The sequence below is a fragment of the Erythrolamprus reginae genome, chromosome 1, assembly GCF_031021105.1.
Source record: "Erythrolamprus reginae isolate rEryReg1 chromosome 1, rEryReg1.hap1, whole genome shotgun sequence".
NCBI lineage: Eukaryota > Metazoa > Chordata > Lepidosauria > Squamata > Dipsadidae > Erythrolamprus > Erythrolamprus reginae.
In genome coordinates, this window is record NC_091950.1 from 55091661 (window position 1) to 55163749 (window position 72089).

The 72089-nt window shown below is 41.2% G+C and overlaps 1 protein-coding gene across 1 annotated transcript; it reads right to left on the bottom strand.

Annotated features, from left to right (window-relative positions):
• Nucleotides 1-10614: 10614 nt before the first annotated feature.
• On the bottom strand, nt 10615-37044 carry C1H14orf132 (chromosome 1 C14orf132 homolog). Its single transcript, XM_070733546.1, has 2 exons — nt 36936-37044; nt 10615-10888 (listed from the first exon to the last, which is right to left on the bottom strand). Exons 1-2 carry the CDS (start codon nt 36960-36962, stop codon nt 10664-10666), a joined length of 252 nt encoding a protein of 83 aa, XP_070589647.1. The 5' UTR covers nt 36963-37044; the 3' UTR covers nt 10615-10663.
• Between the last annotated feature and the right edge of the window lie 35045 nt (nt 37045-72089).

Here is a 72089-nt window from a genome sequence, read left to right on the forward strand (position 1 = left end):
GAGGCCAAATCTGTGGGACCTAATTGGCCACTGGGATTCATGCGGCAGAAGGTGGTCCCATAAGTATTCTGGTCTGATGCCATGTAGGGCTTTATAGGTCATTACCAACACTTTGAATTGTGACCGGAAACGGATCAGCAGCCAGTGCAAGCTGAGGAGTGTTGATGAAACATGGGCGTACGTACGGAGGTCCATGATAGCTCGCATGCCCACATTCTGCATGATGTGAAATTTCCGAACACTCTTCAGAGGTAGCCCCATTTAGACTCCCTGTCCAAATAGGGCCGCAACTGGTGCACCAGGCGAACCTGGGCAAATGCCCTTCTCGCCACAGCTGAAATATGATGTTCTAATGTTAGCTGTGGATCGAGGAGGACGCCCAAGTTGCGGACCCTCTCCAACGGATACATGGAATTATCCTTGGGAGGCAGAACCCACAGCTGCTCCATCTTGTCAGGGTTGAGTTTGAATGAACACTTCATAGGATTAGCTTTTAATTTTCAGACAAATTGCTTTATGGAATTGTTGTGGTTCACTCACATCCTGCACAATTAGTCATGGACTCAGAGGATGCAGAGACAGTGGAGGTGGGGTACAGGCGTCCTGTGTTCCTGGCACTTGGGACTGACAGTGATGAAGATGTAATGTCAGAGGCTGGAGAACAACCAGGGCCTTTTGCACTTCCTGAGATGAGTGACTCAGGAGAAGAGGAGCCTTTGCTTGATGTTAGGGCGCGAAGGGCAGCTAAAAGGTGTGACTGGCTCTATAGGAGGAGATTGACTAGCACTGCTGACTAATAGGCCACACCCTCAGGGTATTTAAGACAGTGTAACATGCTGGTTTTATTCTAGCATCTAGTTTCCAGTTATTTCGGCTTGTGTTTTAAAATGACACATTCTTGACTTTCTAAAGAGCTCTGGACTTCAAGCTAACTCCTTGAACGTCTCTGCTTCTGCATATTATTCCAGCTGGGTAATTCTGGGATTCTAGCTACCAGATAAGACTCTCTAATCATTTCGGCAAAGCCGTTAAGACTTTAGTTTCATTTTGAAGAGACTTAACTGTAAATATTCCTTGTACATAGTAAATCCTTTATTATTTAAACCTGGTGGTCTGCACTTGATTCCTGGGGGGCTCAGTGCTGGAACAGAAAAGGAATTTTGAAAATTGATCACAAAAGTCATGACTTGCATCAAGAATCATGACATTTCCGTATTTGTCATATTTCTTGTAGTACTAGATGTTACGAATAACAAGGGATTACTGAGGATTCTGTCATCATTTTGGGGAAAGCTTTTATTGAAATTCCATCTGTCCACATGCAACATTCTATACAAGATTGTGCAAGAAATTTCCGCTCAGATGACGAAAATTCTCATTCATTTTTTCCCCTCTTACAAACACTTGGATTTTTCCAAAATGTTTTGGTGAAGCTTGAAGTTGGAAGAAGCCAATATTTCCCCCCACCAATGGATATTATTTTTCTGTGTATGGACATGATATAGGATATAGAACCTATGGCTGGATGTAAGTGGGATACAATTTAAGGATTGTGGATAGTAAAACAAAGAAAGATTGGGTTGTAAGAATGAACAGATGGTGAATGAATGTGAAATAAATACAATGGTCATAGAAACTGATTTAAGGTGAAGCTGCAAAAGAAATACATGAAGAAGAATGAAGGGGTCAAATGTAATTGAAGGTAATGGGCTGGATTCCCAGGCATAAAGGAGTACATTCCAGAGGAGTAAGGCAACTCAGTTCAGACAGTTTGTGTGAAAGAGGCTGAAGACTAGACCCTTTCCTAATAGTTCACAGAATAAATGCTTGATTTAGATAAGAGTGCTACAGTTTGACAAGACTTTGTTTATAGGTGTGGAATAAAGAAGAATCACCTTTCGTCTTTCTTGATTTTGGGATAAGAAGAGATAGATTGAGACAGTTATATAGAATGAGATTAATGAGATCCTGAAAAAGGTAACAGTGAGAAGTTTAAATAACAAAAGGCAACACATGAAGTAGAATGTGGACTTGGTTATAGAAGAGTTTGAAAGGATATCAAGTTATGAAGAGGTAGAATGAATGACATTGCATAAAGCTGATTTAGTTAAATTCATTATTTCCTCTTATCTTTCATTACTTCTTCTCTTTCAAAGATCTGCATAATATTAAGTGCGCTACATTTATATGTACTTGTGTGAAAAATCTGGCTAGCACCAAATCTCTTTCAACAGATTCATAGCATGGAAGATCCATCTTTGATGTGGGAATTAATCAGTTAAATAAATTCTTATCTGGATCTGGAACAATATGAGATGTATTTTTCTGTTTGTATGGGAGAGAAGGGATTCATGAGAAAAAACCTCCTTCAAAGACACTTGCCAAACCATAATGTACTTTGACTTAGCACATTGCATGATTTAAGCCAGGGGTGAGTAACTCGAGGCCCCAGGGACAGATCCAGCCCTCAAGGAACTTAGATCTGCCCTGCGGACCTTACCTGGAAACAACAGAGGACCAGTCCGTGGTATCTCTGCCAGTGAAAGCAAAGCTTGAGAGGTCCACCCAGGCTTCATTTTAAGCCACGATGACTTCCTGCAGCCCTCTGCCAGCAAAAATGGAGCCCAGGCGGTCATGGTCAAAAATGGAGCCTTGAAGAGTGAAGTTGAACTGGCCATGCCCCCGACCACCCCCCCCACATTCCCCCCACCCCCGAGGTTAAACACAACCCTGATGCGGCCCTGAATGGAATTGAGTTTGAAACCCCTGGCTTAAGCTATCTGGGCTTAGACAATAAGCTCAACCTTGAACTAAACTATTATTCTGTTGAAAAATGATTGGTGGGGGGAATTATAGATTCTGGCTAGTTCCAATGTTATTCTGAAGACTTTTTGCCCTTTTGCTGCATATTTTCAAAGTAGCTTTTATATTTGGGTCTTTTCCCAGTCAGTTTGCATTTTATAAATCACTATAACAAAGGCACATAATTTCCCCCACAATAACCCCAAATGGGAGCTTTAGAACTCCTGAAAGTTGTGATTGGGATTTGCAATGTTACAGAAATGGAAAGACAGAATTGCATTATTTTAACTTAAACCCATTTTAATACTTGACACCCTGCCCTCCATGTTTTGGAGAAATGTCAAAGCACATTTGTTTTTTATCTTGAAAGAAACCTGGACTTCTCTTGAGAACAGGCAATTCTTTATCTCATTGTAACATTAAATCTTTTATAAGAATTTCTTTTTTCTTTGCAGGCAAAAATTATTTTTGTTACTAATTATTCAGGCTTCAAGATAGGAGCTTGGTTGTGTTTAAAATTTAGAGGGCTTTCATAAAATTCCGTGCTGATCTGAAATCTTCTACAAAGCTCAGTGTTCCCAAAGCAGCAACATTTGTGAGCTATGTTGATTTATTTTTATCAGCTGCAATAATGGCTGAGGGTCTATTTCCCTACTGGGGCGATCCTTGTCTGATTCTTTTTCATGGCTCCAAGTCCTAAAAGTAGCAGCTCAGACAAAAGTGATTAGAGATGAAACTAACTAGAACTTCCCTCTCTCTTTGATGCACAGTTTGTAGCTGATTGGAGATGGGATAATAATAATAATAATAATAAATAATAATAATAATATAAAAAAAATAAAATCTCTGCATCTCTGGTGTGCATGCATATGTCTGAGTGAGATTTTGCTTCTGCACCTACTCATTGCATTTCAAACTAAGATCAGACAGTCATTTGTCAATCATGTACCCACATTGGGATGTGAAAACAGTGGCAGTATTCCAGAGGTGGGTTCCACTTACCTTCGCCACCGGTTTGCATTGTGATGCTGCATGTGTGTGTGTTAGCTACAGGCACACATGAGTGCATGTCATGTGAAATTTCACTTCTGCGCATGCTCCAGGGATTCAGCCTGAAACACAGCTGAGGAACTGATCAGCAGTGCTTTGGGTAAAGAAGTAATGTGAGTATTAGCCTGGGGGTGGGTGGGACGGCTCTTTTTGAAGCAGGGAAAGAAGAGAAGCCATCCAAAGACATAAAATTACGCTGATTTTTTTTTTAAAAAAAAAGATGGTAGCGCCCCCGGACCAGCATCACCCGAACTTGGTCTGTGATGCCAGTGTCACGTCACCAGCAGTCATTAACAGTCCAGGCAATCTGGTCCGAACTGGGAGGAACCTACCCATGCAGAATGTGGCGGATTACCAGGCCATTGTGGACGCCGAGTGGAACATCCTGTACGACAAGCTGGACAAGCTGCACAAATCTGGGGCCAAAGTCATCCTCTCCAAGCTGCCCATCGGGGATGTGGCCACTCAGTACTTCACAGACAGGGACATGTTCTGCGCTGGCCGGGTCTCCGAAGACCTGAAGAGGATCATGATGGTAACGGCCCCTTTGCCCTGCGGATGGAGGGCAGGGATGGGCTGCCAAAATTTTAACGGCCATGCTGTGGGTGTGGCTGGCTGGCCACGTGACCAGGTGGGAGTGGCTTGACTATCATGTGACCACAGGCGGCTTAAAGATCATGTGACTGGCTTAAAGGTGGCCAACTTGATGTCACTCGCGTCAAGGGTTTGGGTTAGGGTGCCTGGCCTCTAAGAGATACAATTTCCTTCTCTATTTACTATGACTGAACATCCAAAATATACTCTGTAATTCTATGTATATATATGCCATATGTGGACATGTATATTTCACACAGGTACACAAAAATATACATTATCTACTATATAAAGTGTATGTACACAAACACACACACTCACAGCTCTTCTATAAAGGGGGGACATGATCAAAACATTTAAATAGGTTAAAGGGTTAAATAAGGTTCAGGAGGGAAGTGTTTTTAATAGGAAAGTGAACCCAAGGACAAGGGGACACAATCTGAGGTTAGCTGGGGGAAAGATCAAAAGCAACGGGAGAAAATATTTTTTTTACTGAAATAGTAGTAGATGGTTGGAACAAACTTCCAGCAGATGTGGTCGGTAAATCCACAGTCACTGAATTGAAACATGCCTGGGATAAACATATATCCATCCTAAGATAAAATACAAGAAAGAGTATAAGGGCAGACTAGATGGACCATGAGGTCTTTTTCTGCTGTCAGTCTTCTATGTTTCTATGCAGTGTTCTAGTACAGTGGTACCTCTACTTAAGAACTTAATTCGTTCCGTGACCAGGTTCTTAAGTAGAAAAGTTTGTAAGTAGAAGCAATATTTCCCATAGGAATCAATGTAAAAGCAAATACAGTGTTCCCTCGATTTTTGTGGGTTCGAACTTCGCGAATAGCCTATACCACGGTTTTTCAAAAAATATTAATTAAAAAAATACTTCGCGGGTTTTTTCCTATACCACGGTTTTTCCCACCCAATGACGTCATATGTCATCGCCAAACTAATAACTTTTGCAAATAAATAACAAAAAAAAAAAATTGTTAATAAATAATTATGTTTATAAATATCAGGATCACTAAGTGTCTTATTCAAATGGTGAGTACCAGTAAGAATGGTGAGTAAATGATTGTTAAGGGAATGGGAAATTGTAATTTAGGGGTTTAAAGTGTTAAGGGATGGCTTGTGATACTGTCCATAGCCAAAAATGGTGTATTTACTTCCGCATCTCTACTTGCGGAAATTCGACTTTCGCGGGCGGTCTCGGAACGCATCCCCTGTGGAAATTGAGGGAACACTGTAATGCAAACCCATTAGGAAAGAAATAAAAGCTCAGAATTTGGGTGGGAGGAGGAGGAAGAAGAGGAGGAGGACAGTCGCTGCCGAAGGAAGAAGGTGAGGTGAGAGGAATAAAAAAAAATCCAAAACTTTAAGGCTTAAAAAAAAAAGAGGGACTCTGAGGTGGCAAGGAGGAGCACGCACCTTCCATACACCGAAAGGCTCCTCTGGCAGCCCAGAAATGCCCGAGATGGCCGGGATTAAAGGGGGAATGGCAGGAAACTGGCCAGGCCTTCATGCCGCTCTCAAATTTCCTAGGAAATTTTTCCAGGCTTGGCTTCTTAAGTAGAAAATGGTTCTTAAGAAGAGGCAAAAAAATTCTTGAACACCCGCTTCTTATGTAGAAAAGTTCTTAAGTAGAGGCGTTCTTAAGTAGAGGTACCACTGTACCAATATCCAACCCTTTCCATGATTAATGGAAAGTATTAACATTTACAAATTTTACTTTAATATCAGGTTCTTTTAAAGCACAAGTTATTTATTTAACAATGGCATCTGCAACCTACCCAGTCAATAACAATAATTACATCAATAGTGAAGGCTATAAAGAAGGAACATTGTAGTACCATTTGCTTAACTCAGTCATAAATATACAAGTTGTTTTGCAAAACCCAAGTAGAAAGAAAACATTTGGATTTTTCTCCCCCATTCAGAACCCCCATCTACCAAGACTATTTTACAGGAATAAAAGTATCAATAGACCAATTTATATAAGATAAAATGTACAATTGATGGTGTTTCCAAAAGAACCAAATAGTATAAGAAAGTGTTTAAAGCAAGAATATATAAAATATTGCAACAAAGATTACGAGTTTATCATAATCTTTACAGCCCTGGAGAAGGCTGTAAAAGCACTAAGAAGCCGTATGTAAGTGTAAATGCTATTGCTAAATGCTAATTAAGGTGATAAATTATTTATTTATTATTTTAATTATCAATATGTATACTTCATCTTTACTTGATTCTGCAACTTCTCATATCTTTTTCCTAGTGTCATGCAAGCATACAGTTTACCTGAGCTAAGACATGTTTGGGACAAAAAGTAATTGTTGACCTTCATTATTTTCAGTTTTGACCATTCAATTCTCAATCTTTGAGTAAGACAGGTTTAAAATAAAGTGTCTTGCTTAAAGACAAGAGAATTCTCTTATACCAGGGTTTTTCAACAATGGGAACTTAAAGGAACATGGAGTTCAACTTCCCGAATCTCTCAGCCAGTCATGTTGGCTGGGGAATTCTGGGAGTTGAAGTCCACATGCCTTAAAGATGCCAAGGGAAACTCTACTCTACACAATCAGGAACTATATAAAATAATCTTTTCCTCAGATAAAATGTTAGAAACCTCTTCCAAGTTAATTTGGGAAGCCTGACCCTTCTGTTACATTATGTTAGCAAGTCAACTATACATAGCAGGACTTATTTAGATATAATTTTAATTCTTTGTTACATCCCCCTGCTTTTCTTATCCTAGATAATTTCTCCACTATACAAGGGTAATATCTCACTCATCTCCAATTTCACCTGTGATTTATTCATGGCTATCCTCCTATTTGCTTTACCTCTAGATCAGTAATAAGGCTTGAATCAATGGCAGATATAAGGAGACTGATTTGGTTCTGTTGTTGGGCTTATACTTGACAATGGCAGTGCAACAGTCAGTGCAGTGCAGATAAAGTCCTGATGGGCTTATTTGATAATGACAATGCAGTGCTCCAATTAGATGGAACATAGAGATACCATTTTAATTAAATATATAGTACCTTGGTGTAATGCTCATAAAATTTTCAAATGGCAGTTTTGGTACCCAGTCTCTTGTTTCTTATGAACATTCTAAAAAATTATTAAAGACAAAATATGTAACATTGGTCCAATAAAATACCATGTTTCTAACAAAACCAGTATCAGAATTTTCATTTTGGTGCGCCCTACAGTATAAATTTTAGGATTATTCTACTTGTCTGAATGGCTGTTGCCTTCAAATGCTTAAGAAAAGCAGGGAGGTATGTTTTGCAAAACAGTGGCATGTTGTGCAAAGCTTCATAAACATGTGAACGATTATCACCAGATTGCAAAAGAACAGCAAGAGAGAATACACACAGTCTTGCAAAATAGTTTTAGTATAAATAAATGATCTATCCACCTACTATAAAACTACCCACATTACAAATTTACATCAAAATTGTTAACATAGAACTTTGTATACAAGATGCATTTTTATAAACAGCTTTGATTCTAAAGTTGCTGTCAAGATGGATTAGAAAATGCAAAGCAGCAAGAGTTTATTACATCAAACACCACCTGTTCACGGTTATCAAAACAAATGTTTCTTATTTTTATTACTGAGGTTTCCAACAGGATGTATATTTTCTCTTCTATTTAAAATGAATTCATAGTTTTATTAAAAAAAGATTTAAGCTTGTAATTGTTAACCAGGAGTGTCTGAAGAAGGCAGTAATGTAGCCTCAGGTGGCAAGGGCAAAATTACTTCTGTGTTGTTACCAAAAATTACAAAGATATGCCCATGAAGCCACCTAGTGTTAAACTCAGCTCAAGAAAGAATGCACTTTTACTGATTACCGTCTTATAATACACAAGAGGAGACCATGATTTTAAAATGTTTGTGAAAAATGGGTAAAGGGATAAAACCTCCATAAATTAATGGATAAAAATGGATAAAATATCCACGAATTAATCTTGAGTGAAACATTTTGCTGGCAAAATCAAAATGAGCAGCTGGGGGGGGGGAGATGGGGGGGGAGGAGGAATATAATTTGCTATATTCCGTGTAGAAATGATTTTCTCTTTCATAGTACAATAGTACCTCGTGATACGAACCCCTCATCATACGAACTTTTCGAGATATGAACCCGGGTTCGTAAATTTTTGGCCTCTTCTTACAAACTTTTTTCACCATACGAACCCGCCACCACGAACGCTGAACCCGGAAGTTCAGCAAAACGTTGTGTTCGGGAGGCCGCTGAGAAGCGCTTCCGCCTGGCTGTCACCTTCCAAAAGAGCCGGGTGGCTTCTCGACGTTTTCCCAAACGCCAAACCCGTCTTCGTGACATCAAAGCTCCTATTGGGATTCCCCACCTCCGTTTGAGCCTCCCGACCGGCCGACAGCTCCACGGCTCTTCTGCAAAGGTGACAGCAGGGCGGTGGCGCTTCTTGGCGGTCTCCTGAACCCAAACGCTGAACCCGAACTTTTGCCAAACTTCCAGGTTCAGCATTCGGGAGAACGCTGAGAAGCCCCCCGGCTATTTCGGAAGGTGACAGCCGGGCAGTGGCGCTTCTTGGCGGAAACCCAAACTTTTGCTGAACTTCTGGGTTTGGCATTCGGAAGAATGCCGAGAAGCACCTGGCTGTTTCAAAAGGTGACAGCTGGGCGGCGGTGCCCGGTGGAGCGCTGTTTTTGTGAATTTTTTTTTGCTTGCACACATTAACTTTTCACTTTATGAACCTCCTCCTGGAACCAATTAAGTTCGTAAGACGAGGTATCACTGTATATGCAAAAATAGGCTTGCGTTGTAAGATTTGGCAGAACTGTGGGACATTTCATATGAGATAATGTGAAGGGAAAGGAGAAATGTTTGGTACCTCAGATGATGACAGCAGGTGTCATATGATGGTTTAGATATTGGATTAGGACCAGCTTCAAGTCCTCCTTCAATAGCAATTTATCAAGATAACTTAAAGCTAGTATTTCTTAGCACGCCAGTTAAAAGTTCTTAGTTAACTTATTTCCTAGGGCTGTGGTTGTAGTAAAAACTTGGAAAAGGAGTTTCCTTAAATTTCTGGAGGAAAAACAGATTACAAATGAATTAGATAAACAAAAAAGATCCATTATGTTATAAATTACTCACAAATATGTTTGATTAAAAAGTTTCTGAAAAAGATCCATTTTAAAAACACATCTCCATAAAATTGGCAAAGGAGAACAGATTTTATAGCATACAGTTATAGAATACTTCCAAACAGGTTCTTGGTTTTAAGAAAGATTGGCACACCCTAATTTTCACCATAAGCTTGGGTGAGATAACTTTTGGAGTTGCAATTGGTTACCTCTAAATTTCTTTTCTCAAGACCTCCATGCGTATTCCAACTGGATAGTTCAAATTCAGTAGTTTGGTTTCCAACTGCGTAAAAATACATAAATTTACAACACTCTCGAAAGGATAAGATTCTTAATCCATCCATTTTGCAAAATTGCCCTGTCCAGTCAGTCTCCCCCAAATGAGGACTTCTAACTCCTAGGGCTGTTTTCAAACTCAGATATGTGGATATTTTTAGGACTCTTCGCAATTTTTTTTTCTCCCGAAGAGAAAGCTTTGAAAAATTACATCTGGCCTACAATAGGAATCTACCATCTGTGAAATTTCTGTGAATAATGTACATTTCACTTGTGAGGCTCTGCGCTACTTAAGAGTAAACATTTTTGCCTGGCAGACTTCAAAACAAATTGAACTTTCACTTGTTCTGTATCTTTAAAGAGCAACAGAATTACACTGCCGTCTCCTGCAGAATGTAACAACTTCGGGGCTTACACTAAAAAAAAGAAAAAGAAAAAAGATGTAAAAGTTTATTTACATAACCTAAAGATTCACAGTAGAGCCCTTGATGAACAAATCTGCATTTCCATTTATATGTATCGACTTTTCATCTTAGATTCATATTTAATTGGCAATGATGTAAATTATGTTTCATCTCACCTTATTTACAAAAGTCTTTTTTGTAAAGGATGTTTTGGTGATTTTGTTTGCCACTTCCTGTTAATTGCGACCTTAGATAAGAAATTACATCTACCTACCAATATGTATAAAGATTTACATTTTATATAGGCATGTGCACATAATGTTACATACATACACATACATCTGTTCTTAGGAATGATGGCAAAACAACTCTTGTTTCCTGGAGCTGTCTTCTTCACTTCTCAAAATGTAAATGCATACACAACTCCAACAACTACAATGTTCCCAATCGTGGCTATAATTGCAATCCATAACAAAATTGCATCATTTGAAGAACGAGATGTCTCTTCTGGCTGGTTTGGCACTGAGGCAGCATTGTAGACATTGGCAGATGAATTAAACAAAGAATATTCCGTGCTAAATTCTTCATTGGGCGAGTCCATAAACACTCCTCCCATAACTGGAATCTGCAGAAGGCAAACATAAAAGTTAATGTCCAGATGGAAGGTGACCATATAGACCCGTATTGCATACAGAAAAGTAGCTAAACTCCACTGGTCAGCAAAGCTGCAGACTATGCTTTAGATAAGGTTTCCTGTTTTTAAAAATAAGTTTTGTCTGAGCAGATGTACTGCATGAAATAAATATGTTTTGCATTCATGTTACAGCAACATCTCCTTTCAAAGAACATCAACATTTCATGAGCTCTACTCTTCCATGAAAAGCCTGAGGTTTGGAGGTTTCCAACAGTGGGTGATGAAAGTAAAATGTATTGACAGTTGAAATGGTTTCACTTAGGTCCCGCGTTTGAGCAGGAAGGTTCTGCTTGCCAATCCCTGGGGCCTAGACTTCCTAGGGTTGTGATGGCAAACCTATGGCATGGGTGCCACAGGAGGCACTGCAGAGCCATATCTGCTGGCATGTGACCTGTTGCCCTAGCTCAGCTGTAATGTGCATGTGTGTGCCAGCCAGCTGATTTTTGTCTTGCACAGAGACTCTGGGATTTTAATATGGTTGTGTAGACTTTTTACATCCATAATAGAAGCAGCCTTATTTTCTTCACAGCTGGCAAGAAATCCCAAGAGATCAGACTCAAAGAAAATGTTAGAAAAGAAAACGGGGGAAAAGGAGGAGGAGGGCAATTTTGAATTAAATATAGGATTTCCTAGGCTGGTGATATTTGATATTAGCCGATACTTCAAAATACTTGGAAACAATCACTGAGGGCGGGGTGAGGTCGGAAACGATGACACAGAATTGCAGAAAAATCTGAATTATCGTTCCTTAGACTTTAAATCTGGCAACATCAAGTAGAGAGTAATCAAATATAAATGAAACTAGAATATAACTCTTGATAAAGTCACAGTTCAATTTCTGGTAATTCTGGTTTTAAAAAAGTCTTATCCAAAACTTTGCTGTCAGTTAGAAAAGATTAGACTACGTAGATAATAGCGTGACCTGATACGCAAGGAAGCTTCTTGACTTTTCAGATTATTTTTTTCTTTGTAAAAGTGCTTTATCCATCATGAAAATATTTCTAGCCTTTCCAAAGGTTAAATAACTCTCATACAAGCAGAAAGGGATTAAATTAAGTATATTTACACTTTCCAACTAAAGCTTTACTTAGAAAGGTCCCACATGTCTTTGACAGCTGAGAAATTGATAGGAACTGTTATACTACCCAAAAAACTTCCCATAATAAATGTGCGGAAAGCAAACTATCTAATCACCCAGCATTTATTTTGGAAATCCAATCCTGATGATTTTTACAGTCAAAACCCACATGGATTAGATTTTAAAGGAAATGATGCATCAGAGGCATGTAAAAGGACAATGAAATGAACAAAGAGGTTTAAAATGGGCCAGTTTATTCTTACTAAATAATGGATAGGATGGTTTTTCAGGAGTACTCAGTATCTATAAAAGCGATTGTTCTTAATGTAGCCTTTGAATTATAGAAAGCAGCCACTTCTCTCTCTCTCTCTCTGTGCGTCTGTGTATACACACTCACATAATCACAAACACACACCATGTTTATACGAGGTGTAGCTTTCACCAACCTTGTACTTTCAAACACAAAACTCCAACCAGGTGATAACAACAGTGATCTACACTTCTTCCCAAGGGATTTCCAACTGATGCATGTGTGACTCCTACCCTTAAGGACAAAGAGATTTATAGCCTAGACCAGTGATAATGAACCTTTTTTTCCTCGGGTGCCAAGAGAGCATGCGCGAGCGCTATCGCGCAAATGTGAGTGCCCACATCCATAATTCAATGTCTGGGGAGAGTGAAAACAGCTCCCCTCGCCCCCTGAAGGCCATCTGGAAGCCGGAAACAGCCTGTTTCCCAACTTCTGGTGAGCCCAGGGCTTCCTTGGAGCCAGGGGAGGGTAAAAATGCCCTCCCTGTAATGACTGGAACTCACGTATAATTCAGGCCGTTTATTAACAGAACTCGTGCCAGAGCAGGCAGATACACACATGAAAAGGTTTCAGCAAAAGCATAACATTTATACAGCAGACAGGCTGAGGAGCCAGCCAATACAGAACAGCATAATCTCCCGCCTGCATTGTTACTTAGTAAACGCGGCCAATCAGCACCTTGGAGAAGGCGCCAATCCCCGCGGCTTTCCCTGCTGCCGGTCGTCAGGCAGATATAACACTCCTTTCTTCTTGGATGGAGCAAACGTAATCCTTCAAATAGGCGGGTCTTTTTGAAATCCTGCTGGAGCGTCTGAGTCCTTCCTGACACTCCGGCCTGGCCTCCAACTCTGTCAATCTTTCCCTTAACTCCCTGTGTGGAGAAGTCACTCCTGAACAGCTGTCTGGGGCTGGACTTCCTAGTTCCCTGGCTTGGGGTGGTAATGGAAACACCTCTCTTTCCAGCAACCCATCCCCGCTCCCAGTGACTTCCTGATCTCTTGCCCGGTCCACCCTAATTTGGTCTAAGTGCCTTTTCCAAACCCTGCCATCCCTTAGGATAGTTTCAAAGGAACGAGGGCCCAATGCTCTACTTATAGTTGCCCGCTTCCAGTTCTGCCCCCCTGCATATGCCCGCACAAACACCCTGTCACCTACCTCTATTCTCCTTCCCGCTGGCTCTGGCCACTGTGCAGCAGGGGCATATAAGGGATGTAACCTGTCCAGGGTAATCCTCAGCTTCCTGCCCATTAACAATTCGGCCGGAGTCTTACCAGTTGCCACACATGGCGTGGAGTGCTGAGCCATTAGCAACTCCGTGACCCTCTGGTGCCATGACCCATGTGGCATCCATTTGAGGGCATCCTTGGCAGAGCGCACCATGCGTTCCGCCTGCCCATTTCCGGCGGGATGCCAAGGCGATGCCAGGGCATGTCTGATGCCCACAGCAGCCAAAAACGACTCAAAAGCCACAGAAGTGAATTGAGGGCCATTGTCCGAGACAAGTATGTCAGGGAACCCATGAGAAGCGAACAATGTTTCCAAAACTGTCACAATAGCCATAGACTGAGTAGACCTCAAGCGGGCCACCTCCAGCCACTTAGAGTGGGCATCCACGACTATTAAAAAATTCTCACCCATAAAGGGACCGGCCAGATCAACGTGTAGCCTTGCCCATGGCCCCGCAGGTGGCTCCCAACTCAACGCTTCCGCTCGGGGGGGAAGAGACCTACTCTCTTGGCACACCTGGCAAGCTGCCACCCGCTGTTCTATCTCCTTATCCATGCCAGGCCACCAAACATAGTCCCTAGCTAGCCCTTTCATACGGACAATGCCGGGATGTCCTTTGTGTAACACAGACAGTACATGTGCACGTTGCTTGGGGGGAATTACTACTCTACTCCCACGGAGCACACAACCCCTTTCCACTGACAGCTCTATCTTGCTACGGAAATATAGGGCAAATTCTTCCCCAGGAGAAGAGGCAGGCCAGCCTCGGAGAATCCACTGCTTAACCCTGGACAAAACTAAATCTTTCCCCGTCTCCCTGGCTACCTCCGGAGCTGCCAATAAAACAGGCTCATCCCCAATGGCCAAAACCGTGCAGGCTGGAGCAGGATCTGACAGGAGCTCCGTAAGGGGACATCTACTCAATGCATCCGCGTGAGCAATGTGACGGCCCGGCCGGTAAGTTAACGTATAACAATAATTGGCTAAAAATATTATCCAGCGCGACATGCGCGGAGACAGCACAATCGGGCTCTGCCTGTTCCCAGCTAGTAACCCTAACAAAGGCTGATGGTCCGTGACGAGCTCAAAGTGCCGGCCATATAGATAGTTGTGGAATTTCCGCACCCCCGCGATCAGAGCCAAAGCCTCCTTATCGATATGCCCATAATTCCGTTCTGCCTTAGCTAGAGTGCGGGAGAAGAATGCCAATGGAGCCTCCTTCCCATCTGGCAACTTATGGCTCAGCACCGCCCCCACGCCGAACTGTGAAGCGTCGCATGTAAGAATTAAAGGCAACGTTGGGGAGTACTGGGCAAGTACACTGTTGGAAGTCAGAATTTCTTTTACCGCCAAAAATGCGGACTCTTCCCGCCGCCCCCAATGCCAAACAGCTTCCTTATCTAGCAGCCTATGGAGTGGCTCAGCGACCGATGCCTTGTGAGGCAAAAATACGGCATAAAAATTTAATAAACCTAAAAATGCTTGCAGCTCTTGTTTTGACTGTGGCCTTGGCGCCTCCTTAATTGCCCTCGTCTTATCCCCTGTGGGGTGGATTCCCTCAGCATCTACTGTGAAACCTAAAAATTCCACACTCGGGACCCCATAAACACACTTTTTTGCCTTTAACTTGAGTCCAGCGTCTCTAAACTTAGACAGTACCTGTCTCGTTCTCATTTCCAACTCCTCCATCGTCCCCCCAGAAACCAATACATCATCGAAATAGGGGACAGTTCCCCCAATTCCGTAGAGCAACCGCTCCATGAGCCCCTGGAAAATTCCAGGGGCAATAGACACCCCGAATTGAAGTCGGTTGCACTTAAACACCCCCCGGTGAGTAATTATCGATTGTGCCTCGGCAGTTTGGGGGTCTACAGGTAACTGCTGGTACGCTTGCGTTAAATCCAGCCTTGCGAACAACCTGCCCTTTCCAAGTGAGTGGAGCAGCTGCTGCACCACTGGCAGGGGGTAGGAATGATGTGCAAGCGCCCGGTTGATAGAACATTTATAATCGCCACACAAGCGAATTCCCCCATCCCCCTTGACCGCAATAACTACTGGGGTTTCCCATTTTGCCTGGTCAATAGGTTCTAAAACCCCTTGGCTAATTAATCTATCCAATTCTTCGTCCACTTTGGGCCTCAGAGGAATGGGTACTCGGCGGGGTTTAAGTCGGACAGCTGGGACATTTGGGTCTAAGCTAAAAGAAATCGATGAGCCCTTGTAACAGCCCAGGCTGGAATCGAACACCGAGGGAAATTCCTTGGCCCACCTTTCAAAACCCGTCTCCTCCCTTACAGCATTCACTCCCGTAACAGACAACCCCAAAGCAGTGAACCAGTCCAAACCTAACAAATTGGCAAATGGCCCATTCACAATAATTAAAGGTAGTTTGCCTGAAAAAGCCTTAAATTGCACAGTAAAGGTACCCTCCCCCACAAGAGGAATGAGAGTTCCCTGATAGTCCTTGAGGTTGAGCTGACATGGCCGAAGTTGAGACTTCCGTAGCGCGGGAAAACATCGTTTTGCCGTCGACCAGGACACCAGGGACCGGGCGGATCCAGTGTCGACTTGCATCGGGCAAACAGTGTGGCCCAGGCGCACACACACAGAAATCTTGTCCATCGAGGAGGACGTCTTTCGCACGTACGCTGTAGCCGAACGCGGGGAAGTAAAAATAGCATTGCAGTCTTCCCGGCGAGAATACGAGGATCGTCGCTGCCACCGAGAGCCTGAGTTAGAATAGTCTTTTTGCTCCCTTTGAGCCGGCGGAGGAGATCTACGGGACCTGCAAACCTTAGCGATATGCCCTTTTGCACCACAGCGCCAGCAAGAAGCGCCACGGAAAGAGCAATTTACTCTGAGATGCCCCCCTCCGCACCCACGGCAAGGAGATAGTGGGGCCCGGGGGCGGGTGGCAGGCTGTTCCCGACCTCGACTCGCTGTCAACCGACATACTTCCTCCTCAGAAGGCGCCGCTGCCCCGTCTGCTTCTGCAGGCACTCCTGGCTTGTCTGGGAAAGGGGTACTTGGTAAGGTGACATTGACTGAGGAGTCCATGGCTGCCACAGATTGAGTGGACAATTCAAATGCCCTGGCCTCTGACAAAGCTGTGTGAAATGATAAATCCTGGATGGCCAATAAACGCCGCTTGAGGCGACCATCTCTAATGCCAAATACCAGTCTATCAAGGAGGTAATCGTTCAAATCCAAAAACTCACAATACAGAGCCGCCCTGCGTAAAGCAGCCACATAGTCATTTATCGATTCCCCCTCACCTTGATTCCTTTGATAGAACTTATACCGTCGAGCACAACGGGAGGGAGCCGGGGCATAATGATCTTGAAGAGTTTTAAGAAACTCGTCCCAGGGCACATTGTTTATGGAAACCGGGGCAAACAGGGCTCGAGCTGTCTCGAACATTTCCGTGCCACAAAATCCGAGGAAATAAGCCCTTTTACGGTCACCGGAAATCTCTGAAAATCCATTTGCAATTAGAAAACAGTCAAACCTGGCCACGTATGAGTCCCAGGTCTCCCCTTGTGGATCAAAGGGGGGAAAAGATACGTGGGTAGACATTGTGGTAAGTATAGTTACCCACAATAGTAGGAATCCTCGTCGCCAAATGTAATGACTGGAACTCACGTATAATTCAGGCCGTTTATTAACAGAACTCGTGCCAGAGCAGGCAGATACACACATGAAAAGGTTTCAGCAAAAGCATAACATTTATACAGCAGACAGGCTGAGGAGCCAGCCAATACAGAACAGCATAATCTCCCGCCTGCATTGTTACTTAGTAAACGCGGCCAATCAGCACCTTGGAGAAGGCGCCAATCCCCGCGGCTTTCCCTGCTGCCGGTCGTCAGGCAGATATAACACTCCCCATCCCCCCAGAAGTTCTTTGGAAGCCAAAAATGCCCTCCCAGAGCCCCTGTGCAAGCCAAAAATCAGCTGGCCAGCACACACATGCACATTGGAGTTGAGCTAGGGCAACAGCTCAGGTGCCAGCAGATATGGCACCATCTGTGGCACCCGCGTGGCATAGGTTCGCCATCACTGGCCTAGAAACTATAGCCTGAAGCCGGGAAAAAATAAAACTGGGGAACATGCTAATGCTAGTCAGCTGATAACATCCAACTATATACCTCATATAGGCATGGGGGAACTAAGACATCTCCCCTGGCATATACAATTTATAAATGGTATGTGTGTATGTATGTGTGTTTAGAAAATGGGGTTTTTAAAATGTTTTTAGTAGAAATTTAGATTTGTTGTAAATTGTTTTTCACTTTGTTGTGAGCCGCCTCGAGTCTGCGGAGAGGGGCGGCATACAAATCTAAATAAACATAAACAAACATAAACAACCCTCTTCCATCAAAATCTAAGTACAAGTATTCCTCACTTAGTTCAACAATTGGTACTGGCAGGTCTGTCATTAAACAAAACGATCACTAACTGGGAAATCACATGATTGCAACTATGGTTGCAATTTTATTTCAGCTTCCCTTTTCACCCACTCTCCCACCCTTGGTAATGTTCATTCCAGCACTGGGATAATTAGAAGATAATTATTGTTTGTAGTTATAATTATTGGAGAGGAAAGAATTATAAGCAAGTTCCCGCCCCGAGTCTACGGAGAGGGGCGGCATCATAAAAAAATTAAAAAAAATAAAAGTTCACAATGGGGAATATATCAGGGTTCTTGAAGCTCCCAGGCAATGGGGAATATATCAGGGTTCTTGCTTTGGGCTTCCAAGCCATCACATTCCTTTTAATGTGTATTCCCCACTGTGTACCTGCTTATTCCCTTCCTCTTCAATCACTCCTCTCTGCAAGGGGGAAAACAAATCTTAAATGAACTTCTCTCTTTAAGGTGTTTATCCAAGCCTCAACAGAGAAAGACTATTCTGTGAGAAATTCAAACACCATCCAATATTTCAGCAGTTCTTTCTACTGTTTATGTTTTATGCAAGAGGGCTACGGAGCAAGTATAGGGGCAGATTAATATATATTCATTAACAAGAATGTATTTTAGTGAGAAGTACTGTAGCACAGTGATTTTCAACCTTTTTTGAGCCGCGGCACATTTTTTACATTTACGAAACCCTGGGGCACATTGAGCAGGGGGGGGGGGCGCTAAAAAAGTTTGGACAAAAAAAATCTCTCTCTCTCTCTTCCTCCCCTTTGCTTTATTTCTTTCTCCCTCCCTCTTTCTCTCCTTTCCTTCCTCTTTCTTCCTCTCTCTCTCCATCCCTTTCTTTCTCTTCCTTCCTTCCTCTCTTTTTTGCTCTTTCTCTCTCCCTCCCTACCTCCCTCTATGTCTTTCTCTCTCTCCTTCCCTCCCTCTCTTTCTCTCTCTCTTGCTTTCTTTCTCTTTCTCTCTTTCTCTCTCTCTCGCTCTTTCTCTTGCTTGCTTTCTTTCTCTCTCTCTCTTTCTTTCTCTCTAAGCTTCGCGGCACACCTGACCATGTCTCGCAGCACACTAGTGTGCCGCGGCACACTGGTTGAAAAACACTGCTGTAGCAGAACAGAACTTTTATTTGCAGCACCTGACAGGTGGATACTAAAAGAAACATACCTACTTAGAAACAGAATTGTGCCTGAAATTTACAGTAATCCTATATTAGAACAGAAATCATTCACAATTGCAGGGCTCCTAAGAAAAAATGTGAATGAAAAATGTGACGCTTTCACCAAGAAAAAGCAAGTGAAAGGTAATTAATTCTTCAGAATGGTTAAGATCTTTTCAAAGTTAAAAACTTTCATTATCAAGGAAAAAGAAAGAAATACCTTTCTGCTATATCAATATTAATAAAATTAATAAACAAATCAATGTGTTTTATACAATTTATACTATGGTACAATTGTACAGATGCTTACTTAGAAATGAATTCCACATATTTCAATCGGATTTCTTTCCAGTTAATCTGTTTATTCCAATTACAGTGGTACCTCTACCTAAGAATGCCTCTACTTAAGAAGTTTTCTAGATAAGAAACGGGTGTTCAAGATTTTTTTGCCTCTTCTTAAGAAGCATTTTCTACTTAAGAACCTGAGCCGGAAAAATTTCCCAGGAAATTTGAGAGTGGCACGAAGGCCATTGCCCCTGGATTTCTCTCTCTGGGACAGTGTATGGGAGGCAGCCTCGCGCCGGGTGTATGGGAGGCATGTGCTCCTCCTCGCAGCCTCAGAGTCCCTCTTTAAAAAAAAAAAAAAAAGCCTTAAAATTTTGGATTTTTTTGATTCCCCTCACCTTACCTTCTTCCTTCAGCAGCGACTGTCCTCCTCATCTTCTTCCTCCTCCTCCTCCCACCCAAATTCCAAACTTTTATTTCTTTCCTAATGGGTTTGCCCGCCTTATTTGCTTTTACATTGATTCCTATGGGAAAAATTGCTTCTACTTACAAAATTTTCTACTTAAGAACCTGGTCAGGGAACAAATTAAGTTCTTAAATAAAAGTACCATTGTATTTAATTAGAGTTTTAGAGCTTAAATTGTATTTTTTGTATTTTTTGACTTCTTTTTTATTGGTTTTTTTGTAATTTATATTGTTGTAAGCCGCCCTGAGTCCTTCAGGATTAAGCAGCATAGAAGTCAAATTAAATAAATAAATAAATAAATAAACAAACAAACAAACAAACAAACAAATAATCAACCAATCACTACCAGGACACAAATAGAGACACACTAGTCTTTGCCACAAAACTGGTATGCCATTTTTGATTGGTGAATTAAGATGGATGAGATGTGCTTTAGAGTTGGAACCAAGCATGAAATGAACTATTAAAACTCTAAAAATCCCTCCAATCCACACAATCAACCATCTAGTGTCAAATGGCCACAGGATGATTTTTTTCCCAACATCTTGAAATATTTAATTGTGTAAATATATTTGGAAGCTTTATGCATTGAAATTTGTCCTACTAAATTCTCTCTAGGACAACCTTAATTAACTTTAATGATCCTCAAAATTTGGAAAGCTGGCTTATCAAAGAGTTTATGGTTTGGAATATGCAATTCTTTTTTAAAGTTGATACAAAACGAAAATGTGACAGTCCATTTACATTACCTTGTTATTTTCTCCACTTCTGGAAGTATAGGATAAGCAAGAGTTAAGTCCATGACACAAATCTGGCAACCTTCTGAAGGTTGGGAGTATAATTCTCAGAAATCTTCAGCATGTGCTGGAAAGTATTTTGGGGAGTTTAATGTCTTTAAAGGTCATGAGGCTATAAACACTGCTATCTATAAGATTACTTTGGGAAGAAGCAAATAATAGCCAGCTATCAAATGCTGACTTAATATTAAAAAGATGTCAAAGCAGCATTTCAATTGCCTCTTGAATGGGAAAGCCAACATGAACTAAGAAGTATCTAATTCAGAAATAGGTTTTTCTAGAGGGCAAGTATCAAATTTTTAATGATTGTTAAACAAAGTTAGCGAGGATTAAAAATAAGCATAAAGGTAGAGATTAATATGGAACAAAAATGAAGGATAGACACAAAAGGAATTAGAAATTCTTCCAAAATATTTATGTTAAGATGGTTATAATCTTGTTATTCTGATCACTGATGAAGGGGATCATACTGGTAGTAGAAAAAATGTAAGTGATACCAGAATGCAAAAGACTGATATAGATAATTTAATATAAACTGTAATGCTTCATAGGATAATCAGAACTGCAGAAAAAACAATTACTGCCAACCTGCCTTCCACTGATAATCTGTATACTGCAAAAGTCAAAAGGAGGGCCATGAAAATATTTACTGACCCCTCGTATTCTGGACACAAATTGTTTCAACTCCTACACTCAAAACCAGACCTGGGCAAGATGCGGCCCGAGGGCCGGATGCGGCCCATCTGCTTTCTGTGACCAGCCCGCGGAGGTCTGTCCAACTTTTCTAGATAAGAACCGTGTGTTCAAGATATAATATATAATTATATATATAAGATATAATATAATATGTAATTATAATTTATAATTATAATATAATTAACTCAGTTCTACCCAGCATTGGGTAGAACTGAGTTAATTATATTAGCCAGCCCTCTAAAACCATCCAAATTTCTCATGCGGTCCTATGGCAAAATTAATTGCCCACCCCTGCTCCAAACGATGCTATAGAGCACTGCATATCAAGACACAAGAACAGTTTTTTCCCCAAATGCCATCACTCTGCTAAACAAATAATTCCCTCACCACTGTTAAACTATTCACTAATGCTGCATTACTACTACTACTATTATCTTCTCATCATTCCTATCACCGATCTCCTCCCACTTATGACTATAACTTGTTGCTTGTATCCTTATGATTTATATTGATTGTTTCCTGATTGCTTATTTGTACCCTATGACAATCATTAAGTGTTGAAACTCATGATTCTTGACAAATGCATCTTTTATGTACACTGAGAGCATATGCACCAAAGACAAATTCCTTTTCTGTCCAATCACACTTGACCAATAAAGAATTCTATTCTATTCAATAAACTGCCAATGGAGGAGAAGGAAAATGCAGGACAGGGCTGAAGGGGAATAAAGGCAAAGAATAGAGATGACTTAAGAAGAGAAGACAGAGGTAAATATTGGGGAAAAAAGAAATGGGGGCAAAACCAAGGATTCTGGGAAGTGATGGATAACATGGGGAAGAAAACACTGAATATCCTGGGTAGGGCATAAAGGGCATAAAGGCCCCACAGTTGGAAGAAATTTTGAGAAAAAATGTATCTATATTTATAGAAAGAAATATCTGCAAATAGTAGCATCTGGATACATTTTTATATTATATAAACCCCTGTATCTTGTTTCTTCCCACGATTAGTCTTCATAACGAGTTCACAGTATTCCTAAATGTTAATAAGCCTTAAGATAAAACAGCTAAATTGATGCACCTACAATGATAATAGAATTGTTTTTTAATTCTCATTTAAATAGTGAAGCTATTGTTACACAATCTTGAAGAAACTCATGCATTCAAATTCCTTTCTCCTGGGCTTTTGAGTGCATGGCAATAAAGCCAAGCATTTATTTCAGGGTTCAAAAAATATAAGCCAGGGTCTTATTTTTGGGAAAACGTGGTAGCTACTTTCAATATATCACACATTTGCATAGCCTGATGTGCAAAATGATGAAAGTTTCAATAATGCTGTCTTGGAAGTCTGAAATTTACTAGCTGGCAATTAAAAATGTTATTTTCAAAAGCATTAGTATATGTAATATCCTTTTACTTTTCTTCATGTACTATTTTGACATTTTAAGGGGGTTAAAATGTACATTCCTAGATGATAATTCCTAATATGAGTAGCCATTTCCCATATTGTGTAGCTTTGTAGATTATTTGTAAAAAACAGGTATTAGCCTCAATGCCTTCTGTAGGCAATAGATAAATTAACAGAGAATACAAATACCATGCTATTACTATAGCCCAGACGTCTTCATCCATTTGTTCTATAGAAGTAGTGGACATCAACTCTTATAATTTCCAGATATGCTGTCTTGGAATGATGGGATATGAGATCTAACACATCTGAAGGGTGTCAGGTTATAGAAGAAGAAACAACATGAAAAGGCTATTTTCTTGTTCAATGCTACCTATAGGCATCTAGTTGGAATTGTGCCAAATTTTTAAAAAAGAAGGTATATTAGATGGACCTTTGTTCTGATCTTGCAGTTGCAGGAAGGTCACACCAGCTATCCAGCTAAAGCAAACAGGCACCTATGTTAAGCAACAACATTACAGGAAGATGCTGTAAGCAAATGTTTACTTTAGTGACAAGGGTAATGGCATCATTTCATACTGTGTGGGAGAAAGCAACTTGGTAAACCACACTGGTACTTTAACAAGAAAACCATATAGATATACAGTGTAACTGGATGATGGGCCCCTCGGGTCAACTGGCACTTAACATGCTGAGGAAAAGCTGAGAATCTTGCAGAGTAGTAATTGTGGTTGCGACATGACTAGATTAAAACCTTTGGGACATCTACTTCCTGATGTTGCCTTGCAGGAAAATAAGATCTGAAACTGCTAAGACAGAGAAATGTAAAGGGGGAGAACTCAACACAGTGAAAGATGAAATGAATAACTTACGCAGGCACTAGCAAATTAAAATGGACAGGAGCTGGACTCCTTCAGTCAAAATATATTATTTACTACTTAGAACATGAACAACAATGAAGAGACAGTGTTGTTGCAATAATAAGGAAAGGCAGACCCTATTTTTCGGAAGATAAGACACACCTTAGTTTTTGGGGAGGAAAATAGGGAAAAGAATTTGCTTATCAGGTATTCATCTGGCTATCCTTATTCTAGTAGGCTTCAGCACATTATTTTATCCCCTGGTTAGGGCTTAAAAAAAACTTTATTTGAAGAGAGTAGCAATGAAAGAGCTTGCAAGCCAGTAAGAGCTGGAAACATCATTAGCCTGGAAAGAAACATTTGGAGCAAGTAGAGAATGGGGAAAAAAACTCTATAAAGACAGAGTTTGGAAAACATTATTCACAGAGAGTAACAATGAAAGAGCTTGCAAGTGGGTAAGAGCTGGGAACATCATTAGTACCTGGTTAGGGCTGGAGCAAATTAGAGTAATGAAAAAAGCAAATTAGAGTAATGAAAAAAGCCCTGCAAAGACTTAGGACTTGGAAAACATTCTTCACCAAGAGAAACAATGAAAGACCCTGAAAGGTAAGAGATGGGAAGATTGTTAGCAGCTAGTTAGGGCTGGAAAAAAAGCTACATTCAGAGTATAAGACACATCCAAATTATCAGCCTCTTTTAAGGAGGAAATACTCTGAAAAATACGGTTAATAAGGACACTACCTGGTGCAATGCAGTCAATGACAAAGTAATGTCAATTAGATTTTAATATGATGAGTATCTAATTTATACTCCAATCATTCATGCAGAGGGAAATTTTATGAGTTTTATGAACAACATCCATCCGAAATTGACAGAACATGTTTTGCTTATGGTTGGAGGCGTCAATGTTTATGCTTTAGCAAAAAGGAAATCCTAGAACTTTAAATTTTGTTCATGTGAAAACACACCAGGAAGCAAAAGTCCAACTATATGGAAAATCCCTAATCTTATTTTTAATGGTAAAGTGCTAAAGTGTCACAGATTTTTTTTGCCTGTGATCTTAAGGAAGGAGGCTTATCCTTCCACTTGCATTTGAAATACAGCAGAAAATGCTGTAACTTCCCTAGGCTTTCTTAAAGATTCTGGTTTCCATTGGGCTAACGGCAAGGATACTTAATTAAGTCACTGAGTTCAAAGGATGCTTACAATTTGCATAGAAATAAAGGGAGGAAGAGGTGTATATAAGACTCACCTTGATTTCTTTAATATAAATCTTTGTCAGATGGGATGATTTAAGAACATTATCTAGGATAATGTTCACCTTGTTAGTAATAGGAAGTAGGTCCTTGGAGCGAAGAGCCCCCTTGGCTATAATTTTTGATCCCTATCCCTCCTGGTTAGTGAAGACTAGCTGGGAGGTAGCAGGTAGTAGACTCCAAGTAGCAGTGACTACTTCTCTGTGGGAGGGCATGGTCCCAATTCTTTTGAAGAAAATGGTGGTCCATCCCCTCTTTAACAAGTCATCCTTGGACCCATCAGTAGTAGACAACTTTTATTCAGTTTCTCACCTTCCTTTTTTTAGATAGAATCAAGGGTGAAATGCTCCCGGTTCATTCGTGCCTATCGGTCATCAAAGAGCCAATCGTGAAGGGAGTGCAAGGCCCCACCCACCCTGCCCAGATGCCACCATTTGGGTTCTTATACCCTTTGCACATGCACAAAGCATTCTGTGCATGCACAGAGGGTAAAAGAACCCATACAGCAACATCCGGGCAGATGGGTGGAGCCTCACACTCCTTTCCCGACCAGCTCTCTGATGACTGATAGGTATGAGCGAACCGGAAACATTTCACCCCTGGATTGAATTATGAAAAAAGTGGTAGGTGTTCAGCTTCTTGAGGCTTCAGAGGAAGTTAATTATATGGACTCTTTTCAGTCAGGTTTCAAGCCATATTATAGTACGGAGACAGCATTAGACCCTGGAGGGTTTGAGATAGAGGCCGTATATCCCTCATTGTCTTTCTAGATTTCTCAATGGCTTAGTACAATTTTATCTTTCTAGACTGGCTCTGGAGTTTGGACGTTAGAGGAACCGAAAATGTTTTGGAAGTTAGAGGAACTAAAAGAGGATTTTTTTCTTTTTTTTCTGGGCTAGTTCCAGTCAGTAAATAGTATGTGTATGAAGGGGAGATCTAACTCTAGGTTCCTCTTATGTGGGTTATCTCCCCAAATACCATCGGATTTCAATTATCACTAGTGTCAATCAACAAAAAGAAACATAAAAAATTGGAATGCTACAAATTCCTCTTTCCTGATTTGTAAAAAGACCACAATTACTAGGCAATTTAGAAAAATTAGAAACATAAATGAAGCCTTATATGTAATTTAAATGTTAACTATGTTTCATGAATAATACTGATTTCCAGATTTATTTGTCAATTCAGAGAACTGCATTCAGCAAGCGTTTACTATAACAGAATTCCTCTCTTTCCCCATCTCAAATGTATATTTATTGCCAAAAATACAAGGATTTTCAAGAGGCTGTACTGGGGAGTCCTTGACTTACCACCATAATTGAGCCCAAAATTTATGTTGTTAAGTGAGACATTTGTTAAGTAAGTTATATCTCATTTTATGACCTTTCTTGCCAGTTATGTAAATCACTGCAGTTGTTAAGTTAGTAACATGGTTGTTAACTGAAGCTGGCTTCCCTATTGAGTATGTGTGTCAGAAGCTCACAAAAACTGATCACATGACCCAGGAAACTGTAACCATCATAAATGAGTCAGTTGCCAAGCATCTGAATTTCGATCACGTGACTGTGGGCATCCTGCAACATTTATAAATGTAAAGCATGGTCATAAGTCCCTTTTTGCAGTGCCATTGTAACTTTGAATGGTCACTAAATGAATGATTGTAAATTGAGGATTACCTGAGTTAGGTCTGGAGGCTGATTCTTTCATGAACTTACAATTTAAAGATCAACCCTGTAAACCAGCTTTAAAAACTTGCAAGCAAAGTCTACAAACAAAATGCCATAATTGTATATTGTCAATTCTATTGGAGCTGTTTCTTGCTTTTAACTGGTACATTTTTGGGGGAAGAAATTGGTAGATTACAATAGCTGCCATTGTTAGTTTAGCAGCAAAACCTGATGCCAATCTATTGTAGGAAAAGGAAAATAGACAAGAGCAGAGAGCTCTGTTATTATACTAAACAGTTAACTTTAAACTATCAAAGATATTCTTTACAGGAATACTATTATGCCTTGGATATAAATTAGATTCCACATTTGGAAAGTTTAGAAGTGCCTCAATAGTTTATCACTCACAAACCTTTCTAAATCAAGCATTAGGTGCTTCAAGCATATGCAAAGTTTTGCCTGATTAAAAACAGCAACCATTATATCTGCTCCTACTCCCTCTGCACAGGAACACCAACATTGTCACCAGTGCCTAATGGTACCGAGAAGGCATGGTCAGAGCTCCTCCTGCTGGTTCACATTTTTTATGTGACACAGCAGGGAAAAAATGGGGGGGACCCCTCCTCTCATCAATCCTTTACAAGGAGAAAAGCAATTTTAAATATTACACGAAATTATATCAGCACTGAACTGAGTATATAATCAAATTGATAAACACGATTAAAGTTTGACAGTGACATTTACCTTCAAAGTAAGGGCAAATTATAAATTCCGTAAGAATTACAAATGAGTAGAACTCATGTGATCATCCAGAAAAAGTACATACAGTGGTTGACTGATTATGTAGCATGAAATTAATGTCTTATCAAACCAGATAGACAGACCTTCTCCAAAACAATTGGTCTCCACCTTGGGCCTTAAGTCTTCTAAGGGTATAGCCATCCAGTTCTTTTGCAGATTCTTTTAATACGTGTGTGTGTGTGTGTGTGTGTGTGTGTATATATTTTTAATGTCGGATCACCCTGGTATATTGAAGGAACATCACAGCTCCTTTTTGCCTCTAGGCCCAACCCAGGACCATTTCCAGGCAGTTAATTTTATTTATAGCCAACAACTATATTCTGTATGTGTCAAATGTTAAAAAAAAATATTGACGTATATATATACATATATATGTAGATTGTTCTGAGTTCGGGTTTTGCCCTGTGTAATATTTTGCATGTCTATGCGACGTTTCGGTGAAATCACATTCACCATCATCAGGCTGAAGTTTCAATCTTCGAGCTGTTGTAAAATGGAATGTTTGCAACTGTCATTTCTTCCTAGTATATAGTGTGGGGGTGGAGATTTGGTTTGAATGTAGCAAATAGATTGGGTGATTATGTTTTAGTGATCTGATTGGTTGGTGGAATCATAATTATTAGAAGGATTGACATGGTGATTTTTATGAAGTGTTTTTTTGTTTAAGGCTGGTTTCCAAATCTCTGGTAGGCGGGACGTGTCATCTCTTTTATTTATGCAAAGGGGGTTCCTCTCGATCTCTATGGCTTCCAAGGCAATTCTTCTATATAAATTCTCTGTTTTGTGAAGTAATTTAGTTTTTTCAAAGTCAATTTCGTGCCCTGTTTTTTTAATGTGCTGGACAAGGGAGGAAGTCTTTTCTTCTTTTTTAATTGCATTTTTATGTTCTGCAATGCGTGCACTTACTCTTCGATTGGTTTGTCCAATGTATGTGGCTGCACATGTTTTGCAAGGAATTTCATAGATTCCTTGGTATTCCAATTGGATAAAATTGGATAAAAGATAAAATCCAATTGGAATACCAAGGAATCTATGAAATCTATGAAACATACAATACTGATAAGAAGCCAAAGAGGACAAATGGCCATATAAGAATAGATTACACATTGAAGACAATAGGAGATAGAGAACTCTTTGATGGAGATGGTTCATAAATGTGGAATATAAATAAATATGTGCATGTGCTTTTATACTTCAAACATGACTTTAAAACAGAACCCGAGGTTATCAGAAATCTACTACAACACAAATAACCTGTTGGATATGGTTTTTTATAGAAATCAATTCCAGAGTAGACAATATAGAGGACATTGCAATAAAGAAGCTACAAATGTCAGTCAGACAGACAGACTATACAGTACATTTTGGAACAGCAAGCAATAACAATTTAAATATAAATTTTCAAGCACAAGCTTGAAAAGAAGAATAAAATCAGAAAGATACAAAAAGGAAGAAATTTAGTAATGCTTAACTGTATAAAATACATGTTCTTATAGCAAGAAGAGGCAATATTTATACATGCAAGTTACTTTCAAAATTTCAGATGTGTCTTATCAGCCCCAAAAGACTGGAAATCACTAAAGCATGCAGATACCTATGTAAATTGATGTTGTTTCTGCCATGAATAACCTCTCTCAAAAATCCAGATTTCCTTTCATTTTATTTTTACTTGCTTTAATACATTCTTCAAATATGTATATTTTTGTATAATAGAATAGAATAGAATAGAATTTTATTGGCCAAGTGTGATTGGACACACAAGGAATTTGTCTTGGTGCATATGCTCTCAGGGTACATAAAATAAAATATACATTTGTCAAGAATCATGTGGTACGAACTTAATGATTGTCATAGAGGTCAAATAAGCAATGAAGAAGCAATATTAATGAAAATCTTAGGATATAAGCAACAAGTTACAGTCATTCAGTCAACATGGGAGGAAATGGGTGATAGGAATGATGAGAAAAACTAGTAGAATAGAAGTGCAGATTTAGTAGAAAGTCTGACAGTGTTGAGGGAATTATTTGTTTAGTAGAGTGATGGCGTTCGGAAAAAAACTGTTCTTGTGTCTAGTTGTCTTGTTGTGCAGTGCTCTGTAGCGACGTTGTGAGGGTAGGAGTTGAAACAGTTTGTGTCCAGGATGTGAGGGATCAGTAAATATTTTCCCCGCCCTCTTTTTGACTTGTGCAGTATACAGGTCCTCAATGGAAGGCAGGTTGGCAGAGGATACTGTTTAGATAAACAGTATCAGTTTTACTAATTAAAAATAAACTGTCTAAATAATTATTTTTTATTAAAGCACAATTCTACTATCCTATCACCAAAGTACTTTGAATTTTAGTAGCACTTACAATTCCCTCTTTTAGGGCCACAGATAATTAATCAAGATAAAAATTGACAGGTACTTAGACAGATCTTTTCATATCAAAGGTTATGATATGATTTATTATTCCTGAAGGTATTTCATGCCATGAAGCATTTTGTCTGAAGACCAAACTGTACTAACATTTTTTTTTATCATCAATGAATTTTTTGATGCACTCATCCTAATTTTCCACATCATTGCATTTCACTTCAATCTAAGTAAGAGTTTTTACAGGGCTCTGTGTCTTGCCAATGTAGAAACATAGAAATATAGAAGTCTGACGGCAGAAAAAGACCTCCTGGTCCATCTAGTCTGCCCTTATACTATTTTCTGTATTTTATCTTAGGATGGATATATGTTTATCCCAGGCATGTTTAAACTCAGTTACTGTGTCTGCTGGAAGTTTGTTCCAAGGATCTACTACTCTTTCAGTAAAATAATATTTTCTCATGTTGCTTTTGATCTTTCCCCCAACTAACTTCAGATTGTGTCCCCTTCAGATGTAGCAATGATAAGTTAGAAAAGTATTCAACATTCCATTTGAATAGGTTCTATAGTTTTAATTGGAGGATGAAAACCGAAAAAGAATTGCAAGAGATAAATTACTAAGAAATAAGCCATCTAGAATTTAAATGTCAGGCCTCATTAGTTGCAGCTGGCTTGCTTGTTTCAAAAGAGATAATATTTTCTTCAATGACATCTACATTTCTCTTCAGTTCCTTTATGAAAATCACACTGAATTATTTGTTTCATCCAGTAGAAATATAATTTTCATTATATAAGAAAATCTTTATTAAATGCCTTTTTCCCCTCCCTGGAATTTTATGCCGCTCCTCTTCAAGGACTCGGGGCGGCTTACAATATATAATAAAACAACGAATAACATTTTAGATCCAACTAATTAAATATAAAATCTAAAAAACCCAAGTCATAAAAAGCAGTCATTCCCATTTAATCAACTTTCTCTCAGCACATTCATCAGCCGGGGGACAAGAATCTAATAGTCCCAAGCCTGGCAGCATAAAGGAGGGTGGGGGTAGTATGAATCTCCGGGGGGAGTTGATCCCAAAGAGAAGATTCTTCCCCTAGGACCCACCAATGACATTGTCTAGTTGACGGGACCTGGAGAAGGCCAACTCCTGCCTATGTAGCTTTTTGTGTATGATATGTATGTTTTCATATATTGGGGTTTCTTGTTTTTTTAGAATTTTTAAATGTATTATTGTTATTTTAGATTCTAACTATTAGATTTGTCATTATATATTGTTTTTGTCATTGCTGTAAGCCGCCCCGAGTCTACGGAGAGGGGCGTCATACAAATCTAATTAATAATAATAATAATAATAATAATAATAATAATAGTAGTAATAATAATAATAATAATAATAATAATAATAGCAGCTCCGTGGGACCTGACGGGTCGCTGGGATTCGTGCGGCAGAAGGTGGTCCCATAGGTATTCTGGCCCGATGCCATGTAGAGCTTTATAGGTCATAACCAACACTTTGAATTGCGTCTGGAAACTAATTGGCAGCCAATGCAGTCTGCGGAGAGGGGCGGCACACAAATCTAAATAAACATAAACAAAAATAAACAAACATATGTACATGTCTGGGCAAGCCCATGACTGCTCGCACGGCTGCGTTCTGCACAATTTGCAGTTTCCGAACGCTCTTCAGAGGTAGCCCCATGTAGAGAGCAATGCAGTAGTTGAACCTTGAGGTGATAAGGGCATGAGTGACTATTGCAGTGTTGGCAAACCGAGTGCCCAAATGGGAGCAGGTGTGTGAGGGAGAGTGCCAGAAACTGGAAGAGCAGCTCCTCTATGCGCATGCGGGAGTGCGGGAAACTGGAAGAGCAGCTTCCTGGCACACAGGCCACCTGATCTTCTGGTTTCTGGCATGCATGTGTGTGCAAAGAGCAGCTGGTTGGTGTGCATGCACAGGCTGGAAACTAGAAGCTTAGCTTCCCGCATGCACATGTGCTTCCAGGAGCCGCTCTTCCGGTTTCTGGCACTCCTGTGCGTGAAGAACAGCTGGCCTAGATATGGAGCTGCTCTAGAGCTGCTCTTCCGGTTTCTGGTACTCCAGTGCACACAAAGGTCATCTGGTCAGTGTGCATGCACGCACTGAACCCAAAAGAGCAACAGGCGATGGCTGACATGCCTGGAGAGATGGCTCTGCATACCACTTCCGGCATGTGTACACCAACACTCCGCAGTCTGCATTGGTTGCCACTCAATTTCCGGTCACAATTCAAAGTGTTGGTTTTGACCTATAAAGCCCTTCATGGCATTGGACCAGAATATCTCCGGGACCGCCTTCTGCCGCACGAATCCCAGCGACCGATTAGGTCCCACAGAGTTGGCCTTCTCCAGGTCCCGTCGACTAAACAATGTCGTCTGGCAGGTCCCAGGGGAAGAGCCTTCTCTGTGATGGCCCCGATCCTCTGGAACCAGCTCCCCCCTGAGATTAGAACTGCCCCCACCCTCCTTGTCTTTCGTAAACTCCTTAAAACCTACCTCTGCCATCAGGCATGGGGGAACTGAGATAACTTCCCCAGGCCTATACTGTTTATGTATGGTATGTTGTGTGCTTGTTTTTTAAATTATGGGTTTTTAGTTTTAATTATTAGATTTGTATTATATATTGTTTTCTATTACTGTTGTGAGCTGCCCCGAGTCTACAGAGAGGGGCGGCATACAAATTAAATAAATAAATAAATAAACAAACAAACAAACAAACAAATAAATAAATGTGTGCCATAGGTTTGCCATCACAGCCTTATTGGGACTATGGGCTGGATAAAGGCTTAGACAGATTTAAAAGTAATTCCACCCAAAATGATACATAACTATAACTGGTGTAAGTATAATTATCTTAAATTAACCAATTTTTTGTATTCTTAGCCATGGAACTTCTTCTGACAGTTGCTGATTAAAATATATAAATTACATTTGTACTGGGTGCCTAGTCTTGGTTAACTTAATGATGGCTGATTAATTCACTTTTCTGGGTTCAATATTCACACACTGAATCATACACAGGTTGCGTTTGTGCAGCACGAGGCTAAAATATGATTAATGGATTTGCATTGTATGGACATAAAGTGATGCAGTAGCTTTTGAATTGGACTGGCAATAAATCCTCTGCTTCAAAGTAATGCCATTACTGGTTATATTATTTGCTTCAGTGTTTTAATATACAGTATACAGTAAAGAGAAGCAAAAAAGAAAAAAGGAGAGGGAAAAGGAGAGAGGAAAAAGGAGAGGGAAAAGGAGAGAGAAAAAAGGAGAGGGCAAAGGAGAGGGAAAAAAGGAGAGGGAAAAGGAGAGAGAAAAAAGGAGAGGCAAACAGAGAAAAGGGGCGGGAGGGAGGAAATAAAAAGTTACATTAGACACAAGAAATCATTTAGCCTAGTTTTTGAACACTAGACCTTGGCTGTACAGAATAATGTTCAACATTCTACTGAGGAGGTGGGGCAAGAGGGGGGAATGTTAGATTACTTTCATAAGAAAGATGACCTTTATTCAAGAGGTAGTCATCCAGTTGAATATTAGGTAAGAAGAATTGAACAAAACAGCAAAAGAATTGATAACCTCACTGATTTCCTTTAAGTGGAAGAGAGGCAATTACCTGTTAAGAATGCTTCAATCTGGATTTCCCCAAAAAAATCAGTTACAAAATGTCCTGTAGTTTTTGAGTGTAAAACACAATAAAGCTTATTATAATCACCAGAGTAAGTGTCATTAAAAAAAGACAAAAGAAACTCCCTTAAAGTACAAGATCCAGATCCAGCCATTCTGGGTTCTTCCTTAACTAAAATTCTTTCTCTTTCTTTTCCTCCCTCCCTTCTTTTTCCTTCCTTCCTTCCCTTCCTCTTTCTTTCTTTCCCTCCCTCCCTCCTTCCCTTCTCTTTCTTTCCTTCCTTTCTGTAATCCCACATTACGACCTTTGCAGGAGCCCCACGATCGTGTGATCAAAGCTTGGCCACTTTTCATATTTATGACCCTTGCTGAGTCCTGAGGTCACATGACCCCGTTTTGTGACTGTCTCACAAGCAAAGACAATGGGGGAGAGGGTGGAGAAGCCAGATTCGCTTAACGACTGGGTTTCTAAGCCATCCATGCCCAGGCATGAAAATGTGCCACTCAGACATTATACTTTTCCGCTCACATCGAAAAAAAATTAGAGGGAACATTGGTTATGACTACTTGCCTTTACGGTTGTAAGTTGTGATGGTCATAAATCTGATCATCCATGTGATTTTAGGACCATTTTTGCAGTGATCGTTGAACACAGTGGTTATAAAGCAAATGAACTGACTAAATAGTTTGCTATGGGCTCATTTAGCTGAAAATTGAAATTAAATGCTGTTTTTCAGCAAAATTGTCATCAAACATGGTCATGTGACCACGGAATACTGTAAATAGCTATACACGGAGGTCAGATGCTGAGTGTATGTTATGTGGTCATAAGACTGCCGGGGTGGACGCAGCCATTTGAATCCTTGAATCCAGATTCTAAGTAACCCCAGAGAGGTCCATCATAACTTTGAATAATCACTAATAAGAACAAAGATTGGTCAACAATTATGGAATCCTGACTGGCTGTTACAGAGGGAGTGAAACAGAATTTTAAAAAGAGGATCATTGACTGGAAATTAGCTTACTGTATAATATTTTATTGCAACACAGTTAAATACCTTGACAGAAACAACATGACACCTGTGATTAACCTATGCCAACTTGTTAACTCTTATTTCAATTCGTCAATTCACCTCACGTAATTGTTATCTGAAAGTAGAACTGTTCAAGTTTGTATCAAATTTCTAAATCCACCTTTTTCCAAAATAAAACAAAAATATATCCTTTTTACACAAAAATAACATTTTAATAACCATTAAAAATATTAAGAAGCCATATCAGATTCATGTTACATTTCAAGACTGCGTCAAATTGTTTTCAGAATATATAAATAATTTATACTTATTTATTATTATTTAAAGTGATCTAGATTGAAAATGGAAAGGGCAATATTTGAGTATATGATAGAAAAGAAAATGAAATATTTAAATGTGAACATTCATGATGAAGACATTTATTTCAGGACAAAATTCCTACTACGTTCTGGATAAAGTCCTTTCTGTTTCCATTGTTAGTAAAATTTATACATATAAAAAACTACCTGCTTAATTGGATGGCATTTTCACTACTTTTAATAAAACAAGTTAATGCATTTTTCAAGCATGATGCCTCATCACAAGAAAAGTATTACATCCATCTGTAACACAATCTAATCTAATCACCCGGCAGAAATTTGAATCTTTGCAAACTAAAAATAATCCAACCAGCAGTATATTCAGCCCTATTGCTATCATCCTATTTTTAAAAACAAAGAAACCTAGCTTGAAATGTCCAATTACACAACTTCTGATTGCTGCAACTCCCAATTAAGCTTTCAAGCACATTTTCTGGGGGTGAGGGGCACAAAAAAAAAATGATTAGATCTTCCTTGTTGTTGCTGTTAAATGGATGTTTTTCCTTTCCTCCAACTATAGAGGATGCTGGGAAATATACAGAAGGCCTTTCCAGAGAGCATCTATACTCTAGTGATCATTTCCTTGGTCTTTTAAAGAATGTTAATTATAACCCAAACTTTCTTTGGTAAGAAACAAATATGTCTGTTCCCAATCCGATGTCCTCTAGATAGGATGGAACTATTACTGCCTTCAGCTTATTATTCTCTTAACCTCCAGCCATTCTAGCTGGGAAAATGAATGGAGCTGTAGTGCAATCGATCTGGAGGGCAGCAAGGCAATGCTACAAGGTGATCATAAGAGAGCAAACACAGCATGCCTGAAATGTACCATATTGGGAGGACTACAATAGGAAATTATTCTTCAGTCAGTAGGCATTGAGGTCAATCAGCAGCAGACCATCTGGTGAAATATATAATTAATTAACATATGGTTGTTTTTCTCTTTCGCCTAAGAAAATTAAGTTTTAATCCTTTACTTATGCTTTACTCTTTTGTGTAAGACAGGAAAGTAAGGTAATAGTTTTGCCTCTCAAAAATGGTCCGTGCTCTGAATTCAGAATACACCTGCCGGGATTTCACATTCACTACATGTTGATATTTATTTACATGTATACATTTATGTAGTATACATGTAGTATACACTACATTTACACTACAATTTCTAGTGAGACATATAGAAAGTTTAGAATATTTTCCCCTCCCAAAAGGTTGATTGATTGTGTTGTTGATTCAATTATTGTCGAACTCTAGTGACCAGGTAGATTCTTCCAGATTCGTTCAAAGGATACTCGAAACACTCTATCCAAGTTATTCATGGTACTACTAAAGATAATCAAAGCATTCTATATTTATCAGGCTTTCATCTGTGCCAAACAATAGTGTAGCAGTAGCATAATTTATTTAGCTAAACAGACACCCATTTATACCTTCTTCAGGGGAAGGGGCATTTTTATTCAAAACCTGTCTACGTCTTTGTATTCCACCACCAGCCCATTAATTAGTTTAACTTAAGATATATTTTTAAAAAAAATTAAGGGGCCTTAAGATTTTTATTCATATTGTTCCCTCATTGCTTATTTGACCCCTATGACAATCATTGTGTTGTTCCTTATGATTTTTGACAAATGTATATTTTCTTTTATGTACACTGAGAGGATCTGCAACAAAGACAAATTCCTTGTGTGTCCAATCATACTTGGCCAATAAAGAATTTTATTTAGTTTTATTTATTGATATATTTGTCAAACAATTATAGGATGGTAATTTGTACACCTAAAACCTTAGATAAGTAATAGTAAAAAGTAATGATAGAAAACAATAGGACAGTAGGACAGGGACAGTAGGCAATGGTGCACTTATACGCCATTCTATTCTATTCTATTCTATTCCTATTTCTATTCCTATTTCTATTCTAAAAGGACACACAATCACCAAGTCTGAAATAGGCAGAAGCCATCATTTTCATGGGAAACATCCAGCCTTGTGCAATTGCTTTCTTTCCCTACCCGAAGGGCATCCTTGTCTGGAACCGAATCAAAGCTCGGGCAGCTCCTCTCCCTGCCAAACCATCCACGAAGGGCGGGGAAAGAGACGGGTCTAAGCCCAAGGAAGCGCCCTTCCTTCGGCCGACCGACGGAGGCGGTCCAAATTACCTGCGCGGCCATGAAGGAGAGGTCCATGATGCTGTGGGAGTCCGAGCTGCTGCTGCTGCTACTGCTGGTGGTGGTCGAGACGATGGTAAAACTGGTAGCGAGGCCGCTCTCGCCGTCGCCGCCGCCCGACCCGGATTGCTGGGGAGCGGTCTCCCGCAGGACCAACTTGGGGCGCGTTACTAATTCCAGCTCACTGGGATGGCGGCGGCAGTGCCGTCGCGGCTGCCAGGCTGCAATCAGCTTTCGGGGAACATGGTCGGCCGATAAGCTCGCCAGGCGACGGCACCAGCGGCCGCAGGATCGACGCCGAGGCTCCAGTCTCGGCGAGGGGGAAAAACAGCCGCTCGTGGAGTCGCCTGCCTGCGCGCCCCGAGTTGGTCGCGCCCCGAGTTGGTCACGCCCCTGCCCTCGGAGGCTCCGGGTGCGGGAGAGAGGAGGGAAAGCCGGGGAGCGGCCGCTCTTTCCAAGCGAGGAACAGACTATGAGGAGGCATGGGGGGGGGATTAGCCGCGAGGTGGCTTCTGCCCACCACCTACTGATTGATGTAGTCGTGAGTCTCCCCCTCCCTTCGCCCGCCCCTCACGGAAGCACGCTTCCTTTCTGGCAGCAGATGGTTCGTCTGGGATGCCCGAGTCAAATTATCTATGGTCGTCGGATACAAGAGCGTGTTTTGTTTTGATCGGCTTAGTCAACTGAAAGGCAGGCGTATTACTTTCAAACAGGTGTCAGCCGCTGCTACCTGTTCAAGCGGGCAGCATCTTTTGATGATTTTTTTGGTACTTTTTCCTTTAATCTACAACACAATTTCGGTTTGGCAAACAGCAGTATTCCACCAGACTTGAAATACTGGCATTAGACCATTTACAACTAGGTCGCCTCCGATCTAACAGTAGTTTATAAAATCATATATCAAAATGTCCTTCCTGCAGCAATACACAACAACATAAGAGATTCAAACTAAATTTAAACTGGTTTCTTCCCCAAACCCCTGTCTACAGTAGACCTCTCCCCGTTTCTAAGAGGTCTGTAAGGGGCGTGCATAAGTTTAGAATAGAATAGAATTCTTTATTGACCAAGTGTGATTGGAAGCACAAGGACTTTCTCTTGGTGCATAAGCTCTCAGTGTACGTAAAAGAAAATATAGATTTGTCAAGAATCATATGGTACAACACTTAATGATTCTCATAGGGGTCAAACAAGCAATGAGGAAACAATCAATATTAATAAAAATCTTAGGATACAACAACAAGTTACAGTCATACAGTCCCAGGGCCGCCATCAGGAATTTTGGGGCCCCATACAGCCTAAGTGTCTGGGGGCCCCCTCCCTTCTTCCTTCCTTCCTTCCTTCCTTCCCTTTTTCTTTTTTTTCTCTTTTGGTTTTTTTCCCCTTCCTTCCTTCCTTCCTCTTTCTTTCTTTCTTCTTTTTCTTTCTTTCCTTTTTTCTCTTCTTTTTCTTTTCCCTCCCTCCTTCCTTCCCTCCCTCCGTCCTTCCTTCCTTCCTTCCTTCCCTTTTAAATTTTCAAACTGTCTTCTTCATATTCCTGGCTGAAAGCTGCAGTCAACTGTCTTCAGCCATTGTCCAGCCCTGTGCTATGGACCCCTCCCTCCACCCCCTGAAGAGGCCGGGGGCTTCTTTCCAAAGCCAGTGGCAGTGATGCCAGAACCCCCTTCCCTGGGGATGGGAGCGGGGGGGGGGGGCTCCACTGGTCTCCCTCAACAAGACCTTCCGCAACACATCAGCCCTGCTGGGCAGGCCTCTTAGCCCCACCAAAGAAATGGGGGTTAAGGAAGACCCCCACCCCCCACCTTGCCCCAAACACTGGCACTCTGCATAACCCATGCGGGGGCTTTGGCTTCCCCTCTGCAGAACAGAAGCTGGGGACCTCTCCCTCCACATACACTGGATCCCTATGGCCCATCCGAGGGCTGGCAAAATAGGTGTACCCCCCCACCTGCTTTTCTATCTCTCTCTCTCTCTCTTTCTCTCCCTCTCTTTCTCTTTTTGTCTCTCTTTCTCTCTCTACTTTTCTTTCTTTTTCTCTTTTTCTCTACCTTTCTCTCTCTTTTTCTCTTTTTCTCTCCCTTTCTCTCTCTTTCTCTTTATATCTCTTTCTCTCTTTTTTCTCTCTCCCAACCTCTCTCTTTCTCTTTCTATCTCTTTCTCTCCCTCCCTCTCTCTTTCACTTTCTCTACCTCTTTCTCTCCCTTTCTCCCCTTCTCTCTTTCTTTCTCTTTCTCTCCCTCCCCCTCTTTCTTTCTCTTCCTCTTTTTATCTCTCTTTCTCTCTTTTTTCTCTTTTATCTCCCTTTCTCTCTTTCTCTCCCCCTCTCTTTGTCTCTTTCTATCTCTTTCTCTCCCTCCCTCTCTCTTTCTCTTTTTATCTCTCTCTTTCTCTCTCTCTCTCTTTCTCCCCCCTCTCTCTGAAGTGGGGAGGGCTGGGTTGGCACCAAGGGAGCTCGAGACGGGGTGCAAAAGCAAACTACTCTGCCGGCCCGGGCCCACATCGGAAGGAAGGAAGGAAGGAATTGTAAAAGGGGCGATCAAGAGAGGAATGGGTGAATGAATGGACGGAGGGTGGGAAGGAAGGAAGGAGGGAGGGAAGGGACAGGAACAGAGGGAGGGTGCAAAGTAAGCAAGGAAAGGTGTGAAAGGGGAGAGTAAGAGAGGAAGGAGTGAAAGAAGGGAGTGAGGGAGGAAAAAAGGGAGAAAGGAGAAGAAAAGCAAGAAATGGAGGGAAGGAAAGAAAGAAAGAAAGAAAGAAAGGGGGAAGGGACAGGAACAGAGGAAGGAAGGAAGGAAACTTATGAAAGGGGAGAGTAAGAGAGGAAGGACTGAAGGGAGGGAGGGAAGAAGGTAGGAAGGAGAAAGAAAAGAAGAAATAGAGGAAGGGAAGGTAAAAGAGAGAAAGAAAAAGTGAAAGAAAGAAAGAAAGAAAAAGAAAGAGAATGAAAGAGAAATAAAAAGAGAGGGGGAATGAAAGAAATGGAAGGAGGGAAGGAAGGAGAGAAAGAAAGAGGGAGAAAGAAAGCAAGAGAAAGAAAAAAGAATGAAAGAGCAAGAGAGAAAGAGAGAAAGAAAGAAAAAGCAATGCAAGAAATTGTGATTTTTACAATTCCCTCCCCCGCTCCCCACAAACCAACTACCCCTCTACCGCAAGGCGCCGTTTCCCCTTTCTCCCTCGTCCGCATCCTTGCGGCGGGGACTCACCAGGAGAAGTCTGGAGACCCACGCGGCTCCTCTGGGGGCCTTGCGGAAGGCGCCGGCGGAAGCCCCCATGGCCGGCGCTGGGTGTGAGGGAGGATGCTTTCTGCGCGGGCGGAGGCCCACCCTCGCCGGAAGAGCTGGGCAAGGGACGCCTCGGGGAAGGGGGGCAGGGCGGGAAGGGAAGGAGAGGGCTGGCGGGGGTTTAGGGAAGGGGAGCCGAGGCCAGCCTTGCAGTAGTCGAAAGCCACCGGGAGAAGACTGGGCTCAGCAGCAGAAGCGCCGCCCCCCCCATTATTCAGGCTCTCTTCGGGGTTGGGGAGTTTTTGGGGGGTACTGGGGCCCGGGGCCCCCCAATTTTCCAATTTTCCCCAGGCCCGGGACAGCAGTCCCAGTAATACCCATCTATCGGCGGCCCTGTACAGTCCTGAGTGGGAGAAAATGGGTGATAGGAATGATGAGAAAAAAAACTAGTAGAAATAGAAGTGTAGACTTAGTAAAAAGTCTGACAGTGTTGAGGGAATTATTTAGTAGAGTGATGGCGTTCGAGGGAAAAACTGTTCTTGTGTCTAGTTGTCTTGGTGCGCAGTGCTTTGTAGCGACATTTTGAGGGTAGGAGTATGTGTCCAGGATGCGAGGGGTCAGCAAATATCTTCACAGCCCTCTTTTTGACTTGTGAAGTATACAGGTCCTCAATGGAAGGCCGATTGGCAGCAATTGTTTTTTCTGCAGTTCTGAAGTCTATGTAGGTCTTGTTGGGTTGCAGAACCTAACCAGACAGTTAGTTATAGAGGTTATAGATAAGCGCACCATTGTGCTTACCGTCCCTGTCATACCGTCCTATTGTCCTCTTTTATAGTTACCTTTCACTTATGTTTATACAAACTACAACTATCCTATACATGTTTGACAAATAAATAAAATAAATAAACTATACTAGTTGTATCAAGTCCTTTTTAATCATAACCATTATTCTCTTAATCATATAGTTTCTATTTTTTAAATACAACTTGTACCTCATAATTGTATCCATTATTTCCATACACTCTATACATTTATCACTCTATATATTTTAATCTATAATTGTGTACAGTCCGATAATAATATTGCTTACAGTACATATTATTATGCGTATCTTTGTACCAGTATTTATTTCTAATTTTTTAATCTTCTTTAGCTGTTAAGTTTCTAGTCTCTGCACCTATTATCTACCTACCTACCTTCCTACCTACCTATCTTCCTTCCTTCCTACCTACCTATCTTCCTTCCTTCCTACCTACCTACCTACCTACCTATCTATTTCATATTTGATTTTTTTTAATGCCACCCTTCTCCTTAGACTCAGGGCGGCTTACAACATATTAGCAATAGCACTTTTTAAAACAGAGCCAGCATATTGCCCCCACAATCCAGGTCCTCATTTTACCCACCTCGGAAGGATGAAAAGCTGAGTCAACCTTGAGCTGGTGATGAGATTTGAACCGCTGACCTGCCGATCTAGCAGTCAGCTTTAGTGGCCTGCAGTACAGTACTAAGGGACAGCAGTGCAGTACTGCACTGGGGACAGCTGCTGCTGGGGCAGTGCCAGCAGGGACCCTGGGAGAAATGCCTGGAAAGCCCACCACTGGACAGTTGAGGCGGGGTGCACAGCAGCAGCTTCCAAGAAGCGGGTGGGCATCCCCTCAACATAGCCACCCGGCTCGGCCCACCTTTCCCCTCTGCTCCCTCATCTCTGTGTGTATGTGTATGTGAAAGAGAGAGAAAGAGAGAGAGAGAGCCAGAGGGGAGGAACCACCAGGACACAAGCATCATCGCTAGTTTCCAAGCCTCCTGCATGACTGATTCTCTGTCTGAAAGCCCCGTCTCCCCCCGCCCCACACACCCCTCGTGTTCATCCTGTGCTCCAAAAGTGCTTTTCTGTCCATTTAGGACCAGCGCTTTTCTCTCAGGGTGGGGAGAACAGAGCCCCAAGCGCTGCCTTCAAGCTCCATGCAAGGCAGCCACAGGTGCTTCCGGCAACCTTTGGCCAGGCAAAAGATGTGGCAGCGGCGGAGGATGCCTAAGAACTGTCTTTTTTGGATGAAATGAGGGGTGTGCTGGGCAGGGGGGAGACAGGGCTTCCAGACAGAATCAGTCATGCAGGAGGCTTGGAAACTAGCGCATACGCGGCTTGTCTTCTCCCTGACACCGAAGCGAAGGACAGAATGAGTTCCGCCATCCCGCTTTGCAACCAGGGCTGATATGCATGGTCAGTGGCGGGATGGCCACGGTGGTTGGCAAAGGGTGCTCCAAACAAAGCCTCAGCCAGAGAGAGGCAGCCCTTGCCCAGCCTCTGCCACAGCCGCTTTTCCGCCTGCTGGGAAGGCTCCTTGGGCAATGCCTGCTGGTCTCCCGCAGGGAGGGAAACAGCCAAGGGCTGCTGGGCGACCTCGGGGACAGCCGCCAAAGCACAGGGAGGCTGCTGCTGCCAACTGCTGCCCAACTCCCCCCCGCAGTTTTCGATGTATAAGATGCACCCAGTTTTTGAGGCACTTTTTAAAAGTAAAAAGGTGTGTCTTATACACCAAAAAATATGGTATGTGATTACTCAAAGTCTTTTTGGTCAACCTCATGTGCGCCTTTCAGTAATTGTGCCTTCTTGCATAGTTCGTGTGGATTCTGAATACTTCAGCTATGTATGTTTGTACATCATGCTCATTATTCTGTAATACTTCCGCCAGCAACTCTATCCTCACCTCATCACCTCTTTCTCTTCGACAATATTCTGAAATCTCAGATAATAAGCCACCTTTTCCATTTCGAGAAATATTATTGTCTCTTCTAATTCTCTATTAGCCAGAGATAGTTTTTGGTCCATTTCTTCCATTTTATCCCACTATTTGTTCAGCCCTTATTTCTACTTTTGGTATCCTCTGTTCATTATTCATTATCATTTGCTGGATGTTACCTATCTTTTCATCCATTTTATGTATATCCCCCTTTATCTCTGCCATTTCGTTTTTAATCTCATCATGATTTTGGGACATGTCTTCCTGACTTTTAGTCATAGCTTCATGGATCATAGGTAGCATTGCTTGCATATTCCACATAGAGCTTCACTTCTCCAAACCTAGCACACTTTCTATCGAGCATTGATTAGATGGGGATGATGTTGCTGATGAAGGTGTCGATAAAGCTTTCTTCCCTATCTTTGCTATCTCTAATAATTGTACTTGTCATCTCTAATAATCAAAAAGTATTTCTCCAAAATAACAAATACAATAATTATTTTTACACTACTAAGAATTTTCCCCAGACTTCCTGGTATACAGTGATCCCTCGATTATCGCGAGGGTTCCGTTCCAAGACCCCTCTCGATAATCGATTTTTCGCGATGTAGGGTTGCGGAAGTAAAAACACCATCTGCGCATGTGCGCCCTTTTTTCATGGCCACGCATGTGCAGATGGTGGAGTTTGCATGGGCGGCGGGGAAGACCCAGGGAAGGTTCCTTCGGCCGCCCAGCAGCTGATCTGCTCGGCAGCGCTGCGTGGGCGGTGGGGAAACCCCGATCTTCGTCTGCTCGCTGCTGCTGCGGCCGCCCAGCAGCTGATCTGCTCGGCAGCGCAGCAGCAGCGAGCAGACGAAGATCGGGGTTTCCCCGCTGCCCACGCAAAGGGGAAACCCCGATTCGGCTCCTCGCTGCGCTGCCGAGCAGATCAGCTGCTGGGCGGCCGAAGGAACCTTCCCTGAGTCTTCCTCGCTGATGCCCCCGCTCGCCCGCCCACCCGCCGCCCGCCCGCCGCCTGCCCGCCGCCCGCCGCCCGCCAGCAAGAGGGGGAGAGATAAAGAAAGAGAGAGAAGGAAAGAAAGAGATGAGAGAGGGAGGAAGAGAGTGTGAGAGAGGAAGAAGCAAGATAGAGAAAGAGAGAGAGAAAGAAAGATGAGAAAGGAAGGAAGAGAGTGACGTCATCGGATGGGAAAAATCGCGATATAGCGTTTCGCGAAGAACGAGATCGCGAAAATTGAGGGATCACTGTATATCCTTCAATTCTCTACTATTGTAAAGATCAACCCAACATTCTCCCAAAATAAAACATCCCCTGATAATAAGCTGAGTCAGGCTTTTGAGTGCATGGCAATAAGGCAAAGTGCTTATTTTAATGTTCAAAAAAATATAAGGCAGGGTCTTATTTTCACGAAAACATGGTGTGTGTATGTGTGCACAGCTTATAATTAATAATAATCAGTAGAAATTAATACTTCTATCAAGTATTAATTACTCATTTCTTCATTTTTTTCTTTATTCAACAATCAAATTTGTAATCTACACTAAATTTGTCCACATTGTTATTGTAGTAGTCCTTTGGGGAGCCTTTTTGCAGGTTAAGATTTATAATCCACAAAGACCCCAAAACCCATCAGGTAATTAAGATTTTTTTTCACAATGAAACCTAGATGATTATAGAATTTCCAAGTTCACCAAAAGTATTTCTCTTCTTTTTCATTATTTCACATTCTAGTTTAATTAATGTCCTCTTAATAACTGAATATCACAAAACCCTTTTTGTAATCTTTAAAAAACACTGCATCAGTTACTTCCCCTTTTTATGCACTCTTCTTGTCAGTAGATGGCACTCTTACTCTTTTTAATGCTGAAAAAACTTCTTCCGAAACATTCCTTTTTATTTTTAAGTTCTTTCAAAGTAGTTAGTCTAGGCTTTCCTTTAGCTTGATTTCCGTTCCTTTATAGCCATTTTCTTATTCTTTTCCGAATATGTTAATAGCTCTAACCACTTAGTTGTCGCTACTCTTGTGGAGTAGAAATCCTGTTCCGTTTCTTTTTTTTTCTAGTCCCACCTTCCATCTTTTATATTACTCTATCAGGGTAAATCCATTGCAGAGAATTAGAAAATTCTCATCCAGCAGAGCTACGTTGCTCCCTGATTTTTGCCTTCCTGTCTCTTGCCTAGCTGTCACAGTTTCGGATCAGCCATCCTAACCGTCTTCTCTCCTGTTGGCACCAAAGGGTTTCCCTTCATTCATTTGGGTGGCTTAAAAATTTATAAATTTATCTCTATTAATAAAAATTAAATTAAATTAAATTAAAAATTAAAAAGAAAGAAAGAAATGCAGTCAGGGCAAATTGCACCTCCTCTTCCCCCCCCCACCCCAGCATAGATTACCTGTCCCTTAATCCTCTTTTTTTAGAGAATTGTCCCAACATTCACTGAAGCACTTGTCAGAAACTTAATGGGATGATTTCCCATAATTTTGAAGTGGGAAAACAAAGAAAATTAAAACAATTGAAGGTATACTATTTAATGAAAATATTACCGTTCTGTTTAAAATATTACCTTTCTTTTTAAATATTACCTTTCTCTTTTCCACAGACAACCTTGCTTTGGCCCATGGCACTGATATAGGATATTATGCCAGAATGTGGCCCTTTTTACATTTTACATTACATTTTATACATTATCAACCATCATTTATATCCTAGTTTAGGCAAATCCATACACACCAAGTTTCTTAGTGTGTATGGATTTAATTTAATAAAAATATTTTTTTATAATCTATGAATTTCCTTCCTTCAAAAATTTGAAGAAAAGAAAATTCAGTTTCAACCTCAGGCCTATTTTACTTTATCCCCATAGCATGATAGTTCTCACCTTCCCTCAATTTTAAAACACAGTTCCCAACCATGAAAAGGTAGCCAACAACATATTATAATAACATTTGGGGTATATATGATCAGGTATTTGTCAGGATTTTCTCAGTTTCAACATCATGGACTACTTAATTAGAAGAATCTAAAGACCCTTGCCTTAAAAAAATAAACTTGCTATGTTTAATTAATGTTCTTCGTTGCTGACATTTAGTATGTAATGTTAGTGGATTGATATAACTGATGTTTAATTTGGATTCAGCACATTGTTGTTAAATAAATTATGTTTGTGATGTTTCCATGGGAACAAAATAATTGGCAAGTTGCATATTAATACAGGATCGTTCAAAGCAATATTATGTTTCAAGGAAATTCAGATGGCATCCCATTCTCCTCATCTAAGCATATTGAAATTCAAGTATCTTCTTGTGAAGAGAGGGCTACAGCTTAGAATAAACTGAGAACACTCATCTAACAGTGGCCAATAAGAACCTGTAATCCCCAGTTATGTTTTTTCAGTATTAGTCTAATAGTCCAAGTTAGAGACCACCATTATATCTTGTAGCAGCAAACTTGAAAAAGTAAAAGCTAGCTGTACAATTATATATTTCTTGCATCACTCAGAAAAAATGGTTGCTTGCTAGTAAAAGGTTAGAGATTCATTACTGTTATTTTCATTGCAAAGCAATGTAGGGTATTTCAACAAATACAGATTTCTTATGGCACAGTAGGAAATCTTGTGATGCTGAATGGGAAGGTAAGCTCACTTTTTGCTTTATAAAAGCCACCTAACAGTATCTGAAAATCAAATCTAACTTTGAAAAGGATTTTCAAAAGGCACTGCATACATATGTACATTTGCATTTATAGAAGGTCATGTTTTTCCCCCAAGGATTTCCATTTCTTCAATTCATGCAGTTTGTTTAATAGAAGACTGAAATTACTTGTTTTGACTTGATTTGAAAAAGAAAATGCATCAAAAAAGAAACAATAATGTACATAGTATTTGCATAGGGTAATACAGAATATTTTACCATAGTGTGGAAAACTGATCAGTTAATGTTTGTATTTGGTTCAACTGCTATCTAAAGTTTTCTTTCTTTCTTTCTTTCTTTCTTTCTTTCTTTCTTTCTTCTTTCCTTCTTTCTTTCTGTTTCTTTCTTCTTTCTTTCTTTCTCTTCCTTCCTTCCTTCCTTTCTTTCTTTCTCTTTCTTCTTTCTTTCTTTCTCTTTCTTCTTTCTTTCTTTCTTTCTCTTTCTTCTTTCTTTCTTTCTTTCTTTCTCTTTCTTCTTTCTTTCTCTTTCTTCTTTCCTTCTTTCTCTTTCTTCTTTCCTTCTTTCTTTCTCTTTCTTCTTTCTTCTTTCTTTCTTTCTCTTTCTTCCTTCCTTCCTTTCTTTTTCTTCTTTCTTTCTTTCTTTCTCTTTCTTTCTCTTCTTTCTTTCTTTCTCTTTCTTCTTTCTTTCTTTCTTTCTTTCTCTTTCTTCTTTCTTTCTTTCTTTCTCTTTCTTCCTTCCTTTCTTTCTCTTTCTTCTTTCCTTCTCTTTCTTCTTTCTTTCCTTTCTTTCTTTCTCCCTCTGTAAGATATCCCTACCTTTCACAATATCTTTTTTTCTGGACATTTCCCATTTTGGGCTGGTACAGCTTAATATCCTGTGATGGATTAATCCTCCATGGGTTTTGTCTAATAATTTCTCTCAAATGACCTGTATTTATAGCCACAGGGTGTTCTCAGCTTTTGTGTTCCATTTATGAAATGTGGCCCCTGGAGAGCTTTACCTGGTGCCTGCTTCAATCTAATTTCAGCATTCACAGCCCTTTTTCATTTTCCTAGGATTGTTTAGACTCCAGTTCTTTTCATGTGCAATGAGTTTTCCTGTTCTCTTTTTCCTGATTTATTTTTGATCTGAGACATCATTCCTCCTCAGTAGGTTTGATAATGAGCTTCTCTGGAAATGCTTCTGTATTAACGGGAAGTATAATTCTGTGAACATATAAGCAGAAAGAAAAACATCATCTTTGGATGCATTCATGAATATATAAATGCACCACATCCTATTTTTTTATTCTGCCATCTTCCCTCCTGCATTGGTTTTTTAGTGGAGGAATTGGCAGCTTATTGCCCTTGGCAAACATCACCCAAATGGATGTGGAATCCTGCTTGGAGATCAAGTGCTTTATGCTTATTAGACTCTGGCTGTTTTTCTTGCCCAACAGCATAAAGCAGGCAAAGGATGTTGAATTATTTATAAAGAAAAGACTGGCTGGATTGCATTACCAAATGGTAGAAGACTTTTCATTCATACTTCAATTCTGGTTCAGTGTTACTTATTTTTTTGGTGGGTATAAATTTTTCTTTTTCTTTACCATAATATAAAACAATGTATAAATACAAACACTAAAATAATGCTTATCATAAACATATATTGAAAATGTTCTTTTTTAAAAAACTAAACATTCAAAGGAGGCTCTTTCTTCCTTCATTTAAAATTCAATAACCTTATCTAACATTGTTAAGCATTAAACATCAAAAGAAAAAAAATCTTTTGTCCACCTTACAATAGAACACAACTTCAATATAAACATTAGTAAAATCTCATTTATCCAAATCTTAATTTAAACTTTCATGTCTCCATTTAACTAGTTAATCAAATGTTAACTTATCTTATCTTATCTTATCTTATTTATTCATTCATTCATTCATTCATTCATTCATTCATTCATTCATTCATTCATTCAATTTTTATGCCGCCCTTCTCCTTAGACTCAGGGCGGCTATTGCCCCCACAATCCGGGTCCTCATTTTACCCACCTCGGAAGGATGGAAGGCTGAGTCAACCTTGAGCCGGTGATGAGATTTGAACCGCTGACCTACGGATCTTCAGTCAGCTTTAGTGGCCTGCAGTACTGCACCCTACTTGCTACGCCACCCTGGCTGTTATGGCTTATAACTAGTAGAGACTAGATAGATAGATAGATAGATAGATAGATAGATAGATAGATAGATAGATAGACAGACAGACAGACAGACAGACAGACAGACAGACAGACAGACAGACAGACGGTTAAAAAAACTTCACATGCTCCAACACTTTACATTATCAAGCTCATAATCGGAAAAAAAAATTCTATATGTTTAATAAGTACATTTTGAGTTATTTCATTATATAGTGCTACCACCATTTCTTATTTTTGCCATGTGAATTCTAATGTATATCTCTCGATTCACTTGTCTCAGCTTTAACAATAGTTAATTATTTAAACATGAATATACTTTAAGTTTCTAACCAATGATAGAACTTTCCCCAAATAATATAATAATCCAAATCTTGTTTATCTTTAAGGTTCAAAGTCAATCTCTTCATCTCTGTACAGTCCATTCAGGGTTACTTATAAATGAATAGCCAATACTTTGTTAAAACCCCATCAATTTAATTTGAGAATGATGTGACTGAGTAAATACCTTAGATAATTATTTGGCAAGCAGCCCTAGATATTTTTTAAATTCTCTGCAAAGGAACATTCTGAAAGAGGCTGATATTCTCCACACTTTCTCTACCCTATATAACCCAAAGGCCCTTCATGTTTTAATGTACATGTGGTCAATCTTTGTCCACAGAATGCATCTATCTACCTCTCTCTCTCTCTCTTTATCTATCTATCTATTTTTCTATCTATCTATCTATCTATCTATCTATCTATCTATCTATCTATCTATCTATCTATCTATCTATCTATCTATCTATCTATCTATCTATCTCTAATTTATAATTTATATGAGCCGGGGTGGCGCAGCAGATAGAGTGCTATACTGCAGGCCACTGAAGCTGACTTGTAGATCTGAAGGTCAGCGGTTCAAATCTCATCACTGGCTCAAGGTTGACTCAGCCTTCCATCCTTCCGAGGTGGGTAAAATTAGGACCCGGATTGTGGGGGCAATAGCCTAGCTCTGTTAAAAAAGTGCTATTGCTAACATGTTGTAAGCCGCCCTGAGTCTAAGGAGAAGGGTGGCATAAAAATCTAATAAATAAAATAAAATAAATAAATAAATAAATATAGGCCGCCTTTCTTCTAGAGGACTCAGGGCAACTTACAATGGTATAGTCATTACAAAAGTTAAAATGTCCCAATACATAAAATAAGAGCAGGTAGAAAGATTAAAACCCAATAAAACAACACACAAGCATCACCCATACACACTAGTGGCTGGAGCGAAGAGCTATCGCTCAATGGCTCCAGGCCTGTCAACATAAATGTGTTTTTAGTGCTTTTTGGAAGGCTAGGAGAATGGTGGCAGTATGAATCTCTGGGGGGAGTTCATTCCAGAAGACCGGGGCCACAATAGAGAAGGCTTTCCCCCATGGTCTTACCATTGTTTTGCAGACGGGACCCATAGCAGATTAGGTCCCAGCAACCCTAATCAGTTGCTGGGACCTATGAGGCAGAAGGCAGTCCTGTAAATAATCAGTGCTTAGACCACAGAGTAATATGAAAGTATAGGGGTTTTTTTCATTCTCTACTTGCCCTGAAAGTTTCTTTCCAGCCCTAACCAGGTGCTAACAATGTTCCCAGCTGTTACTGGCTTGCAAGCGCTTTCATTATTACTCTCTCTGAATATGTTTTTCTTAAAGCCCTAACCAGGGGATAAAATAATGTGCTGAAGCTGACCATATTAAGCATGATGGCCCGATGAATATCTGATAAGCAGATTCTTTTCCCTATTTTCCTCCCCAAAAACTTAGGTGCGTCTTATACTCCAAAAATATGGTAAATTCTTTGGAAATGATCACATAAAATGCAAACATTTTGCGATGTTCATTGACCTGGAAGATAACTTCAACATAACCTTACACTGTCTACTGTGGACCTTACCCCATTCCTAAGAGGTCTGTAAGGGCCATGCATAAGTGCACCAACGTATCTACCATCCCTGTCTTAACTGTCCCCATTTATTCATATCCTTATCCTGTATTCATAATCATGTTTAATTCTATATTTGTTATCTTATGTGTGTTTGACAAATACATTAATAAATAAAATAAGATTGAGGATCCTTACTCTCAGTGAAGGTGGAGAAATTATTTGTCTCTGCAAAGTCTATTAATTAAAAACTATGTGGTTTGTGTTACTAATGATTAGGAAGCAACAGCTCACTAAAGTTTAAATCAGACTTTTTTATTTGAGACCATGCTGATATTTAGACTGACAGCTATCTTAACACAACTGAAATTTTGCACACATATTATCTTCCTTTCTCATGGGTTGTTGTAGTCAACATGATAGACAACATCTTTATTATGTACAGGATTGCTGCTCATATTAGCAGCTCCCATGATATGCAAAACATTATGAACTGATTCTATTGTCTTAGGCTAAATGATCACTAATGTTTATAGCAACTATTGACAAACTGCTGCCACATTGGTTTCTAAGGGCAAATGAAAAATTTTAATGATGACAGCAATTTAGCAGACAACCATTTCTTCAAAACTTTTAAAACTCAAGCCCATTCTTCTACACATTTAAGAACAAAAGCTTTGTTATTGATGAATAATTTGTGCTTATGGGCATTCCTGAAAGCAGAAATCTCATCTGAGGAACATTAATGAAGCAGAGAAATGAAATTTCACACAAAGACTAGATGGAATGATTTACCAAGAGAGAACACAAAGTAAATTCATGGCTCTTAATTTATAGTCTATGTTTTCTTTTGGTCAGTAGGTTGTTGAAGTAGACCCAGAGACAGGGTTCAAACAAATCGGTACTTTTAATTCAGCTCAGAGAACAAGTAACAGCTCAGCAAGACAAGTGACAATTCAGCTAGTACCGACTGACTCTGCTTGGAGAAACCGCTTCTTTTATACATTTGCGGCTCCCGCCAAAGCAAGAGCCAGCCGCGTCTGAGCCAATCAGGAGCGACTTCCTGCTTTAGCTCAGACAGCGCTGGAAGACGGAACAAACTATCTACAGGAAATACAAGGTAGCCATTTCAAGATACAACACCCCTCCCCTCATAGTTTGGACACATCCATCACGACAGCCATGTGACAAAGTCGTCCAATCGGTGGGGTCTCCGTGAAGCTCGCTCTGACCTGCGCAATTCAATTTCTCCTTCGACACCGACGGTGGAGGATGGCTCGTCGTTGTTCTCCCGGTGCGGTGGACTTGGCCTGGCGGGCCCAACGAGGACCTCGGAGGAGGAGGATGGCTCGGCGTCGCTGGATGGCTCCCCCTGGCCCGATAAGTTCCTTTGCGTGTCTCTTAATTCGGGCAATGTGTTAAAGTCTGTTGAAGGGGGAGAGTCCATGTCAGCGGTTTGTGGCAAAGGATTTTCTGTTCGTTTCCGAATGTGGTCGATGTGCCGTTTCCACAGTCGACCATCCTCTAGTTTTACCATATAAGTCTTTGGTGCATTTTGTTTAACAACAATTCCCTTCATCCAGTTTACACCTCCATCAAAATTTTTTACATATACATTTTGTCCCAAGTACATTTCTCTTTCAGGTTTTACAAACATTTGATTATTAACACAGAATCTTGGGTTCAACCTATCTAGTGGTGACCTTAATTTTCTTCCCATTAATAACTCTGCAGGGCTTACATGTGTGTGAGAGTTAGGGGTGATGTGTTGGGTGAGCAAGAATTGGTCCAAGTTTTGTTGTACATCCCCAGGGCCTGACCTGCGCAATGCCTCCTTTGCCACACGGACGTAACGTTCTGCCAAGCCATTAGCCCATGGCGAGTAAGGCGAGATGAGGGCATGCCTGACCCCTAGGCCGTCTAGGAACAATTCGAATTGTCTGGCTGTTAGCTGTGGCCCATTGTCAGACACTAAGATATCCGGGCAACCATGGGTGGCAAACAGTCTACTCAATACCTTGATGGTGGCACTTGTGGTTATGTTGTTCATTGCTATTATTTCCACCCATTTGGAGAACGCATCAACCACTATTAGGAAATACTGGGATCCTACTGGACCAGCAAAGTCAATGTGGATTCTTGACCAAGGCCCGGCAGGCTGCTCCCACTCTGCTGGAGTTGTTTTGGGGGGATTGGGCCGTGATTCTTGGCATGGGTCACACTTTGATACCCAGTTTTCAATATCAGCATCCAAACCTGGCCACCATAAATGCCCTCTTGCTAGGCTCATCATCCTGACAATCCCAGGATGGCCCACATGTAACATTTTTAGTACCTTTACCCTTAGGCTTTTGGGGATGATCACTCTATCTCCCCACAGCAGGCAACCCTTTACATAAGATAACTCAAGTCTTTTGGTTTTGAAATCACACAATTCAGGTTTCACAGAGTCATTTTGCCATCCCTTAAGTACACAGTTGACCACTTGTTTAAGGATTTGATCTTGCTGCGTGTGTGCAGCTACCTCTTTGGCCGTGGTTAGTGGGTTATCCTCGAGCTCTATCATTAGTACATCTGTGGAAGGAGCAGGGTCCTCCACTAAGTCTGTTATGGGGCACCTGCTGAGGCCATCTGCATGATTGATTTCCTTCCCCCCCTTGTGGGTGAGATCATACTGGTACCCTGAGAGGAAAAGGGCCCACCTGATCAGTCTTGGAGACATAAATGGCGGAGTGGGCTTGTTGGGGGCTAGCAGGCTTAGTAAGGGCTTGTGGTCTGTAACCAATTCAAAACTTCTTCCAAAAATGTAATTGTGGAATTTCTTCACCCCTGCCACTAAAGCTAGAGCCTCTTTATCTAACTGGCTATAATTCCTCTCTGTGCTGGTCATGGTTCTGGAGAAAAATGCGATTGGGGCCTCTGTATTATTAGGCAGAACGTGAGCTAGGACTCCTCCTATGCCGTACGGTGAAGCGTCGCACGTGAGCCTAATGGGTAGTGAAGCACTGTATTGGACTACCACACTTTTAGAAGTTAGTAATTGCTTTATTTGGAAAAAGGCTTCACGTTCAGTTTTCCCCCAGGTCCAACGGGTTTCCTTCTGGAGTAAGCGATGTAGAGGCTCTGCTACTGTTGCCTTCTGCTTCAAAAAAAACGGAATAAAAATTAAGGAGGCCTAAAAATGCCTGCAGCTCATTCTTATCTTGTGGCTCTGGGGCTTCCCTAATGGCTCTCAGTTTCTCTGTTGTGGGGTGGATACCTTCTTTGTCCACTTTATATCCCAGGAATTCTATGCTGTTGGTTCCCCAGACACATTTGTCAGGCTTAATCCTTAAGCCTTTATCCTGTAACCTCTTAAGTACTTCCCTTATTCTTTTGTTTACTTGTTCTTGGTTTTCCCCTGCAATTAAGATGTCATCAAAATATGGGATGGCCCCATTTACCCCTGACAATAGGCGTTCCATAATACTCTGGAATATCCCTGGGGCTATGCTTACCCCAAACTGTAACCTTGTGCATTTGAAAGCCCCCCTGTGTGTTACAATCGTTTGTGCGTTTGCTGTTTGTTCATCGACCGGAAGCTGCTGGTAAGCCTGCGCGAGGTCGATTTTTGCAAACCTTTTTCCTTCCCCCAGGGAGTGTAGGAGTTGTTGTACCACCGGGATGGGGTAGGGGTGATGCTGTAGAGCCTTATTAAGGGTGGATTTGTAGTCAGCGCAAACCCTTAACGAACCATCTGGCTTCAGAGGCGTAACTATGGGCGTTTCCCATGGCCCTTGTTCCACAGGGACCAAAATACCTTGGCTTATAAGTTTATCTAGCTGCAGGTCTAGCTTGGGCAGAAGCGGGAGGGGTACCCTGTGAGGTTTGAGCCGGACTGGTGGGACCTTGGGGTCAATAGAAAATGATATAGGGGGCCCCTTATACGATCCCAAGGTGGGGCTGAACACTTCAGGGAACTCTTGCACGAAGTTAGGCATATTATCACAGTTTACAGTACAAACACCAGAAATTTCAATCCCCAAAGGTTCCATCCAAGCCAAACCCAGGAGAGAGTGCTTGGCCCCTGTGACAATGAGCATGGGTAGGGTACATTTGACATTCTTGAATACAATAGGTACATTTGCTGTTCCCAGGACCGAGATTACCCCCCCTTGAAAATCTCTGATTACTACAGAGGTTTGCCTTAGATCAGATTTAGACAGGTTAGGCATGTACAGTTTAAACTTCTCCCATGGCATAATGGTATACCTAGACCCCATATCAAGCTCCATGGAGCATGGTTGGTTGTTAAGTAACAGCGAGATAACAATTTTGCCCCCTTTTTTGGTTGCCGTGTTATTCACGGAAAATTGAGTGTTACCTCTTGAGTAGTCGCGGTTAGCGGTTGAGTAGTTCCTTTGACCCGAATAGCGGAGCGGTCGGTTTTCTCGCGGCTGGGGCGTTTGGTTTTGTGGCCGTTGGTGGCGCGGTGTGGAGAATGTTTCCTCTGGTGCCGATGCTCTGCATGCGATGGCGATGTGGCCTCGACGGTTGCAGCGGTGGCATGTGGCGTCCCGGAAGGGGCATCGATGGCGCTGGTGGTTCCCTCGGCAGCCGGCGCAGGGGGCTGGGGGGTGAGTAGCTCTGTAGTGTCTTGGCTGGTCTTGTACCAGGAAGCAGTTGTCCACGTTGTGAGCTGGCTGGCTGAGGTCGTCTGATCCCTCGGCGCGGGGAGACGCGGAGTCAATCTTGGCGATGAGTTCTCGCCTTCCGTGTTCTTTTAATTCCTTAGCCGCTGCGTCGGCGGCTTCTGCGGTTTGCGCCAGCTTAATCACGGTTTGTAGAGTCGGTTCGTCTTCGGTGAGGAGTTTGTTCCTCACCGTGGCGCTTCTCATGCCGAAAACCAAGGCATCGGTGAGGCGAGCTTCCGGGTCTTTAAACTTGCATTGTGCAAGTACCGTCCGAAGTCGCGTTGTAAACTGGTTGATTGATTCTGTTTCCTTCTGAGCCATCATGGAGAACTGATGCCGAAAAACCATGGCTGGTTTGGTCGGCTTGAAGTGGCTCGCTAGCTTGGCTTGTAGGACGTCCCAAGCGACGGTTCTTGCTGGCTGCGGGTCGGTGAGAGTCTGGGCAAGGCCACGGATTTCTGGGTCGCAATAATTTAAGAAAATAGCCTGTCTGCGATCGGCGTCGGCGTCCTGTATTCCTGCCGCCTCGAGGAAGATCTCGAAGGTAGCCAGGTATTCGTCCCAGGACGTTTTTTCGGGGTCGAAGAATTCTGGAGCCCGGCCGATCTGGACGTTGCTCATGTTGCACGCGAGGTTTCTTCCGTCTGTCGTCGCCAGTGAAGTAGACCCAGAGACAGGGTTCAAACAAATCGGTACTTTTAATTCAGCTCACAGAACAAGTAACAGCTCAGCAAGACAAGTGACAATTCAGCTAGTACCGACTGACTCTGCTTGGAGAAACCGCTTCTTTTATACATTTGCGGCTCCCGCCAAAGCAAGAGCCAGCCGCGTCTGAGCCAATCAGGAGCGACTTCCTGCTTTAGCTCAGACAGCGCTGGAAGATGGAACAAACTATCTACAGGAAATACAAGGTAGCCATTTCAAGATACAACAGTTGTAATATTCTGAAAACTGCACATTATTGAAATCATATTTCCAGCAATTATAATGTGGCCAGATTGCAAATATCCTAGATAATTGTTTTTACCTCTAATCTTTCCAGTAGAAATGTGTGGATTAATAAAATAGGTCAGTCTCACATGAAGTATGTATAGACAATTATCAATTATTAAACAGACTAGAATTACAGTTGATAAATACAGAAAGCTGCAAAAAGAAAGGGAAACTAATATTCCCCTCTCTCTTTCTCCCCTCCCTCCCATACAATCTAACCTTGATAGGTGTTATTTTTATGTTACTTGAAGGAAGACTTTTCATAGAAAAAAAGGAGGAAAGAGAGGCTGTTCTATATTTATGCAACAGTGTGTGCTTATTAAGTTTTGATTACTGCAATACATATCCCAGACAGTCCACAATTATAAACAACTCAGGTCTATCAAAATTATAATAAAAAATCACAAAACTGAATTTAACCACATGGTTGACAGACAATACAGCACCCCAGAAAATCTTGGACAAAGAACAACATTTGAAATGCTTCCTGCAAAATTAAAAGGGATAGAGAATCAATTCCATCACGTAGGACAGTGTTTCCCAACCTTGACAACTTGAAGATATCTGGACTTCAACTCCCAGAATCCCCCAGCCAGCGAATGCTGGCTGGGGGATTCTGGGAGTTGAAGTCCAGATATCTTCAAGTTGCCAAGGTTGGGAAACACTGACGTAGGACAAGCTATTTCATAAGCTGAGACATCCACAGAGAACTCTGGCATGTTATAGTTAAGGGCATGTTTTCCAATGTTTGAATTCCTTTGAAATTACAAAGGAAATATATAAATCAGGGGTTGGGGGGTTGGGGGGGTGTTACTATAAACCCATGTTTCACACATGGGTCTTCCTCCTTTTTTCATTTCTCTGTGAAAAATTGGGGTTGAATCTCCTTGCCATCTTCAGGCACTTTAAAAGAAGTATTTGTCTTGGAACTAGAATGCATCTTTTAAATCGGATTTTGTGCACAGAGCTTGGGATCTTTATCTCAACACAAACAAATGAAAGGCCAGGCGAAATATCGCCTGGACGAAAATTGCCGATGGCGGGAACCAACTCGGCTCCCCCATCAGCTGGGGGGCGTTCCCCGCGATAGCGTGGGAACGCCCCTGAGCAATCAGCGGCCGCTCGGGCATTCTGGGAAAGCCGAGGGGCGGGGCATGTGCCCTTTATCAGGGCTTGCTTGCCCTGCCCTGGCTTCCCTTGCCGACGAGCTCGCCGCAAAACGGAGCTCGCCTCCTTCGTTGGATCGCCGCTCCTTCTTCATTGCCGGCAGCGCGCAGGACGGCGCCTACAGGAACTTCGAAGATTCCCTTTTTCCCGCCCGGTTTGCTTGCTTGGGGAAAGGGGGAGGTGGTCAGATGGCTAGCGTGGGCTGACGGCCCCAACACCCCCTCCCCAACCTTGTGTTTGTAGCGGCGGGGCATGCAGGGGCTTTTTACCGGCTTGCCTGTTGGGAGCGCGGCTTCAGGGACTGTGGGTCCGCCCGGGCAGGTTAGCAAGGGCTCTGACGGCCCAGCTGGCAACGCGCCAGAGCGTTTCGGTGCCGGGCAACTAAGGCGAGCGCTGAGAGCGAGCAGCGGCAACGGGGAGGCCTTTTTCCCCCTTCCCCCACGTGGTTTGTGTTCCGCGTGCAGGGCGGCGCTGGGGGGGGGGGCTGCCACGTTGGGAGGCTGCCGTGAAGTAAGACTTTAAATTTATAATTATATTAGCAGCATTTTGGAAACTTTCAAAGCTATCACCTCATGTTAAGTTGCAACTTACCTAGAAGAATGATTTCCCAAGTATGCAAATGAGCTGTTGCATTCAGTAAATAAGTTGTCAGATATATTAAAGTAGGTAAATGTTATCATGATGGGGAAACGGGCACGTGCGCCATAGGTGACACTCAGAGCCATATCTGAAGGCACATGAGGCATTTAATACATGTAACTTTTTCAAGGCTTAAATAAGATTCAGGAGGGAAGCATTTTAATAGGAAAGTGAACTGAGGTTGGTTGAAGGAAAGATCGGAAGCAATGTGAGAAATATTATTTTACTGAAAGAATGGTAGATGCTTGGAACAAACTTCCAGCAGACATGGCTGGTAAATCCATAGTAACTGAATTTAAAGATGCCTGGGATAAACATATATCCATCCTAAAATGCCTTAATTTATTTAAGTTGGTTTACTTGATTTGATTGAGCATAAAATGGTGGAATTGAAATGTTTCAATCTTGTAAAGTTAAGTACATGTATACTTGAATTGCTTTAAAAAAAAAATGGACAAATTAAAACGATTTAATTTATTTAAGCAGGTAAACTTGAATTGATTGAGCATAGAAGGAATGAATCAAATGATTTAATTTATTTAAGTCAGTATACTTGAGTGATTGAGCATAAACTGAACGTTTCAGACAATTTAATTTATTTAAACTGGTACACTTGAAGTGGTTTAGCATAAACTGATTTGTAAAAACAATTTAATTTATTAAGTCAGTATAGTGAAATTGATTGAGCTGAATCAAATTATTAAAATTTAATCGATTTAAGGCAGTAGATTTTGATTGAGCATAAAAGGAATGAATCAAAATGATCTAATTTAATTTAAGCTAGTATACTTGAATTGATCCTAAGTGGAATGAATTAAAAAGAGTTAAGTTATTGAAATGATTATACTTGAATTAGTTGAACATAAAGTGATCAATATATATATATATATATAGATAGATAGATAGATAGATAGATAGATATAGATATAGGATTTAGGTTATTAAGTCAGTATATGGGAATGGATTGTGCTTAATGAATTATCAAAATGATTTAATTTATTAAGTTAATATATTTGAATTGAGTGCGCTTAAAATGAATTAATTTGCAATTAAACTAATTTACTGGGGGGCACAACACATGGGTTGTGATATGACAGCGGGGCTGGTGGGCAAATCCCCCCCCCTCTGCGCGCCCCACCAATTCCACAGGGCACTGTGAGCATTCCTTTAAGGCAATTTTTAGCGACAAATAAGGCCCCCTTTAGGCCAAACAAGCCACTAGGTTTTGAGCACTGGTTAGAACAAGATTTATAATTGAGCCATAATGTGGTGGACATAGAAATGGTAGGGGGAGTAAAACTTTCATATTCGGAAATGCTTTTCAGCAACCCGGTCTCACTACCATTTGTTAACAGTTCTTTCATACCCAGTGGATAATGGTGCCCTCTTATGGCATTTTTTCTCACAAAGAGGGACAATATCAATCAGGGATAGTAGCCATGAAACCAGGTTAGGGGTTTTGAGCAACTGGGTCTATGGAAAGACTGCCTTGTCAGTGAAAAATGGCTTTTAGTGATCAAAAGACGGTAGCTTTACTATAGACCTTTGCCCCTTTTGTTCATCATAGCTTCAGGGGACTTAGCTGGCTTCTGACAGCAACTTTGCAGTTAAAACCTTGGCTTCTGCTCAGAAGCGGGTTTAGCAGAAACAGTACAACAAATGACGAAGGCTTTCTGCTACTTGGGAGACTGTTAATCTTTATTACACTTTTATCAAACATATATCCCTGCACTCCATTTGGAACAGCGCTGCTGAATATAAAAGGGTTTGTTTCTTCCTATGTAAGGATCTCCTACCGAGAGCACTGTGCAGAAATATATCTTGGCCTTTCTTTGAAGCACGGTGGAATGGGGACCTAAGAAGCTGTTTGGCAGACAGGTCTGGCATATGTTTCTTTATCACATTGAAAATAGCAATTAGGTTATTGGGCGGTAAGTAAACATAGCCTCATGCTGCTCCCTTACCCTCAATTTAAAATAAATAAATAAATAATTGCTCTCACGCTTTAAGAAGGGTGACAGTGTTAATATAAACTGTTATGGCAGGTGAAACATGTTCTACACCTTACATAGAAAAATTTGTTTATTAAAGCTTTTGTTGAGAATATATACATGTTATCAGGCCAGAGGTTTACTTTGGTATGTTTTCCTCTTCACTTTCAAGTTGGCTTAATGGCAATCCTCCTGGTCAAATATGCCCTGAGGAATTATCTTTATTAATTTTATGGCCATACTTAACTAGTGATGTACTGCACTAAAGGAGTACTTGGTAACAGGGGGGTTTTCTTATGTGCTTGCTCCTGGGTATTTATTATTGTTATTATTATTATTATTATTATTATTATTATTATTATTATTATTATTATTATTATTATTATTATCATGATGTGCCAGATCCTGGAGCAGTTGCGCATGGAAGTCATTATGTCTCCCTGAATGGTGCTACTAATATTCTGAATTTTGCCACATTTCCAAATGTGAAGTTATTGTACTGGAGGCTACAACAGTACGGGTGTAGTTGGTAGCAAGCCCCCCCCCCCTTTCTGGACAAGCAAAACTGAAAGATACTATTAATACCATAACTACAGCCTGCAGATCCCCATGTCATTACCATGCTGAAGGTTGGAAATCTCCCAAATTCTGGCTAATCCTCTCATGAGTAAGACAATGAGGAACTGGATTAAGGGGGCAATAGCCTGGCTCTGTTTAAAAGTGCTATTGCTAACATGTTGTAAGCCGCCATGAGTCTAAGGAGAAGGGCGGCATAAAAATCGAATAAATAAATTAGTCGGCTTATCTCAGCCCCTTTAGTATTTTCATAAGAAATGGTATAGTCACTTACCGGAATGGGGGGCTTGCAAGAACGCTAAGCATTGAGGTCATCTGAATCAAACTCACGTTTGAGTTGATTTTAAGCTTAATATAATTATTAAGCATTATATTAATTGTTTTTAATGAATAATTCAGAAAATGTTATTATCATAAACAATATTGAAGTCGTGGTGCCAGGATGGTACCATTAATATTATGGTTATATTGATTAAGTCATGTTGGTAAAGCTAATCCATGTGCTAACGGTAAAGAAAGCATTGGCATGGGCCTTTGCTTATCTTCATAAATTTCTTGCAATTATTTTACTCCCTGGGTCAGCAAGCAAGGCCACGGAACATATTGGCTAATCCCCCTGGCATTTTAATGCTGGAGGAAGAGTATTATGATTTCCTGAGAGGAATACAGGAACATGGGACTGCGACTATGGTGTACAGCTGGCCCATCAGTGGAGTGAAGCGAGCCAGCAACAGGAGGCCCAGTCTGTTAACAGGGAGTATGTGTGCATGGGCAGGCGGTTGGCAGCCACATGGCATAGGCTGGGGCGCAGGGTACCCAGAATTGGGGGACGGCGCCATCGCTCAAGCAAAGGAATGAAGGTTGGACCACATGGTTACATGCCATCATGTAGGGGCAACAGGTGGGCTTAGCTCTCCTAACAAAAGACCTCGGCGTCAAACTATTTGAGGATAGGGGGAATGACCAAGAGATGGTGCAAGGAAAGGACTCAGATTGGGGAGAAATTAGTAAGCTGCTATACATTGCCCAGTTCAGGGGCAACGGGCATTGGATGAGACCCAGATCCTCACCCAACGAGGCGAGGCTGTTTCACACGACAGCCATAAAAATGGCCTTTGGGACATGGTAGGTCTGCAAGGTGCTGTCATGATCTCATAGTAGTGGATCATGCAAGGTTCCCTGGGCCAGCAAACTGATGTTAAATAGCGGCTGCGGCAGCCGCGTTGGTTACACATGGTGGCTGACCAATAACGCAGATGGTGGATTGATCACTGGCCTGGTATATCAAACAAGGATAGATGCCGAGGTATGACGGACTCAGCGCAAGTAAAGCGATGAAGCCAGGGAAGGGTGCCTTTTAAAATAACAGTTAGGGGCCGTTACAGGAGGATCGGCAAGATATCGGGTGGTATTCCCTCAACAATACTGAATGCAGGTTTCAACAAGTTCTCAGCAAAGTAATGAATCCGGTGGCAGATGGAAGTCAGTGGCTTTCATAAAGTAGATTCAGAGCACCTGAGTACAAGCACTCTTGGGATCGGGTGGCTAACACTGTCTTTGTATCCTTATCGTTTCTCTAGGTCCTGGCCCTGCTCCACTTTGTTACGTGCGAAGTGCGAAGGAGCTGCCCTTCCGTTGCCCACAGTAGTGAACTGCAGCCACAGCGTGGCTTGGTGGCTGAACATTGAGCTGCAACATTATCTTCAGGAATGTGGAGGTTGCTGAGTCGCTGGGGCTTCAGCGGAAAGGCTTGAGCTCGGAGGTCTTCGTTTGAGACGGGTCTCTTCCGTTGTGAAAAGTCGGGAGCAGTGATGGGCCGGACCCAGATTGTTGGTGTTGCACACAGGTGGCATCGACCTGGTGATGGTGAAGGACTTGGCTCAGTGGCGTCAAGTCATGGCAGTCCCCCGGGGTTGGCAGAGCATATGGAACAGATTGTTGGTGTTGCACACGGGTGGCAACGACCTGGTGGTGGTGAAGGACTTGGCCCAGTGGCGTCAAGTCGTGGCAGTCCCCCGGGGCATGCAGAGCATATGGAACAGATTGTTGGTCTTGCACACGGGTGGCAACGACCTGGTGTCGGTGAAGGACTTGGCACAGTGATGTCATGTCATGGTGAACCACCGGTCGTACGGGGCCTACGGCCGTGGTGTGTGGTTCTGGTGTATGGTTCTAATACCCCCACATGGAGGGGACGCGGAGTTGCCGTCACACCAACAGCTGTTGACGGGACCAGGTTATGGGTTAACATGGCAGGGGGAGGCAAAGTGATCTGACACACGGGCATGTGTTTTTAACCCCCCCTAGCTTTCACTGGGTCAATTTAGGAAGATGTCAGGAGTGGCAATTTTTACACAGACCTGCAGTGGTGCCTGCGTGAGCTGGGGCAGGCTTAGGGGGGGAGCAGGGGGCCAAGATAGAGATCTGACCCCCTGCTGTGGCAGAAACGGGGCGGAAAGGGTATCAGTAGCAACTGTGTGTTCTCCTTTGGGCATCTTTTGTAAGATGATTGGCACCCCCATTGCACAACTCACGCTTCCTCCACGGACGGAGAGGTGCGAAGGGAGTGCCCTTGGGGCTCACCTACGTCATTTCCGGTTCCGGGTCATGCAAGGTGAGCCCTCCCACATGCTGGGCGTGGCTTTCGGGTCGGGAGTAGGCGGGACACGCCTCACTCTGACCAGGCTTGGAGTAACGCCCATTTAAGTTGCCCAAGTATGTTGTGTTCAGGAAACTCCGCCCCATTTAGTGATCCCTGCAGGTCTTTCTGTTAATATTTAATAAAGTGACCCATTTTACCCAGCTTGGTGTCCGAGTGTTCTTTTCCCGTCCAAGGCAATGTATGAGTTGCAGCTCTTAATTACCTTGGGAATAGGATGCCCTGATGTCAGGTTTAGAATGTATGAAATTGGTTGAACAAGCAGCAAGAGCCATTGCTACACTGCTAAACACCCTGCATTTCTCTTTTTGTACAAAAGATGGCTCTCAGTGTTTAAGAATTGGGAACATCCTCAGAAGTAGTCTATTCTTTTTAGTGTGACTCCATAACCAAGATATTCTCCTTCTATTAATGTATCATTTTTGGAAACAACATGAGCTGCCTTTTCAGAGAGAAGTTATGAGAAACAATACCAACATAAACAATTCTGGCATGCTTTTGGAATTGGCAAAGAAAACCGAGAAACGAATACACAGTTATATTGGTATATTCACCTGAATATAAAAAGACAGTCAAAGCGAACACTGAATATATTTTCAATAGGTTCTTTTGGTTCTGAATTTCAGTTTAAGTTGCTGTTTTTTCAGTAGAGTTATTTGTTGTTCATGTATGTATGTATGTGTGTGTGTGTGTATGTATGTATATGAGCCTTGGTGGCACAGTGGTTGTAGTGCAGTACTGTAAGCTGATTCTGTTGATTGCTGGCTGTAGTTCACCAGTTCAAATCTCACAAGGCTCAAGGTTGATTCAGCCTTCCATCCTTCTGAGGTGGGTAAAATAAGGACCCAGATTGTTGGGGGCGATATGCTGACTCTGTAAACCGCTTAGAGAGCAATATATAAGTGCTATTGCTATTGATTTATTGATTATGTGTTTGATTATAAAAGAATGCAGAGAAAAGCTAAACCATAGGTAGAATGGTTGAGGGAACTAGGTATATATACGGTAGTCTAACACAGTGATTTTCAACCTTTCTTGAGCCGCGGCACATTTTTTACCTTTACAAAATCCTGGGGCACACCACCAACCAAAACGACACAAAATGACACTCTAAGACACTCTCCTCTCTTTTTCCATCCCTGTCTCCTCTCCCCCTTGTGTGTGTTTGTGTGTGTATATACACACACTCTTGAACCATTTCCAAAAACAGGTGAGGGGTGGGGTTTTTTCTCTCTTATTCTTTGGGTGCTTTTTATCATATGCTTTAAATTAAGTCACTTTTCTCTCTCTCTTTTGTTTCTCTCTCTTTCCTCTCATTCTCTGTCTCAATCATTTTCTCATTTCTCTCTTTTTCCTCCCCTTTTTGCTCATTTCTCTCTCTCTCTCCCTTCCTCTCATTTTCTCTCTCTCTTGCTTTCTTTCTCTCTCTTGCTTTCTTTCTCTCTCTTTTTCTCTCTTTTTCTTTCTCTCTCTTGCTTTCTCTCTCTCTCTTTCTCTTGCTTTCCTTCTTTCTCTCTCTCTTGCTTTCTTTCTTTCTCTCTCTCTCTCTCTCTCTCTTGCTCTCAGCAAAAAGTTGCGAGACCGGAACCTGAGCTTCCTTCTTCGCAGCACACCTGACTATTTCTCACAGCACACTGGTTGAAAAACACTGGTCTAACAAAGAGAAGGACTGGATGATTTAATAGGGATCTTCCCATACTTGAGGGTGTGTCACAGAGAAGAGTTAAATGATTTGTATCTGTATTTCTTTGCTGCTATCTACTGTTGTTATCTTTATTGCTAGCTCTGCTACAAATGCTTCAATGCTGCTAATCTTTTGGATTTTAAAAAATGTTGAGAGGGGTTTTGGGTCATTGAATATATTAGTAGTGTTTAAGAAGGTTGGCTGGTAAGACATAACTTCTGGGAAATAATGGATAAATCTATAGAGAGTTTCCAACTACAGTATATGGTTGAAAGCAAAAAGGCAAATCCAGAATCCACCTGAGATCCTTATGAAACTGGAACATGCATTGTTGATCTGACGTCAAGATTCAAATGATTGGCTTACCTTAGATAGCATCTGATTTATATTTGTCTTATTGTTGATGAAAAGAAGTAAAGTTTAGTTTTAAATAACCTTGTCTGCTGCAGCTACCAAATTCTAGCCAAACCTTATCAAGAACTTATGATTCAGCATTAACTTGGAAGTATTATGTTAGGCAACTTCATGAGCCATATGGAGCTGTGTCCGCGTAGTCCTCTAAGCCCGTCTTCAGGTTTCTGCAGAAAAAGCAATTTATTTTTGCAACAAATATAATAAGATGCCAAGGACAATCAATACCAGGAAAGCCTGATTGAGAGTGAAACAAGACATATTGTCTATCTTTCCTGGGGCAGCAGCTTGTTTGTTAGAGTTTTTTTACCCAGTATTTTACTCAGAAGCTTAAGGCAATGTACAGTAGTACATAACACTACTTCTCCAATTTCCCTCAGAACATCACAGTTGGGCTGAGAGAGAATACAGTAACTGCCCAAAGTTATCTGCTGAACTTCTGTGGCTCAGAATAGACTTGGGTCTTCTAGTACAAGTCCAAAACCTGAACCAATAAACCATGGCATCTCTGTTAGGGTTAGATAAGGTAATGGGGACATGTTTACAAAACATGAATATTAAAATACCAAGGACATATGCCAAATACATAGGATACATTACCTTGCTGGAACAATTACAGTCAATTTGCAGAAATGGTTTCTTGATTAGAGACTTGGAATCAGTAATAAGCAATATATGTTTGAATGTCAGAGAAGTTATTAAAAAGTGAGAAATTGAAAGAGGGACGTAAATTTATGTGAAAATCTCTTGTTGGTTGGTTCACAGTTAACAAAGGAAGTTGTTAGAATGCAAAGGAGGCAGCTGATGGAATCTGAAGCTTTTTACAAGTTTAATAGTATATTAGAATTAAAATTATTCAATTTTAATCAGAATCAAGAATTCTCAATCCATGCACATACACTTGAGCAATGAAAAGTAACTTTGAATAAATGAACCGGTATATGGCTTTCATATTTGCAGATCTAATAAGGGTAAGGGAACCTGTTTTGAACATAGCTTAGTTTAGACCTAAAAATGTTAATTTTCTTCACAAATCTCAGTTTTAAAATGACATAACTGTCCTACTTTACTTTTTGACTTTACCCATGTAGTACAGCTGCTTTATTATTGCTGTTGTTGTTGTTATTGTTGTTGTTGTTAACTTTTATTCATTAAACATGACATTCAGTCAACTGAATATTTAAAGATATGTCTGTCATAAATACCATTGATTGATTGATATGGGTTGCTACCAGAACTTGGTATCAACCAAGTACATCTTCTTAAAATATATGATGTTCTGATTAGTGATTTTTTTGCAGTTCCACTGGTGTTATTGCAGGAAGCTTTCTTGATGTGTTTTGTAAAATTCTTGGATATGGTACCAAGTGCCATGATGACAATATTAAATGTGAATTTCAACTTTGTCATTGCAAAGTTGGCACTTTGGATTGTCAGTGGATTTTTGTATCTTCGCATTAATGGTATTAGTCTTAATACTTGTTCTTGAGCAGCAAAGTATTAAACCTTCCATTTCTTTCTTGATAGTTCCCATCTTAATGTTATCACATTTTCCTTCAATATTTTTCAAGTGCTGTCCATGCAAAGCTTTTGTTTTCCATCTTTTAAACTAATCTAGCTGTTTCCCCCTATATTCTGCCTTTGTTTCTGTTGTTTTAATAATGTTCTCCATTTTCATAGCCTGCGGCAATTTTTCTGTACTTTGGTTCACACAGTCATTCAAACTTCCCTCTGACCCCTAGTCTTCTTGGCAGGTACAATCTGTGGATGTCACTTCATGGATGTAAAGCGTGATACATTATGTAAGGAGTACATAATCATAACACTATTCATTTTATTTTGCTTAGCATAACCAATATTAGACCAATATAGAAGACATACAAACTGAGGCAGACATGTTTGAAAGGCTAACAAGTTTATTCAGCTCAAGGTAAATGCTAACAGTGAAAGTGCTAGTCTGTCTGCTTAGCGCAGCACGCTCAGGCTAACAGAGTGCAGCAAAGTCAGTACCCTTGACAGCTTCTTATATAGTTGAGCCAGAACAGCTGTGACCAATCGACTTGCAGCAGCAGTTTGATTTCAGCTGAGGAACTGAGGAAAGTCTGGACGCAGCAAATATTCCTCAAAGCATAGAAAAGGAGAAAAAAACCTCAAAATATGGTTATTTCATTTCCTTTATGTATCTCTATACCATTTTATGAATAAAATTACTCACATTTGTTCTGAGATGGAAGCAAGATAGACAAATCTACTGAGGTAATATAGTGGATATATTGTACTGTTACCTGGGAGGTTTCACTTTGAATCTTGAGAAAATGGATAGTTTTGTGTAAGGTAAGTTCTATCATTTGTGAACTGGACCACTGCCCCACATAAAAGTAGACAGGAAGGAGGCTGGGACTTGTATCTGGCTGGAAGTCAATGCTTCCTTGAGAGAGGAGAAGGTTTCAGAGGCCTTAAAAATTCACTCTTGAGTCTCCATTAAAAATCTAGGCCCAGATTTAATAAAATTGGACAACTACTGTTCTATTTTCTCCTTCCCCTTTGGGGACAACATAATTGAAAAAGTGGTAGAGCTGCAACCACAGAGGATTCTGAAGGATATGGATTATCTATATTCATGGCAGTCTTGGTTCAGACCCAAATAAAATTGAAAACATACCAGTCATTCTCATGGAACAGAATTCTGTATTGGCCAAGTGTGATTGGACACACAAGGAATTTGTCTTTGGTGCATTTGCTCTCAAGGTACATAAAAGAAAATATACATATGTCAAGAATCATGAGGTACAACACTTAATGATTGTCATAGGGTAAAGTGGCCAGATTATAACCTTGGTAAAGTGGGACACCATTGCCGGGGGGGCAGGGGGACAACTTTTTGGTGTGGGTGTGTGAAGAAGCCTGCTGGCTATTTCCAGGGGGGAAGAAATATAAGAAAGGACCCTTATAGCAGAAGCCACCTTGGGAACCTGGAAGCGCAGTGGAAAGAAAGGTCCAAAACATTCTGAAGAGAAAACCAGAGAAATGGGTTAAAGGACATTTTGAAATTAGTAGGATTGCTCATCCTTTTAAAAAAAGAACAGCCCCAAAGTTCAGCCACTCCCAACTGCCGGAGCAAACCTGGGAAGGTGACTGTGGGGGGAGGGGGGACAAAAAAGAGGGGCGGGCAATGACGGGGGTCATGGTGGTTACCATAGAAACTCATCAAAGGGTGTGTAGACTTCATCGGCCATTTTGTTCTCCCTGCTGTGAGCCCCGAAGAGGAGCAGGAGGGAGCAACATCTGGGTACTCTTCAAAGGATTCCAGCGCTTGCCTCTGAATGGGGCTGGGCCTACAAATCTCAGAATTCCTTGCTGAAGATGCTAAAGGGGCACTTTGGGAAGCGTAGATGTGGCGGGTTTGGGATGAAGGGACAGTTTATTATAAAAGCACTGAGCTAGTAAGGCAAGTTGACCAGACGTCCCATTTTTAAAAAATTGGGACTTTTAAAAAATGCCGCAGGATGCGGGACAAATTGCTCAAAAGCAGGACAGTCCCACCAAAAGTGGGACATCTGGTCACCTTATCATAGGGGTCAAGTGGATGGATGATCTATGAAGAGACATGGATGAAGAAAGTGTGACCATTCTATTTTCTCAGATCCTTCAGCAATTTTTGATACTATTGCCCATAGTACTTGGACTATCACTGAAGGTTGGGATTTCTGGGTACCAGAGTGGGCATTGGTAGGAATGGACAGGCTTCGAGACTTTCATTATAGACAGCAGTGGGCTGCTACTGGTACGGTTTGGATTTATGAATTGGTAGTGGCAGTGGTGGGAGGCTCCACCCACCTGTCTCAGATGCTTTTGTGCATGCATAGAAGCTTCTGCAAATGTGCAGAAGTGTCACATGTGCATACACACCAGTAATAATGGGATTTAGAACCCATCACTGATTACGGGGTCCCCTATATAACCAAATAAAAGAATACTTCTTTTTACATCTAACACTTACTGTTAAACATCTCCACTCCTAATCTGGTGGAAGATATGGTGGAAATCTTGACTCAGTGTCTGGAGATTGTCATAGTCCAGATGGGAAAAAAAAGGCTCAGAGCATAATAGAATGGTGGTTGATCCAGAGCATAATTTGACTCTTGATGGGACTGTGCTCCCCTAGAAAAAGCAGGATTACCATCTTATAAAGCAGGTAAAGCTCATAGCCTTGCAGGGGTTTTGTACAGCTTTGGTTGGTGCACCAATTGCAAATTTATCTGGAACAGAATGTACCATGGATAATTATTCATATTCTTTATATCTAAATTAGATTGTTGCAATTCATTCTATATTGTATCAGGCTGTCATTCAAGACCATTAGAGACTTCAGCTGGTCCAGAACATAATAACATGTGAGCTTAGAGGTTAATCACAATACTACCACATTACATATCTGTTATGGGAATTGTATTGATTGCCAGTAGACTTCTGGGTACAATTTATGGTACTGGTTGCCACCTATAATGCCCTATATAATAGTTTTGCTTGCTTTACTGAAGAAATACAGAGCTTCTGGTAAGAATGTCACTTACTATGAAGCATGGCAAGAGGAGTAGGCATTCTCTGCAATAGCTCCCATCCTTCCAAGTAGCTTGTCCCCTGTAGCAAAGATAGCTCCTACTTGGAAAGCTTTCTGAAAATACTGGAAAGCCTGGCTCTTCAGGAAAAACATTGGTGATTAATCATAAACAATATCAACGCATCAAACAAATATTTAGTTTATTAGTTTTAGTGTCTGGATTGTGAGATTGGATTTTTGAAGATATTGTCATAATTAATTATAATGTAACATATCAGCCCATTCACCCTCCCCCCCTCCATAGCCAATGCACCTGGTAAAAGGCACAATTCTTTGGATAGTTTAGCACAATTTGTTTGTTTGTTTGTTTGTTTGTTTGTTTATTTGATTTGATTTGATTTGATTTGATTTGTATGCCGCCCCTCTCCGTAGACTCGGGGCGGCTCACAGCAACACTAAAACAATGTACAACAAATCTAATAATTTAAAAAACAGTAAAAAGCCCATTATTAAAAAATTAAAAAAATTAATGAAATAGATGAACTACTTGGCCTATTTCAATGACTATGCCACAAAGAAATTGTCAGGGGTTCAGAACTTCAATTAACTATGAAAAAGAATAACCAGGGCAGCCTCCTTTATTTTATGATAGCATTCACAGTCACAAAAGAACTATTTTGCCAATGAGCCAATTTAAAGCAGTGCAGAAGGAATACACCATTTGTATTGTTTAGGAGGGAGAGGAGGAAATCCTGTTATTTAGTATGTGTGCTTGTAAAAAGATCTACTTATGAAAGAAAACCATTTAATTTCTCACTGGTCTCATTCAGAACTTGCTCAGTGATACGCAGAGGACCAAAATATAAGCTTTATCCATCTCCACTTCTGTGAAGGAACCATCTTCTCTCTTTGGATGTAACCTAGTTTTCTTTGTTTCTGCTTGTAAGAGACACAAGACAATACAATCACTAGAATACTATCTGACAGCAGTAAACAAGCACCGGTTTCAACAGCTTTCCAAGGCATAAGACAAACAACTGAGTGAAATCTTTAATTACTTGGCTTATTCAGAGCATTTCCAGTTTGTTTTTTCTCAGGAGATCTCAAGTTGGCAAAAGCAAAGAAAACCAATGGATTTAAAATATCCAACTCTTATAGTATAACAGCACAAGAAACAGCAGCAGAAAATATCAGCTGTAAGAAACAGCCCAATTTTCATATAGCTGTACATTTTTATCATTTAAATATGACTGGAGTTCTTTCCACATTCTAGTTATTTATTTTGGAGAAGGAAATTGCTTTTCTTGGATGGAGATTCTAAACTTCATAGTCTTAGTTCAGTTTAGACATTACAACCTCTTTCTCTAGTCAATCTTTCATAGGTGTTCTGTTGAGCTCTCTGGTAGAATCCTCCCAAAAATTCACAGGTACAAATTTCAGACACACACACATTTGAAAATTCAAAACAATGTTCTTTATAATGAAAATTCACTTAAACCAAGCCCTCTTTTGGTATAGCAAAGAGCACTTGTCTCCAAACAAACTGGTAATTTGTACAAGTCCCTTATCAGTTCTGGGATACTTTGTGTGCAGCTGTGAGGTAATTCACAGTCCTTCTTCTTTCACAAAGTGAAACACACTTTGCCCTGGTTTAGTTTCAAAGCGGGGAAAAATCAGCACACAAAAAGGTCAAAGTCAGTAAAGCAGTCACGAAACACAACAATCAGATAATCCTCCACAAAGGCCAAACCCACAGGCTGCTATTTATAGCAGCCTCACTAATTACCACAGCCCCACCCAACCACAGATGGCCTCATTTTTTTTGATAATAATCTCTCAGTTGTTGCTGCCTATGCATCGCTCTCTGCATGCCTGGCTGTATCATTAACTCTTGTTCTGAATCCAAGGAGGAGCTAGATAATTGATCTCTTTCTGAGCTGTCTGCCACACTCTCCTCCTCCCTGTCACTCATGTCTTCTTGGTCAGAGGAGCCTTCATCATCAGATTCCACCAGGGGCAAAACAGGCCTGCAGCATGTGGATGTCTCCCCCACATCCACAGTCCTTGGGGCAGGAGCTGGGCCAGAGCTAACCAC

Bases quoted from the DNA above. Each gene is read 5' to 3' on its own strand.
- C1H14orf132 (XM_070733546.1), bottom strand. From the start codon at position 36,962: ATGGACCTCTCCTTCATGGCCGCGCAG. The intron at 10,889-36,935 runs GTAATTTGGACC...TGCCTTCTGCAG, and splicing joins TCTCCTTCATGGCCGCGCAG to ATTCCAGTTATGGGAGGAGT.